Below are 72,089 nucleotides of genomic sequence, written 5' to 3'. Positions count from 1 at the left end.
TAGTACTCATGCTCCTAGCAGTGTATTCTTATAATTTAGTTTTTGGAGAATAGACTTCTCTGTCACCATAATGTTCGAATGTAAACAGATCTTGTAACTCCTTGAATCCATACAGCATTCTAGTCATACATTTCTGTACACACTTTGGAGTACAGTTAAAACTTGACTAATTTGGAAGAGTTGGAAAAAGGAGAATGCAATGCTAATGAAATAGTATTGACTGGCAAAAGTGTTCCCACAGTCCCATGGTGACCACTGGGCTAACTGAAAGTCTTGTGGATCCCTGTGACACCCTGTTCACAAACAGGGCAAAACTATATTGCTTTGTATTCAGAAAATCAAGATAGTGCGATTTCCTCTTCTATGCCATGTATCAGAGGAAATTGGTGTTCTTATTTATTTTTCCCCAGCTTTCTGTTTTGTTTCATTTTCAAAACTAAAACTATAAATGTCTTTGGTTTCTAATACTTCCTACAATGCTTCCACATTAAAATTCTAAAAAGAGATACTTGTTAGGATAAGTAAAATCAGACTTAAATTCAAGATTTCAAGTACCACAATTTCTGGCCACTCATTTCTCACGGTCTTGTTTTTGTGAATATATACACTATTCATTGTTTTAGCTGGGGATGGGTTTTGTAGAATCTCCCTTCTGCCCATTAGATTTGTCCCCTTTGCTGCTCGGATTGCCATCATCCTCAGTCCTTCATATTATGCATTAGAAGTCTTTCTTTGATGCCCATAATTTATTTGCTCACCTGTTTAGTATTTCAGTGTTTTGACTTCTGCACCTAAGGCTCAGGGATCATTGCAGAAAAGGGGACAGAAAGATTGTAAGAGCCCTGGAAACAGTTTGCTGTGAGACTGTGTCTCCTAGAAATGGCAGAAGTTACACAGCTGAAGTGTCACCAGCATGACTGCCTAAACATGAGATGATCAAGGACAACAAAAATAGTCATGCTAAAGTGGATGGCAAAATACCACGAGGCCTCAATCATACACAGAGAATTGTAGGCAACCAAGGAATGCTGGGATTGTGGTAGTCTTTTTAAGAGTAGAACACACATATCAATTATCCAATACCAAATTGTCAGTCCTGCAAACATATATACATACAAGTAACATTGTATGGACTGAGCAGATGGTATTTATGCATTTAGAAATAAATATGTAAATACTTTGTGCGAATGTATGTAACAACAATTAATGAAAAAAAAGGGCCATGAATTTGAAAGAGAGCAAGAAAGGGCATATGAGACAGTTTGGAGGGAGGAAGGGGGAAATGATGTAATTACACTATAATTTGTTTAAATGAAAGAAATAGTTAATATAAAAATATTTTGGGGCTGGGGATTTAGCTCAGTGGTAGAGCGCTTGCCTAGCAAGCACAAGGCCCTGGGTTCGGTCTTCAGCCCCGGAAAAAATATTTAATAATACTAAAATAGATGACAAAAAAGACAAAAATCATGTTTTTAAAACAATTAAATATGACTACCGACTGAAACACCTACTGAAACATCATCAGCATCTCATCACTGTTCTTTCCTATCACTGCAAAGGGCATCACAATTTCATTTTCTCTCACTATCCATGACCTAGCAGCAACAACAAAATTTATGAAACATAATTATGCAATATGCACTATTTTTTCATTGAAACAGCTTTTTATTAAACAGCAAAGCATAACTTGAACATGATTCTGATACTACTATATTCCCAGTTAACTTCACAAATGTTTGCCTCCTGGAACAAACCAATTTTGGCCTCTGATGTGTGGCACTTATTTAATCTGCTTAAGTAAGTCATGGTCCACATTCCTCTACAGTTCCAAAAGAGGACCTCTGGGCCAGAGAAAACATCCATTGGGAGGGAAAACATTTGGAATTGCTTGCTTCTATCTACTGAGTTTTCCAGCTGTTTCTATCTTTCATGAGGATTTTCTATTTCTCATACACATTCGATACTGCTCTTCTCAGACACCAAATGGGTTATTTTGTGCAAAAGGAAGTTTTTAGCTTCTCAGTGTGACAGGTTTCTTTTAAATCTTCGTTTTTATAGCTTCTGTCTAAAAGTGTAACTTATTTTGGTTAAGTGTCAACATTTATAGTTCAAGTTACTCTTGTATATGAGAAATATTAGGGTCACTTATAGGAAGAGAGTTGGGAAGGAAAAGGTAGATGGAGAGGCTTGACATGGTGGACAAGGTGCTGTGCATTCAGTATATAATTCTGGTTACTTCGGCAACTCTTGATTATTTTCTTGTATATTTTATAATTAAGAATAAAAGACAATGTTAAGCCTATATATCAACATTTCATCAAGTGAAAGATTCATCTTCAAGGTCATACTTACCTGTATTTCTAATTATAAATTATCTATATTTGCACAAAATTAAGAAGTTTCCTGTTATGAACCTAATTTGCATTAAACAGCATGCTCCAATCATAAGGCTCCTAGTAGAAGTCTTAGTTATCATCTATGAAGCACAGTCCTATTGTAAAGCTCCTAGCACAATGTCTAAGTACTATATGGGCAGCTTCTGCAGGGAACTGTGTCCAGGGTCATACTAGAGATAAGTCAGGTATCTGCCTAGGGCATAGAGATAGTGTCCAGATAAGGTGAGGTAGAGAACAGAATGCCTTCTGTTGGGGCTGGTAGGAGGGGGTGGTCAGGGGGGTTGTCCTCCATATTACAGAGTTTGGAGAGAGCTGCCAGGCCATAGTTGACTGCAACATCCAACCAGCAGGCCTTTAAAGCACAAGTGTGTGCTGGAGCAGAGATATGATACTTGATGAATATATTGAGCATTTTTTTATTCTTGTCCCACATGATTTGTAGCACCAACTGGATCCATACCGACACTATCATTTGGATAATGAACTTCCATGCTTTAGATATAAAGTACCTGATGAATTGGGTAGTTACTGAGGGATAGGAGTCTGTGGCCATCATGGGAGGATCATGGCAGCAGGCAGGTAGACATGGTATTGGAGCAGCAGCCAACAATTCACAACTGGATCTACAAACAGGAAGCAGAGAACAGTATTCATTATCTCATATCCAGCTTCTTTTCCTCAATGTGATTCTTGTTCGTATTCTAACACAAGCCTGAAATTATTTGTTTAATTGCAGCAGTATTCAATCCCCCTGTTGCTATGCATGGGCTTCTAAAAATTCAATTATGAACAATTTTTATAACACTTTGATATATATCTGGCTGTATATTCAGAGCAAGAGTAGATCATTGCCTATGCAAATTATAACCCCAATAAGTCATAAATAAAATTTTCCAAAGTTGTATTTTTCATAAGGTATCAGAAGAGTTCAGATCTTGTTACAATCTCAACAAATTTTGCTTTAATTACTTTCATAACACAGTTTTTATTTATACTAATTTCATTATTCATGATTTGTGACTTTCATGCATGTACTAGCATTTTGAAATCCTCTTGTGTGGAATTTTTTCCTAGAGTGTGTGCCTCTGTTTCTACTACATTAGAAGGGGTTAGAAATCACACCTCCATTTCCTGTTACCAGGAAGAGTAAGTATGAAGGAGATGCAGGCAATGAGACTATTTCGTGCCCAATATTTGAACTACAGATTTAATTTATTCAATTCCTGGAAGATTATAGGAATTTTAGCATTTCTGGACCAGAGATTTGATAAACGCTGGGAATTTGGGAGAATTTTTTGTGCGAATAAATTTTTAAATCTATTTTAAGTGTTTTTTTCAGTTTACACAGAATTTTAAGACTATCTTTTTAATACTACTATGATTTATTTTCTACTTTTTCTATCACTAGGGATGATTAAATAATCAACTTTTTCAACTAAATTAAACTGCAGTTTACTGTAAGCTTATTGTCTACATGACTCTCTGATCTTATCTATACGATTCTCTAATAATTCCTAGCTGCTGTATTTTTGCTTTTCTAATTCTAGAATTGAAAAATTAGTACATTGATATGCAACACAGATTTTATTTAAGATTAGAATTTTATTTGTTTAGATTAGCTTCATCCTCCAAGTGTCAAGACCTATAATTTTCCTATACATCACTCTATTTCCATTCTCACACCTTTCACAGTCTACACAGACCAGGGACCCTGCCAAGGAATGTTATCACCTACAGTGCACCATGTCTTAAAAATGCTTCACAGACCATGCCCCTAGGACAAATACTGACAATTATCTAGAAATAAACTGAATACCCAAAATTTGATAGCTACCTTTTTGCTGTCTTAATTATACTTCTTTGGATAGTATATTCTACAAGATTTAACCCTTTCTGATTTGTGCAGTTCCTATAACTCATAATATTTTCCATTTTTATAAATGTTCTTTGCTTACTTATAATAGTTATACAATCTGCAGTCATGGTAGTCATTGATAGCTATATGTAAATTGTTCCAAATTTCCAATCTTGTTATTAAAATATCTATCCTGAGAAATCATTTCACATTCACTTTATCTTTCAGGTACTAATTTGGGCTAACATTTCTCATTATTTCTTCTTTTAAGTTTTTGTTTAGAGGAGGAAAATTTTTGTAATGTTTCAAGGAGAAATACACCTTTTGCTGTGTGGAAATACGTTGCATTTTGAAAGTTTTGCCTTTAAGACTGACCTATGTGTTATCAGTATAGATGCATTGTTATGTTGATAAGTTTGTATCTTATAATAGTTTAGTGCATTTTCTTGACTTTCTATGTGCTGTTATTTAAAGTTATTTAAAGTGTGATCCTAGAGACAATATATGGTTGAGTACTTTTATTTTCTCATCTAACACTAAAAATTTTAAATAAAGTTTTATTCTATTATGGAAACTAAAATGTATTTAATGACATATTTAAGATGAAGACTTTGTGGTATAGTTTGAATTCTTAGCACTTCCATGGTCCTGTATGCTACCTATTTTTCTTTGTCTTGGATTAGATTTGTGTTATATTTATTTTTCTAATTGATGTATCTGTGTGTGTGTGTGTGAAAGAGAGAGAGAGAGAGAGAGAGAGAGAGAGAGAGAGAGAATGCAATGTGCTTGCATTTGAGTATAAGTTTTTCCATGTCTGTAATTACACACATTTAAAATTCACAATTCTTTTCACAAGCTGAAAAGACAATTTTCAGCTTTATGTGGAAAGACAAAAAAAGTAGGATACCAAAAATAATCCCGAATATTAAAATATTTAAATATTAAAATATTTAAAAACACATCACTGATCTCCAGTTAGAGCTATGGTAATAATAAAAATAAGCATAGCACTGGCATAAAATCAGACATGGTGATTAGTGAAATACAGTTGAAGTCCTCACCCATAAGTTCACAACCCTAAAGATACCTGATTTTTAACAAGCAAGCCAGAAATACATATGTAAAATACTGGGGGGGGGGGAGTGTATTTTCAACAAATTGTGCTGGTTAGATCAGATGGCTACATGTAGAAGAATCAAAATAGATCCATATTCATCACCCCTGATGGATCAAGGACTTTGACATAAGGCCAGACACTCTGAATCTGACAGAAGAGGAGGTGGGTATCTTAGTCAAAGTTCCATTGTTATGAAAAGACACCACAACCATGGTAAATATTATAAAAGAAAACATTTAATTGGAGTTGGCTTACTGTTTTACATGTTTAGTCCATTATCATTATGGTGAAGAGCATGGTGGCATACAGGCACACAGGGTGCTAGAGTTCTACATCCAGACTGGCAGGCAGCAGGAAGAGAGAGAGAGAGAGACGTGGTACCTGGTTGGAGCATTTAAAACACCAAAGCCCATCTCATCTCAGTGACATACATCTTCCAACAAGGCCACATATACTTCAACAAGGCAATACCCCCTAATCTCTGTCAAGTAGTGCCACTCCCTAGTGACTAAGCATTCACATATGTAGGCATATGGGGTCATTCCTATTCAGTGAGGAATAGTCTTGAATTGGCACAGGAAAAGACTTTCTGAATAGGACAAAATATCACTGGTGCTAAGATTAACAGTTAATAATTGGGACCTTGTGAAACTGAAAAGCTGCATATGACAAAAGAAATCATCATCCATACAAAGCAGTAGGCAACAGAATGGAAAAACTTCTTTATTAATCACACACCTAACAGAGAGCTAACAACTAAAATATATAAAGAACTAAAACAATGGACATCAAGAAATCAAATAACCCAAATTAAAAATGGGGTACAAAACTTTATTTTCATTTTTTCTAAAGAATATTATTTCATACAATGGACAAAGATATGGCCCAAGTGTAACCCTAATTATGTACAGTACTTTAGAAAGAAGGGAAAATTTTAGACAGAGGAAAAAAAAAAGATGAAACTAAATATTTTAGCTTTCAAATACCCACAAAGATCATAGAGAGCTAAAATGAGCAAATGATGTACAAAAGAGCCACCCCTTGTCCAAGAAACTGGCTAACTTTATACATATACTTTATCATCTCCTTGGAAACTTAGCCAACAGTCCTATCTCCATTTTTATGGAAAATATTTCTCTTCTGGTTTTTTTTTTTTTCATTTTTCTTTATTAAGAAATTTTCTACTCATTCTACATACTACCCACAGGAGAAGGGGTACAAAACTTAACTGAGATTTCTCAAAAGATAAAATTCAAATGGCTGAGAAACAAATTAATGTTCAACTGTAGCCAGAAGGTTTGCTAAGGTCCCAGCGGGCCCCACAGTCCCACGTTCCTCTGGTTCTGCTAGGCCCCATGGTCGCTCAGCCACTTATAAAATAATCATTCAGAGGCTTAATATTAATTATCAACTGTATGGCCTATGGCAGGCCTCTTGCTAGCTAGCTCTTATAGTTTAATTCAACCTATAACTATTAATCTATGTATTGGCACATGTTCTGTGGCTTTACCTGCATCCCATTACATGTTGCTCCTAGGATGGCTGCATGGCAGATTTAGCTTTTACTCATACATACAAAGAGGGTTTATGGGCCAGCTGTATGCGACCTAATAGGAGCATGGACCCCAGAATTGGCAGGATAAGCTTGACTCTCCTGCTTACCTCCGCCATATTGGGAAAATGAAGTGGGCTGAGTCAGCAGCCAGGGCTTCCACTTCAGTCTTAGCCATGCTGCAGTATGCAATGATCAGAAGAAGATTATAGATTCACAATAAGACAGATTCAGATGGACTAAACCTCTAAATGGTTTACATTATGTATAAAACTGTATGTAAGTTTGGAAAACAGAGGAAAAGGAGGATAGATAGTTATATAAAGAAACAGATAACTTTAAAAAATAAAGACTTTAAAGAGACAGTAAAAGTAATATAAAAAATTAACCACGTAAAGATGGAAATTACACATAGAGTCTGGATTATTGTCTTTGGGATTTTTAACTGGAGAGAGACATTTGATTGAAAAGGCTGCTGAGTTAAACCAATATATATATATTGAAGGTATCTTGACTTCAAAATTTGTGTCTAAGGATACGTTGCTTTGGAAAATAGGTTCTGCTTCTGTTTCCACAGAAGATGAGAACCTATGGATTGATTCCAAGCTGTTATGGTTTGATTAGCCAAGACCCCCTGAAAGGTCTCCAATGACACTATGGCCCAGATGAGCCAACATCCAAAGTCAGCTTCAAAGCAACTGGCTAAGACAATTGATCTTCACAGACTACTACAACCAAGATTTAATTATAATTCTTAATTTTTTCAAGATTGCCATAGGATTACCAGTGCCCCCAATCAGTAGGAGAAGCTACACCCAAACTCCCAAAATATTATTTATAAATGTTTATTTTTATTTAAAGTGGGTCGATTATAAATGCAGTCTCTTTCTAAAGAAGAAAGGGGGATACTATAGATATGATAGGATGAAAGGGTAGATTATTGAATCTACTTTTAAAAAGCAACAACTTGTTTTACATTGCAATAGATTTTAGTTTAATACAAAGTTAAAGTTAATTTTGTTATACTGTATGTATATTTTACTCTTGTTTAAGGTATTATGTTTATGCATATCATTTAAAATTATAATAAATAATTAAGTAATACAGATTAATAGTCATCTAGGATAATCAAATTTATAGTCCTGTTAGTTAAGTTTATTAGGTCTATGAAGGTATATTTTAATTAAGTAGGTAATCTTCAAACACGTCAAAGACTTGCAGAATATGGCCTTTAAAATGTTTTAAAAACTTAGGCTTTCTGGACAGTGAGAAACATCTGCTCCTGGCAGAACTGATTTACTTCAAAAAAGATAATGAGCATCAAAGAAACTCCATATGGAGTTTGCTTTCCTTATGGTAAAAGTTAACCATTTGGGCAAGAAACTGTTCTTGCCTGGACTGCTTGACAAAATGTTTTATCAACTGGACATGTAAAACCCATGGCAAGATGGTCCTTCAGGTTCCTGCTTTGCAGAGGAGACTACCAGACATTCTGCAGGACACAGGAAGAAGCAACTGAAAACTCTAGGCCTATAAGCTGAAGATGACCCAACATTGTAGAGGAATTTTGTATGACTGTCCAGTCAGCCAATTTTCTCTGTCATTCTATATTTTTAGAAGTTGCTTACAATGTTCTTCCTGTTTACTTAGGTAATATTACATCCTTCTGGGGTCTTTGATGGAGCTGAATACTAGACAGCTATAATTTTTCTTGGTTATTATAAAAGATAAATTAGATATGAAACTTTAGACTCACAAATATAGGATAGATAATAAAATATTTTCTTTAATTTTGCCAAATACAGATAGACTAGATAGTGTAACTGTAATTCTTGATTGATAATTTATATATATATATATATATATATATATATATATATATATATATATATATACTATATTAAAGCTAAAACCTTCCTTTTTGATTAGATAGAAAAGGGGAAGTGCTGGGGGATGTCTTTCTGTATGCTGTGAATATATGTTGTTCCCATTGGTTAATAAATAAGCTGCTTTGGCCTATGGAAAGGCAGCTTAGATACAGGTGAGAAATCCAAGGATAGAAACAAGAAAGAGAAATGTGGAGTGAGGAAGATACCAGACTGCCCTCCTAGGAGCAACATGTAATGGGATGCATGTAAAGCCACAGAATACATGGTGATACATAGATTAATAGTTATGGGTTGAACTAAACTATAAGAGCTAGCTAGCAAGAGGCCTGCCATAGGCCTTACAGTTGGCAATTAATATTAAGCCTCTGAATGATTATTTTGTAAGTGGCTGAGCGACCATGGGGCTGGGCAGAACTAGAGGAACAAAGGACTGAGGGGCTGCTGGGACCTGAGAAAACCTTCTAGCTACATTCAACATCCTTAGTTATCAGGAAAATGCAAATCAAAGCTACTTAGTGATTTCATCTCACAGCAGTCAGAATGGTCATGATCAATAAAACAAGCGACAGCTCATGCTGGTGGAATGCAGGGTAAAGGGGAACATTTACCCATTGCTGGTGGATTTGCAAACTTGTGCTGACACTACAGAGATCAGTGATGTAGCTCCGTAGGAAACTAAAAATAGATCTACTACCTCAATACTCTGCTATGCCACTCTTGGGCATATGCCTCAAGGATTCTCCATCTTACTACAAAGACACCTATATAACTATATTCATAGCTGTTCTGTTCATAATTGCCAGAAATTGGAAATAGTCTAGACATATATCCACAGATGAATGGATCAGGAAGATTTGAGACATTTACACAACAGAATATTATTGAACAGTTAAAAGAAAATTAAACCATGAAATTTGCAGTGAAATAAACAGAACAAGAAAAGAAAGTCATCTTATGTGAGGTGGTAACCCAGACCCCCAAATACAAATATGTTAAATCTTCGCTTACACGTGAATGTTAGCTTTTAAGCCTTTAATAGGATTGCTACTATCTGAATATATCACAGAGTGTAGATATAGAATAAAAAACCAGGGGGCAGTGAAGTCACCTAAGGTAGGGAAAACAGGATATATAGTTAGAGAGCAAGGGGGGAAACTGGAATAACAAGATTGAGCAGTGCAGGGGAAGGAAGAAGGTTCTGTGGTAGGAAATACAGGGAGGTACAACTAATGCCAAGGACCATATGAAAACTTACTATACTACAAGCTTCTTAAAATATATACACATATGAATTAATGAAATCTGAATGGCATAACCACATGACTGGGGAGACAAAGCACCAACTAAATCTCTCCAGCCACCAAGTGAAATCCCCCAGTGCTAGTTATGGGTTACATCTAATTGAGTTGTTGGCCAAAGAGGCCCCACAGAAACCCCTAAACAACACAGGCTATTGCCATGGCTATTGGTTGCTCTCTGCAAATTGATAGTGAGTCCTTATTGCTGAGACAGCACTTGCATGTCTCATTAAACACAGAAAAGTTGAGCGTATGCCTAACTAGAGACTTTACCCTTAGAGACTAGTATACTGGAAGATATTCCATACATTACCAGAGGTGAAAGTAAAGGCCAACCCTGCTACAAACCCTTTGATCTACCACAGTGATTTGCCTGAATGACATACTACTGTAATAATGGCACTAAAGTTGTGGGAGAAATCAATCAGTCTCTGACCAGATTTAAGGCCCACTCCATGAGGAGGAGCCTGTGCCTGACATTGCTTGGGTAGCTAAGAACCTGAGACTAGACAGGCCACAAACCTAGGGAAAAACCAGATAATATTTGTTCTGATAAAGAAATGTAGCAATTAAATGACTCCTAATGACATTCTTCTATACCTGCCGTTGTCAAAGAACCTTCCTCTTGCAAGAGATAGGAACTAAAACAGAGACTCATAACTGGACAATGGAAGAGACCTTGGAACACCTAGTCCTCAATGGATTTCTTCATCAAATTCCTCCATTCAAAGCTCAGGGGACTATGACAAAGAAGATATAGAAAGATTGTAATATTCATAGGGGGATAGATGATACCATAGGAACTGTGTTTTCCAGACACAACAGGACTGATGCACATATGCACACACAGAGACAGTTGCAACATACTTAGGGCCAGCACAGGTCTACGTCAGGGTCCCAGTGCTCAGATGGGGACCTAGACACTAGCTTCCATCCCCAATCAAGAAACTATTTCCAATTCACAACCTCTAGCAAAAGAAAAAATAGTTCTCCAAAGAAGTCACACTAGGTATACAAACCACACTTCACAACCCCCATGCCCAGCAGTACAGGGGAAGCACAAAATGAACACAAAGGTAATATTTTTGTCTCCTATTGCTTAGTTTGTATGTTTTTTAATCATGCAAGTGTTTGTTTGCATATTATGGTTTCTAATTTGTTCTTATGGATTTGTGTGTATGTGTCTGCATGTGTTTCTCAAGCTCTTTGCTTTCCTTTTTTTCCTCTTCATTATATTTATCACTTTGTGCATTTTGTTTTATTCTTTTCTCTTTTTAATTTGTCTGGTTTTTTTTTCCTTAAAAATGAGAAAGAATGTATGGAGTTAGGAGGGTGGGAATGTGAGGAGGATCAGGGAGGAGATGGTTGAATTAAACCATGATCAAAGTATAGTGCATATTAAAAATAATTTTAAAAGAATATATTGCAGTATTAATGATGTGAAAAAATAAGTACATGTAAATATATACAATAATTAAAAGAAAAACAAATGACAAACACTGGCAAGGAAGCAGAGAAAAGAGATCATGTATGGTGTATTGGTGGGAATGTAAACTCATCTAGCACCTATGAAAACCAATAGGGAGCTTCATCAAAAAAAACTAAAAATAGATCCACCATAGGCCTGGCTATCCCATTCTAGGGTATTTGCATTAAAGCCTAACTCAGTATATCATCAAGATACTTGCAGATTGATGTTTATTGTACCATCATTCACAACAGCTACACTATAGAGTCAGATGAGTATTTCCATGAAAATAAGAATGATTAAAGAATGTGTGTGTGAGTGTGTGTGTGTGTGTGTGTGTGTGTGTGTGTGTGTGTATGTGTGATTTTATTCAACCATATGGCTTGCGGGAAAACATATATACTACTGGACATTATCAAATAGGGGAACTAAGTCTCAAACAGGGGAGAAAGCACGTTTTCCTTTATTTCATTCATAGAACTAATGTCTATATGGCTACATTAAGTCATATATGTACTCATTACCTAAACATAAGACAAACACTGACTAGAAGAATGAATGGAAGTCAGGAGGCAAGAGAAAGGGAGGATGAAAGTATATCATAAGGGGTTGTTGCTTAAGGCACATTATATACTTACATGATAATGTCTTCATGAAACTTAGTATAGTGCATAATGACTACGTGTCAATTAAAACAAAACAAAACAAAACAAAAAGACAGAAGAGCTGGTAAGGTGTTCCAATTGGTAACATCTCTTGCCTCAAAGCCTGATGACCTGAGTTCACTCCCTTGAATCCACATGGTAGAAAGAGAGGAGTGACTCCTTCATGTTGTCCTCTGACCTTCAAGGGCACACATGGTAGTGTATATTCAGCCTATTCTCACTCATAAAAATCAAGGTGGAATTTTCATGTACCAGGAAAAAGTGTGCATTTGAGCATATTTAACTGGAATTTCCTAGTCTTTACTGTGAAAGTCATATGCCTTAAGAAGAAATCATCATAATTCTATTACACACAAACTGCTAATTGTTTCCATAATGGAAAGAGTAATAAAACAAACCACCATGCTCTGCAGCCATGTTAACTGATGTATGTAAAAATTAAGTTGAATTATCCTTTTACAATTAAGTTAGATCTATTATAAAGACTCATAATTGAAGTGACTCCCATCATGTTTTAGTCCTTTAAGCTGGTCTATTCGGATCCTACTGAAACGCAACAAATTGCCACAAACTAAAAAGCTTAAAACAGCACACTTGTTATTGCACAGTCTCTACAGGTCAAGTGTTGAATGTGGTTTATTCATTGTCTTTAGCTAGGAATTCACTGACATGTCCCCAGGCTTCTCCTCAGGACTTCAGTATTTTCAGAAACTCGGGTGTGGCAAGTTCCACTTTTAATTCGATGTTCATCTCCTTGAAGCTGATACTTCTTATCAGAGGGTCTTCCCAGCTTATGGAGGCTCCTGTGATTCTTTACCAAGTGAGTTTCTCCAGTCTGATGAATAATGTCTGTTTGCTTCTTCAACTCCAGTGTTAAAGGGAAAAATCTGAGTGAACAGGGCAAGTTCTTGTGTCTTTCTACAATCAATTTAACAGAGACATATAGGTAGTTAACCAGAAAGAAGATAGTTTGTTAAGGGAAAGGTCCAAAGGAACTTAGAGGTGTGCCAAGCCACATCCACAGCTAGGCTCCAAAGAGGTAAATAGCAGAAAAAGTGAGGTCCATAGGTCATCAACACAGTACATGCTTCACTCAAGTTCATATGATGCTAGTTTTTCCAAGTAAGTTAATCTCTGGATTCTCTTCTTCCATATATTTCTAGGCTCCTGCCTCACCAACAGGTATTCTATTGGGTCTCCCAGGAAGATAGAGAAACATACAATATAAAGACCACAGTGGTTTAATTCAAGTCCTTTAGCATTCTATAGGTTAAAAGTTCATCATAAGGATCTGATTACACAGGGCCAAGATTATGAACAGCAGGATATGGAGATTTTAAGAACCACCACAATGTCTGAATATTCTAGCAAACTTAAGGCAACAGAATAACAATACATTGTCACTAGATTATTCCTACAATGCTTGGTGATTTTCCAATGGTCTTCATTAGTACGTGTTTGTTTCCACAAAGAAGAGTCTTAGCTGTACATAGCTAGAACTCAAGGTTTCTGCATAAGCTCAGAATAGTAAAGGGAAGACCCCCCCAGAAATCCCTTTACATAAGAATGAAAGAGCCTTCTGACTTTTAAGAAACTTGAGATTTGTTCAAAGGCAACCAGACAGCATTAATTGTATAGCATGATGTAAAAAGAGGACTTTTTTAGCTACTTAGTGAGTTTAAGGCCAACCGAGGATATATAGGATTCTGTCTCTGTCAACAAAATCCTTGAAAGAATAATTGTAAGATCTCATCTTGCTGTAAGTGTATCAGCAGTGACAACACTGGTGTGGGTGATATAGACGCAACTCAAATGACACAAGGATCACAATTGTGCTGACAGCCATTCCTGTAGCACCACAGGGAGCTGTGTTTGGGGGCAAATATTGTGTATCCTTAGTCATTTTTCTAAACACAGTCACAGGCAGACAGACAGACAGACAGACAGACAGACAGACACACACACACACACACACACACACACACACACAAAGAGAGAGAGAGGGAGATGCCCCTTTGACAGAGAAAAGGATGATCTCCTTGGAGCTGGAGTGATAGGCAGTTGCTAGCCTCCTGACACAGTTGCTGGGAACCAAACTCAGGTTCTCTGCAGAAGCAAACGCATCCTTAACTACCGAGTTCCTGTAGTTTTTAGTGTCTGAACTCTCAGTGAGATGCCAGCATATTACCATGCTTAACTAGAGGGGAAAAAATTACAGAAAGCACAGATTGAACCTGGAACAGACTGAAAACATCACAGCGGTTTCCAAATACTCCTTGGAAGAAAGATAAAACTAATTAAATGTTGTATAAATTAAACTAATGTACAAGAAGTGATGTAATGGGATGGACTTAATCTTTTCAGCTAATATTTCTTGGGAACAATGTATTATATTGTGCTTTCAAGTAATTGCTTAAAACCACTCAGTGAAGTGAATGTTTTCATTCTCATTTTCATTTGATGAATTAGAAAATGAATTTTCATGTCAAATAAAGAATGTGTTCAATGACATGTGATATCATTTACCTATTGTTAATCTTCTTCTAGTGTTTGGTCTATTTCCTGGTCCCTTCATAGAAGTTGTTATATATCTTGTTTAAAACCAACCAAGAAATTAGTCTTGTCTTGAACAACAAGACATTCTGCTGACTATAGGATAATAAGAACGGATTGTGTTTGTGATCCTTTACTTGGCTTCACTGTTAACAGAACATGAAACTTTCTGAATTGCACTCACAATCTTATGAAATGTACTCAAGGAACATTTATTATTCACCATGAAAACACCAAATAAAGCCAACTTTGGTTGGATGCTTGATTTTCTTTACTATTACATAATAACAATGTTAAAAATATATGGTATTATGATAAATGAAGACTACATGAGAACAGGAATAGGCAGAATGCTCAAGAGGTCCCCAGAAATCCACAATGATACATCCACTGTAGTCTGCTGGCAATGATTGAGAGAAAGCCTGATCTGACCTAATCTGGTGATCAGATGGCCAAACACCCTAACAGTCATGCTGGAACTCTCATCCAATAACTGATAAAAGTGGATACAGAGATCCTTGGCCAGGCCCCAGGTGGAGCTCCAGGAGTACAATTGTCAAGAAAGAGGAGGGACTGCAAGAGCATGAATTGTTGAATCCAAGATTGCAAAAAGCATAGGGACAAATAGCCAAACAAATGGAAGCACATGAATTATGAACCAAAGGCTGTGGAGCCCCCAGCTGGATCAGGCCCTCTGGATAAGTGAGACAATTGAATAGCTTGATCTGTTTGGAAGGCGCCCAGGCTGTGGGACCCAGACCTGTCCTTGGTGCATGAGCTGGCTGTTTGGAACCTTGGGCTTACATAGGGACATATACTCAGGCTGGAAGGAGGGGACAGGACCTGCCTGTACTGAATCTACCAGGTTTAAATGAATCCCCAGGGGTGTCTTGGTCCTGGAGGACATGGGAATGGAGGAGAGGGGCTGGGGCAAGATGGGGGTGAGAGCGGGAGGGGGGAGGACAGGGGAACCCATGGCTTATGTATAAAATTAAAACACATAAAAAATATGGTATTACAAACAGGCATAATGTAAGTTTATTTATTTTTGAAACTTTGGATTTTATTACACGTTTTCCATTTAATTTGAATCTTAATATTTTATATTATATCTTATATCATCTTTTTGTTTCATGAAATATACCAGGAACCAATTCCTATTTACTAAGATAGTTTATGAAAATCTTCTGACACTACTTTATCATGGTCATAAAGTTTTACTTGTTGATTGAGGGCTCGAAAGTCATCAATTTCTTTTTATCTTATAGAGAAAAAAAATTTGTCATGTTATACTTCTTCACTCTGCAGGCTTCAGATACTGTTTCCAACAAGTAGTTCACTCTTTGTATATTCAAAGAAACACAACACTATTCTCAGTCTTTCAACTGTCTTCTTGAAACTCTAGGGAGCTCAATGGTATGGAGGTCACGAGTTTCTGAGGAAAGCATTTTAAATGTTCTTAAAGATCTGAGACCATTGAGGTTGATCAGTAAAAAGAATTATGGATTCTCTGAATGAGTCTTGCTGTTTTTGCACCAAACTCAGTACCAGGAACTGGAATAGTGTGCAAAGAAAAACCATTTTAATTAATTTATCTTGATGAAATCCTATGAATTGTTCAATATCTTCCAGTAGCCAAAAATAAATTTACTTCAAATTAAAAAGTATGTTGACTTCATCAAACTTTTTTCCATTAAGAACCTATAGCCACATACATAAAAATGTAAAATAAAGAAGATGAGGTAGAATAGATGTTATAGAAACTATTAATTGTTCCTTCAGTACATTAGCCTCTTCCCCCATATTGCTTGCCACTAAAATTTTGATTTTTCTCAGCATGGTAATGATCTGCCTCAGATAGAAACCTGTGGCAGACATAAGTCAGTTCTCCTAAACTTGAACTTTTCCTGGGCTTCTGAGGGTTGAGCCGATGAGTTCTGGATGTCAGGGGCTCAATGTAGAAGAACTTGAGAACTTTTGCTTTTCTTCTTATTATTAAGCTCAAGGAAGGTGATTGTCCACTCCCTTCTCATATCACCCCATCATTTTTATTTCTGCATGAGCTGTGTGCTCAGAGTTACATCACCATTCCTTCCCAGTCAAAGAATAGCAAAGCAGAACTAGCATCAGTGATGACCTCATTCTGGTCCCTCATTAGGCAATTACAAACTTTTTTCCAACTTTGAAGTTCCTACATCAGGATTGTTTTAATTGTCATCAAAACATTTTCATAATTATTATAATTTAGCTCTCCTCTCAGGAATATCACTCATCCATCATGGTTAGACCTTAAAATAACATTTAAGAAAGTTTCACCATATAAAAGGCAGCACCAAATTTGTTCCAGTTTGGTTGATGAATGACATCATGTTTCCACAAAGCCAACTAAATGAATTGGTTAAAGTTACCAGTGCATCTTCCTATTAAAGATAGGAAGAAGAGCAATTTTATATGCATTGCACTGGTGAGATTACAAGGTATTGACTAGCAAATGGATGCTGAGAAAACAGAGAAGTGGTTCCTGAGTAATTACCCCAAGAAGTATAGAATTGAAGAGAAGAAGAAATGATACAGGGTTGAGGATTATCTGGATTTGCAAGACAAAAACTAGTTCCTGGTTTGGAGGAAACCACAGTGAATGAAAAGAAAACATGAATGTAAGGATTAACAGTTACAATGTCTTCCAATGTTCAAGTCTGTGAAGACACCAATTTTTTTCCTTTTTTAATTTTTTTTTACTTTTTTTCTCCTTTTATATTTATTATATTGGTGTTTTAATTTTACACATTAGCCATGGGTTCCCCTGTCTTCCCCTCTCTCCCCCATCCCCACCTTCCCCCCATCCCCTCCCCTCCATTTCCATCTACTCCAGGGCCAAGACTCCCCTGGGGATTCAATTCAACCTGGTAGAGTCAGTACATGCAGGTCCAGTCCCCTCCTTCCAGGCTGAGCAAAGTGTCCCTGTGTAAGCCCAAGGTTCCAAACAGCCAGCTCATGCACTAAGGACAGGTCCGGGTCCCACTGCCTGGGTGCCTCCCAAACAGTTCAAGCTATTCTGTTGTCTCACTTATCCAGAAAGCCTGATCCAGTTCGGGGCTCCACAGCTTTTGGTTCATAATTCATGTGTTTCTATTAGTTTGGCTATTTGTCCCTGTGCTTTTCCAATCTTGTTCTCAACAATTCAATTTTTTAGAAACCAAAACATCAAACAAAAAGGAAATTTATTCAGCTATTGAGTAGGTAAGATGTTACATACTTTTAACACTCTGGAAATGCATATATACAAATTTGGAGTGTTTTCATGAAGTAGTCAAGACAAAAAAGGATAAAGGTTTTTAAACTCACACAGTCATTTAATATAGAAATATTTTCTATAAATGATTTAAAAAAAGTCTGTCAGTGTGTCCATAATCGTCTCTTTTAGTAACTCTCAAGACTTCGTCTCCAAAGGCAAACTTCTAGCTTCAGAAGTAGCAAGTAGTATTTTTCTCCCTAAAACTTCTGTATTAGAAATGCATTGAAGTTTGATTAAAAGGACAGTGAATGCAAACATAAATCCCTTAAAAAATATTTAGAGCACAGCATCTTAACCCATCTTGTATTTATAAGACACATTTTAAAATGAATACTTCTTAAGAAAGAAAGCTATTAGATTGAGCAATGCCTTCTCTTCCCAACTGAGTAGCAGACAAGCAGAATATATAAATCTGCTTTATATTACTGTATCAATGGCTGATGTTCAATGGACTTTTAGTATTTGGACTATAAATATCTGACAAAGAAATAAACATCATGTGGAAGGAAATTGGCTGTAAATGCAGACGGTGCTCTGAATAGGCCTCCATGGAATTACCTATTTAATCTTCGCTACTTTCTTTTAGGCTTTGTGGCTTTTGAGGATGTAATTATTTTTCTTATACAGCTGGTGATTTGGAAGGACTTCAGGAGTGTGTTCTTTTCACCACACTGATAGTTATCAAGCTGTTGTTAAAGGTCATATAGTTGATCCAACATTTATTTAAAATGTGAACACAGTGATTGAGATGCTGGTACCTATAACCCTCCTATTTCCTGAACTAAACGAGGGAAATTTTCTTTTTATGCATTGGAATTTTCAAATAATGCTTTATAACAGTCTATTTGTCCTTTCCATTTCTTTGTTCCTTCATTTAACCTTTCATAAGAATATAGAAGGAAATGCTTGTCACTAACTACCTTGGTTGAAATTTACAAATTTAAAAATATTCACAATAATTATCATTAAAATGTGTCTGTGATATAAGGATTTTTCAACATCTTAAAATGTTCCAATCCATTTATTCAGGCTTCAATGTTATGGCATATCTACACATATATAGAAAACAATAATGACTGAAAATAAAAGTGATAAACTGTTACATTATAAAATACTGTGAAATACATTAGTTAATAGAGCATGGTAAAGAGTAAAGATGATGAGAGAATAATGAAAAAAAAAACAAGGATGAGCAGGACCTTGGTGAATGAGTAGAACTGGATGAATGGCAGAAGACTAGAGATTAAGAATTCTCTCCTTCTTAAACTTTACTGGCTAGTTGAACTTGCTATCACTGCCAGAAAGAAGCCAAGGGAAGACATAATGTAACATGGTTTTAAATGGCTAAACTTAAGAATCCAAACTGGATCCTATGCATTAGACTGAAAGAAAGCTAGGAAACTATGAAAATAATCATTTTTCTCCCAAACATTGGGAAGTATGCAAATGTTGGTTACAAAAAGGTCAACAAACATTATCCAGACTCAACTCAACCAAGTCTATTCCGAAATATATTACTACCAACTTCTCAAAGGTCAAAGAAAAAGAGAAAAGTCTGAAGTAATCACGAGATAAGGAGGAAAAAAAAAAGATGCCTAAGTGTATTCCAATTTACCTGACAGTAGATTTCACAGAAGAAACCCTGTAGGTCAAAAGACAACAGCATGAACTCTTAACATTGTTAAAGGAGAAGAAAGAAATACCAAGCCAGAAAGAAAAGCTATACTTCCGAAATGGAGATAAATATTGACAAAATCCAAGAGAATATCTACCCTCCGTAAATGGTAAACACAGTTCTTCAAACAAAAGGAGAAATTAATATATAAAGAACATCACAAGGTATAAAACTCACCCATAAAAGAAATACAAATTCAGAGTGTTCTAAAATTATAAACATAGAGCATAAGGAATTCATATCTTTAATCTGAAATTTTAAAGCAAAATAATTAGAATAAATGCACTATATGTTAAAATAAGAAATATAAAAATATTAAAAAATAGGTCTAAATCTCTAAATGTTGAAATAGAATGCAATGAATTTTATTAGTACAGTTCATTTTTGCAGTCTCTTTTTTATGATTATACTAAGTTACAATCATTTCAAAATACCTTACTACAATAGAAAATATTTTGGTGAGCCTCATGCTAGCAATAAAGCAAATCTGTAACACAGAACTGAAAAATAATAAAAAATAGAAAATATTCCATAGACTAAACCAAAACCAAAACAGAATATGGAAGAAAGACAGAAAGGAAATTAAGAAAAAAAGCTAAAGATTTTTAAAAATTTTTAAATGGCTATACAAAACCTTACCTATTTGTAATTATTTAACTATAAATGGATTACATTATCCAATTAAAAGATTAAACTGATAAGTGTACCTGAAAAAAGACACCACTACATGTTTGCAATAAATTCAGTTTATCTCTACAAACATGAACTAAAGGAGATGGAATTATATCTTCCATATAAATGGAATGAAAAGGAAAAATAGATATACATAGGCAAACTATATCTTAAATAAAGACAAAAAGGGGTACAAGGGGGCTGGAGATGTAGCTAAATGGTTAAGAGCACAGGTTTGATTCCCAGTTCTCTCAGGACAGCTCACAACTGTCTGTAACTCCAATACCAGCAGATCTGATGCTTTCTTCTGTCCTTCATGAGCCCTGTTATACACACACTACATAGACAAACATGTACACAAAACCCTCATATACTTAAAAATAAACAAAATAGAAAATAGTATAAAAAAGGTTATTATACAATCATAAAGTGGAAAATTTGGCTTCTCAGTTTAATCCACAAAGAAATGGTAGGATTAAATTGAACACTAGTCCAATGGTCCTAATGACATCTATAGAGCATGCCATCTAACATGTGCAAAATATACATCAATAGTACATGGGGATATCTTCCTGAGAAGGTCTCATTGATCCTAGCATACACACAAAATAAGGCTCAGCATGACATTTAAAAGTAAAACAATATCAAATATATTTTATGAACACATTGCAATAAAACTAGAAATCATAACCAAAAATCTTTGGAGCTGATAGAAATCAAAGAACTTATACTTGAATAATCAATTGATCATGGGATTAATCAAGAACTGAATTTAAAATGTTCTTGAAATAAAAATGGAGTTGCAACAACTCTATTAAATCTATTAAATTTAGGAAAATCAAACCTAAAATGTGAATTTAGAGCAATATTACCCTGAGTTGAAGATGAAAGATGTCAAGTTAAAGAAAATTATCCACTGCCCTGAAGTAACAACAAAACACAAACAAATCAAACATAGAAACTCAAATCACTTCAAATATGTAATAAAGTTCAGAGTAGAAATAAATGAAAAGGAGCCTAGTAAAATAATACAATAAAGAGTTGTTTCTTTGAAAGGTTAAAGACATTTGAAGAAAGATTAGATTTACTTTTAAACAAAAGAGAAGGCCCAAGTAAATATAAATATAATGTTAGATGAGAATTAGACATTACAGTTGGTACCACAGAAATTTAATGGATCACTAGAAATTATTATTGGTCACTACATGTCAACAAATTTGATAACCTTGAAGAAATGGGCATTTCTTAAAAAGTTATACTTCACCAAGAATGATAAATCATTATATACAAGTTGACCAACATGTTAATCATATCAATAGAATCATTGGAAAGAAGTACATAATCTGTAGCTGAAGTTTTCTGCCAGCTGCCATAAGAAGTAAGATGTAAAGATACCGGTAAACCATGAGCCACGTGGCAAGGTATAGAGTTATAGAAATGGGTTAATTTAAAATGTAAGATCTAGCTAGCAAGAAGCCTGAGCCATTAGGCCATACAGTTTTAATTAATATAAGCCTCTGTGTGTTTACTTGGGTCCAAGCAGCTGCAGAACTGGTGGATGAGAGAGATTTGTCCTGACCACAGGCCAGGTGGGACACAGGAAAACTCCAGCTACAATAATTCATGGCATCATCTCTACATATCCTGAGAAGACATTTCACAAAATTATCCATCAGTTTATGGACAAAAATTTGAGACAAATTCAGTTTTAAGTGAACATCATCAATGTAATGAATGTCATCCCATCCTCTCTGCTTTAAAAACTGAAGAAAATAGGACCAAATGAGTAAGACTTTTGCCCTTAGTCAATGCTGATGAATAACTAGGCTGGTTCACTCATAGAGCCTTTTTGCTTCACTGGTATATCAGCACCATAAATATGTAACTTCATTTAATAACATAATCTTCTGTTGGCCATTTGTGTGTGTGTGTGTGTGTGTGTGTGTGTGTATGTGTGTGTGTGTGCGTGTGCACGCGCGTGTGTGTATTTAAAGTAGTATACATTGGGTAACTTGAAACAAAATAAATGTTTTTCTTCCCCAATTGTGGATATCAGAAGTCTGAAGGGTCAATAGGAAAATGCTTCTTCTGAGACTCTAGGCAGAATCCTGTGGTAGCCATTCTTGCCCACAGATCTTTTAATTATAATTGCATTACCCTACTGTCTTCCTCTGTCCTAACATGGCATTCTTCCTGTGAGTTTGTGGCTTAACATGACATCTAAATCAAGGAAAATAGGCATATTAAATTAGGATTGTCTTCTGAACTTCAATGTACCTATAAAGATTCTGACCCCAAGAAGGTCACATTCATAAATAAAAAAAGATAGATTTAAACATGTTTTCTAAGGATACAGAATTCCATCATAAAGTTGCTCATCATTTTCCTTTTTTATTTAAAAAGATATTATTTAATAAATAATTGAACTCATCATTTTCAAACTTCACCGACTGAATTTTCAGATCACTCATTTTTTAATAAGGGAGTATGATATGCCATTGTTCTACATTTTAACTTTTAATCAAGCTCAAATAGTCCATAAATGGGTTCTGGTGTGTTGACTCTGAATCATTGATAACTAGTCTCTTGGACCTCCACACATCTGACATCTGACATAAATAAAATAGTATAGTTTCTGGCTTGTTTATGGCCACATATTGGGGAACAAAGTCAAAGCTCTCTTGAAGGAAAGATATATTGTACCTATTGCTTTTCCCATCTACACAGCTGGTCACTCTGTCATAAAAGAAAATTAGATTTGTCTGACATGGCCAACTTCCATATACCCAGTTGTTTTTTGTTGTTGTAGTTGTTAGTTTAGGATTCCAAAAAACAAAATTACACACAAATAGGACATTTCAATTAAAATGTTAGGAGGTCCAACTTCATGCACTAGTTCCTTAAGTGACATTTATGTTGATCCTCTTAAATAAATGAGTACACTGGCCTTCTGCACCTTGATAAGACACTTCACAGTACTCATGAAAAATTATAAATTTCAGAAATTTCTGATTTTAATTTTCCCTAAAACTCTTTTGAAAGTGTTTCCTGGACTCTGTAACAGAAACTAATATAAAGATTAGGCATTAAAATTTTGGAGACAAAACAAACTACATGAGTGTATTGACTAATCATTCTACAGTCATTTTTCTGTTTCAAAACCATAACATAAGTGCTCACTAGTCCATCAGTTAAATTTAATCTGGAGGATGAATCACACTCTTGGGTTGAATGAAATTGTCATTTTAGCTACATCTGGTTTTAAACTTACAATAGGTGAAGCTGTGTCTTTGATCTCAAAAAGAAGAGAGTTTTACTCAATGACTCATGACTATTACTTCTCTTGGGTTATCTAGGGAGAAATTAGTAGCTTGCCACTGTATGACATTAGCCTATACACATGGCTGAGTATGAAGAGGTCTTGCTAAATTTGCTTTGAAAGCCAGTCTGAACTGTTTAGTTTCATAATGGCAGCTGCCCTTTGGTTCTAGATCATTTCTAGGAGAAATTCATGGTCTTCTGTCCTTATACAAAATTGTCTATCAACCCTTTCTCTTGTATCTCCATTTTCTATAACTGATATGCAGTATTAATTTCTATAATTAACGCAGTATAACTTCTACCTTTGTAGCTTTTAGATCTTATTCTGTTTACTTTCTCCTCCTGGACTTTCTGATTATTTAATTCAGCCCTTTTCTACCAAATACCTCCTTAGATATCATAGACTGCCACTAAATTTCTTGATATTCAGCTTCAACTGTGCACTACAGTATTGGTGCTATTGCCAGTGACAATAACAGGCTTAGCACTTAGGGATTCAATAGCATATTTTTAAAGTGTGTGTGTGTGTGTGTGTGTGTGTGTGTGTGTGTGTGTGTGTGTGTGATACTCTATGATTAAATAGAATATGTAAGTTGTTCTGTGTCTGCATGAAATTGACAGTGAGAAACAAAATCTAGGTATTCTTGCCATTGTCAATGAAACAGCAAGCTTTTCCAGAGAGTCACATGCTGATTTTCCTGAGACATGCTTGACTTTTAAAATATAAATATCCCATGTAGCCTCCAAAGAGTAACTGACCTATAAAAGATAGGAGCTGGAGCCAGTTCTGCTCAAGAAGTCTGCCTAATTAAGTCAACATGCCTGTTCCCCCTACATCTGAGTATCTCTAATACAGTGAACATTTTTCTTTGTGTGAATTAAATTTCTCTCAAGATTTCCATCTGAGTCTCTTTGGAACAAATTTTGTAATTGTGTGTGTGTGTGTGTGTGTGTGTGTGTGTGTGTGTGTGTGTGTGTTTCAACCAATCCTTGAAATTTTTAGATTCCCTACTCCTCAGCCAGGACATTATATATGCAAGATATTTAAATGTGATTCAATAATAATGTACTTTCTTAGTTCTGTGCCACAGCTTAGTGGAAATGGTTTCCCCCCAGTAGTCCCCCAATGTGTAACCAGTATTGCTGGACCACAGTTGTGCTGTGCTATGACTGGTAATGAGGGAAGCAAGAATTCTCAAGGTAGGATGAGTATAAAGTGAATTCCCTGGTTTTGTTCAGAGATCATAGCTCAAATAACAGGCACCATCGGTGGGTATTCGCCCCCCACTTCTCAATGTTGAAACTCTATTACCGAAACCATGAGGGCATTGGCATAAATATTTCAAACAGAAGTTTGCAGGAAAACAGTATTGTTGAAAAACAATAAGCCTGGAAAGTTACAATTTGATCAAGCCCTAAGGTACATAATTCAAGCTAAAATTTTGTCTGTATAATTTGATGGGAAAGGATTCTCTTCCTTCAGTTGTGTTTGAGCCCGATGACTGTTTAAAAAAACAACAACATACATTTAGTAAGTAGGCAGCAATTAGAATTACAGCCACAGAAATGGACTTTTCTGATTTTTTTCCCTCAAGTATTTTGTAATATGTAAACGCTGGCTTTAAATTGGCTTGTGTAATAGAGCTGGCTGAAGTCGTTAAAGAATTCAACCTTAGACAAATCCTTTGCTACCTTAACCGGATATAAAAACACCATGAGTTGAATGGAGGCTTGGCATTTTGTTGTTTATTCTCTAATGGGCTTATCAGTTATTGGAGCAAGACCCTGAAAACCCACCTGAATATAACTGTAAGAAAGTCACTGGCCCTGAGTTGAGGGCATGGCATGGCAATCACAGGAATAAATAAGCTAGACCACTCTTGGCATGCAGACAGCAGCCTGGCCCCAGTGCCACAGAAATGCAAATACTATTCCCTGCTTGACTGTGGCTAATGGTCTCTTCCTATGACACTGAGAAACTGTGCCTAGATGATGATATGTGGAAAATACAGAAGAAAAGTAGCAAGAGAAAAGTTGACTTTATTTTGGGTATTTATTTTTGTTCTGTTCAATAATTATTTTTCTTTAAGAATATTGCATTAGATATTCCTTTTGTTTGTGTTACACCACAAATTAAATTGGGGAAACCTAGGCAAAGGTTAAGGTTGAGGAAAAGAAAGTAGAGAATGTTTTACTGGCACATTTCCTCATTCAAGAAACTATAACTACCTGGAAGCATCTCACAACTCCCATGCTTCCAGGCCAAATTTAGAAAAGGACCCTATACAATGCATAGAACTCAACTTCACCTACATGGGCATTGGGCAGATGCCACTGTTCAGAAAGGAGAGTGAATACTTGTGGACCAAAGTCTCAGTACTATCTTGGCTGTATAAAGAAAAGCATTCTCTCTTTGAAAGAAGGAAGATTTTCTTTTTTTCTTTTCAGGCCTTATGGTAATTAGGGTCAGTTAATTTCTCCTAATTTGTTAATCTTTCCTTTTCTTTTAAGTAAAAATACAGATACATCCCTGGAAAAAAACAGTAGATTTTCATGTACATTTTCTTGTTCTAGCCCTGTTATGTGGTCACTTCCAGCTTTAAAGTCTATCAGGAGGCACACATTATTCTCTACAGTTGTGCATGATTGTTGGACTAGCTTAATATAATATGTAGGAAATACTTTTTTAAAAAATAAATTCTTCTCACATACAATACATCCCAAGCACAGTTCCCTACCCCCACATCCATTCTTCCCTGCTTCTTGACCTCCTTTCTGTCCCCAATCCAATCCCCACTTTCCTTCTAAAAAAAAAAAAAAAAAAAAAAAAAACAGGCCTCCAAAAGATGATAGCCAAACAGGACAAAACAAGATATAAGATAAGGCAAATGCCTGTAGTGGATAGCCATCCCAGCATTGGCCTGGAAGTTCCAACCCCCATTAATGCTTCAGTAATGGTCACGCCCACAAGGCAGGGCAGAGGAGGAAACGGAAGACCCAGCATCGAGAGGAGGGCTCTCTCTTGGTTCTGGGATGCTGGACGCAGGAGGTAGACCGAGCAGAGTTCTCCAGAGAACACTGCCAGACTGCACCATACCTTTGCCAGACCCTACAACCTACCTATCCCTTCATTTGTAAGTTACCCCACAAAATAAACCTCCCTTTAACTATGTGGAGTGGCCTTAATAATTTCACCAATATCTGGCACCCAACGTGGGACACGAACCCACGACCCTGAGATTAAGAGTCTTATGCTCTACCTACTGAGCTAGCTGGGCTCAGTTCTGGGTCTTTAGCTTCCTCCTCCACCCTGCCTTGTGGGCATGACCATTACTGAAGCCTCAATGGGGGTTGGAACTTCCAGGCCAATGCTGGGATGGCTATCCACTACAAATGCCCTCATTTTAAAGTTAGTTATTTATATATTCATTCATATGTATGAGTGTTTTATCAACATATATGTCAATGCATAGCTGGTGCATGCCCTCAGATCATCTAGAACTGGAGATACAGATGTTTGTGAGCCTCTATGTAGGTGCTGCAACTGAACCTCTTCCAGGTTCCCTGGAAGAGCTGCTAGGGCTCTTAACCACTGAACAATCTCCTGTTCCCACATTGAGTCTAAGTTTTAAGCAATAAATAAATAAATAAAGCTTTGATTTAAAAAATACTTAAAACCTTTATGGAATTAAAATTTGCACAACAAACATGGTATCATCCAGTTAGGAAAGTCAAAGTATAAATATTAAAATGTCAAAAACAAAGGCCCTGACAACATGAAGAATCAGTGTGATAAGCACACACACTCTATGAAGGGTGATAATGGCTACTATCCATTATCTCCTCCATATTGTATGTTGAGCTAGTCCAACAATCACGTACATCTGTAGAAAATAATGTGTATCTCCCTGTAGATTTTAAAGCTGGAAGCAACCACATAACAGGGTTTGAACAAGAAAATACACATGAAAATCTACTGAGGTTTTCAAGGATGGATCTGTAGTTTGAGAAAAGAAAAGGCGGGGTTAGAGTAAGATGTCTCTGGCCCTTATCACTGTTTAGCTCGGCATATCACTATGTTCATCTAAGCCTTACTCTCCAGATCACAGTAGGAGGTGTAGGGGTGAGGCTGCAGTAGAGAAGTTGATAAGAATAAAGAATGCATGCAATGCACCTAGCCAGTGACTGGCATGTGCCAGCCGCTCCAGACAAACTGGCTATCATTTTTTTGACTAATGCTTTTCAATGTTATTTATTGTTTTATATTGTTTAAAATATATTGTTAAAAGAAAAGGGTTTTCTTATCAAAGTGTTGCCAAAAGAGCTTATTTTAAAACCAGCTTCAGGCTGAGCATGAAACTCAATTGCCTGAGTGTTTGCCTAGCATGCAAGAACACCTGGATTGAAGTGATGTTGAACCAATTGAGAAAAAAAATTACATTAAAGAAAAGATTCTTGTTTACAATAGCTTAAAAAGTGAAATAACTAGGAATTAATCTAGCCAAGTAAATGAAAAACATCTACAATGAAAAATTTAAAACATTGAAGGAAGAGATTAAAGATGGTGGATGATGGAATACCAATAACGATCATGATCAACAAAGTGAATAAAGCAAGAATGGATACATTGTCCAAAGTAACCTACAGATTTAGTGCATTTCCAAAAAAGAATTCACAGAAACAGAAAAACATCCTAAAATTTATATGAAAACATGAAAAAGCAATTCTGATCAAAAGTAGGAACACTATCTTCTCTCAACTTATACTAGAGAGTCATGATAACAAAAATAGAATGGTACTAACACAACACAGAAACAGATTAGTGGAATAGATATTGGATTGAGAATAAAATTCATCTATCTATAGCCACATGATTTAAAAATAAAAGTAAAGGACACACTTTGGAGAAAAGAGAGCTTCTTCAACAAGTACCATTGGGAAAACAGGGCATTGTACTCCGAAGAATAATGTTAGATTCCTATCTATATGAAAGCAAATTTTAAAATGTTTTAAAAATCTTAATGAAAGAATGGAAACTCTAAAAACATTTAAGGAAACACTTTTAAAAAATATAGGGATATGCAAAGACCTTATAAAAGAAATTTAATAGCTCAGGAAATGCTACTGACAATTGACTAATAAAATTGCATGAAATTAAAAAGGGTTTGTATTAGTCCAGATAGATTTCATAGTGATTAAGAGTGCTTGGTGCTCTTCCAGAGGACCTGAGTTTGGATCCTAGCTCCCACACACAGTGCCTTACAAGTACCTTAAATAAAGTTGGTGATTCAATGCCTTTCTTTTGCCTTCTGATGACATCAACATATACACACACAATAAATAAAAATACATATACATAAAACTGCAAAAAATAAATCAAATGAAGGGACAGCCCACAGAGTGAACAAAAATTTTTATAGCTGTATATCTGATGAAAAATTCATATTTATAATATATAAGGAACTCAAAATCAATGAATAGAAGAATGAAATGAGTACAGTTATTATAGAAGAAACACAAGTGGACAGTATACATATTAAAATATTCAATATATTTAGACCTTAAAGAAATCCAAAATAAAACTACTGACATCCTATCTCACCCAAGTCGAAATGGATGCCATAAAACAAATAACAACCAACACTGCAAGGATACAAGGAAAGGGCGAAAACATAAATTGGTTCAGCCATTGTCTTTCCATGTTCAGTATGGTGATTACCAAAAGTGAAAAGTGTTGACCCAGCCATGAAATTTTTAGGTATATAATGAAATAAATTTAAATCATCAAACAGAGATATTTGTACATCCATATTTTTATAGCTCTATTCACAATAGGCACATTTTGGAATTAGTTTGTATCCTTTGACAGATAAGTCAATGATGAAAATGTGGTATATAAAACATGACTTTTTTTAGGATATAATTGTTACTTTTTAAATTATTTAACTGCATGTGTGTATGTTTTCTTTCCTTCCTTTATTTTTAACCAAAATATTTTGTAATCAGGTATATAGTAACTTCTTGCTCATCATGAAGCCCATGGTCAGTATCAAGACAGGAGCTTGATGAAAGATCTATTCACCTTGAATCATTCTCTGATGATGTTTCCTCCTGATGTAAGTGGTGACTTTTCTTCATTGATTCCATGCTTGCCCTTGGAGCATTCATAATCTCTTTGATTTTGTTTCCTCATCTGAAAGATTTCTAAAATGGAAAAAATCTAAGAAACAATGAATGACAGGGGCTACCAGCAGGAACCAACAGCAACCTCAAACAGAGTCAAGGAAGATAGATCTGGTAAATTCCTTTGAAACACTTTATTAATATAGACCACACTTACCATCAAGATTCTACACATATATCACACAATGAGACTACAGTACTACCTACCTCCTTATTCTTCTTGAACATAGAATGAAAAGGTAAACACAAGATGGAAATTTGTCCCAAAATAGGAACAATAAACATTAGTAGACTAAGTTCTCTGTTCTCTTGAGGTGGATCATTCTTGACAAATTTTGAAAACAAAAATAATAATAACCTACTACACTGCTTGCTTTGTAAGAAGCTCATATCTGTTTATTATTAACTTGGCATGTAGCTTGTGTTTAAGCTTACAAGTCATTTAAACATGTGAACTCAAAGACCATGGGGATGAAAGGGGTTTAAAAATCATCTGGGCCTGCCATGACTCCAAACGACTCTTAGAAATTTGAACAATTCTACTGATGTGGAACTCAGTATTCCCTGAGGCAACCTGTTCTGTCTTTGGGCTGAGCCCATGCTCCAGGAAGAATGAAAGCAATATTTGTGTTTGTTCTACATTTTTATGATCGTCTGAAAAACAGGCTGTCCATCCCCAGCCCCAAGTAGGTAGTGAGGCAGAGTTAAGAGCATTTATGTAGGAAGATAGAAAACTCTTTACCCACATTATTTTGACAAATAATAACCCAAACCTCTCAGGCAGTCATGATTTAAATGAAATATTTTATATAGTAAATCATTGATATTAATGAAAATAGTTTTCAAAGTCCTATAAAAATTATTGTAGACATGTCTCATGATTAACAACTTCTAGTTTTATGCTGCTACTTCTACCCACTTCTTAAGACACATCTGTAACAACTATCAGTAGGTTTCCACTTTTTGCCTTAAGACAGCTGTACGGAAAGTATAGTAGGTAATTGGAAGATAACTTCCCTGGGCTATTTTTAAGTTCTCTCTAATTTATAATAACACACAAACCTTTACCCCATCCTGATTTTCCTACAACTATAATGCTAATACTTCTTCCTTTTCTAATCCTCATCTTTCTTTCTTCTCAAGTGAGTATTTTAAACTTCTTAACTTCTGTGCTTTGTTACTGTTATGATAGTCAACACACCGACACTTTACTTCTGTTTGAACACTATCTTCATCAGATCTCTAAATAGAATCCCTAAATAAAAAAAAACCCTAAAGGATGTTTTCTAGATCTCAAACCAAATAGACTTGAATCATACATCTGATTCTGCCTTAGCTTTGTGGCTTAATGATCATTACCTATCATTTTTATGCAGTTCTCCCATTTATGTAAGCATTGCTTCCCCCTCAAAGAGACGTCACTGTTAAATTCCTTTTTCTCACTGTACCTTTTCTGATAATTTCTATTTATCTTGAATTTTCTCTATTGTGTGTTTGTCTCATCTCAAACACCTAGCCTCTCTCACAAGCTTCAGGCTTATTTGAACCCATGAAGGGAACAAAATATGAGCTAAAATATAAGGATAAGTAAAAATCAGTGAATAAATGTAGACAGGAAGGCATTAGGAGATGAAAAGAAAGCCTATAAGCTCTGGGAAGCATAGTGAAAGTTTGTCAGTGGCAGAATAGTACTACCCAAGATATTAAATTATATTCATTTTATTGAAGGAGACAGGGAAGGTGGAATTGGTAAATCAAGTTGGTGGAAGATATAAAAGCTTTAGCATGTGTCGAGGAGTTTGGCTTTTATTCTACGGATGGTAGACGACAGCAACAGTAGAGGAATTACTTGCACATCGTTGGTGATTGCCTTGACACTAATGCATCTGATAAAGGGCAGAGAGAAGGATGGGGCTTCAGAAAGGCATTTAGAAGTTACTCCAGACATGATGAGGTGATTAGAGTGAAAAGTATTTTTGAAATAGAAGGGATAGATTTTAGATTCAAATGCAGTTTGCTAAGTAGGAGAATAAGATTTCATTGTTAATTAGATCTGTGAAACAGAAGAGAGAAAGTAGTTGAGAAACATTTTTAGGACTCTAATACCTTGGCTTCATGGATGCTAGTATCCTTCACCTACTAAATGAGGTCAAGAGAGGATGAGTTCAAGGACAAGAATGTGTATTAAGTTTTCTACATGAACATGAAGGTATCTTTCCAACATTCCACATGAATTATGTCATGTAGTGTGGGATAACTCCTCAAAATAAGTAGGTCTATACTACACAGGAGAAGGTAGAGTAGAAGATAAGCTCAGAAATAAAGAAAAAGCAAATGAAAGAGAAAAGAAATTGGACATACTCTTACCAGAAGAAAGAGGGATGTAAACTGGACAAACAAACATAACAATAAGTTTTCCTTGTTCTCCTCTGAACAACATCCCTTTATCATACATGACTCGAAGCGGTTTAGATAATTCCTGAGTTCCTTTCTGGGAATCCATTTCTGGGAATGCAGCCTTTGTTTTACATGAGACTGACTTTCCCAAAGAGTAATACTGTCTTTGACATTCCCATTAGCTCCCCATTACCCATGAAATGATTTCCAAGTTCCTCAGACCTTTGGGATGCATTTTAAGTCATATTTCTCTGTACAACTCGAAGTCTGTAGTATGTTGTCAACCCAGTCAAGAAGTTTTGAGATTTTCCTACTTCCATGCTTTGGATGTTTTTATACTCCATTCCACCTTCCTGCAGTTCCTACCTATAACCTAGCTGGCCTCCAAAGTAAACCTTAGGTATGAGTATGTTCATGAATCCTACCCAGGTCCCTCTTGTGCAAAGTCATCGTGCTGCCTTCATAGATCCTACAAAAACATACTGTATGATTTGCTAAAGAAAAATGCATAGATAAATGGCACAGTGAGTTTTGATCTAGTGACCTGACATTGATAAGCATTTAAATTGTCACAATCTACTAATTACCACATATGTCATTGAAAACTTTGCTTTAGGAAGAACATGAAGACTGGGAATTCTACTCCATAATGCCCTTGGGTTTAATAGCAATAGGGTATTTGTCTGAGTTGATTCCAAAATTCCAATTTTTCAGCAGTCATTAGAAATTCAACTAAGACTCTGCTTCTTCAAGATTCTCTTATTTATTTGCATATATAAAGCCCAGTGTTTTCTCCCTCTTTGATATGTTTCTCACCAGTGAAAGTTTCTATTAAGATGGGTTGCAACAAACTAAGCAGTATCCCCTCTTTAACTGACCTATTGATGCCTTTGAAGAGACAACATATAAAAACCAACAATGACCAAATGTTACATAAAAATAAAACTCTTATTTATTACTTGCAGAATCTTCCTTTGGAAATCAATCCAGTACCCACATACACAGCCCAGGAAACAAGTCTGCTAGAAACCAGACATAGAGAAAGATAAACACAGCCTATAACACCATCTTGGCTAGGCCAACTAGTAATTTCTGTAATAATCAGCCTCAAATAGCCAACGCTTGAGTGATAACATAAATTGTGTAACTTTGGTTCCTGATGACCATTTAGGAAGAGCATGAGAAAGTCAAATGTGTGTCCCAATCGAATGACATTGGAATCCATCCTCTGTTTACCTTCTGCCAGTCCCCATGCCAGTAGCTTCTTGTCAGTCCATATTCAAAGCCAGTCCTTTACTCCACTATTAAGCCTTCCCATGCCGATGCCTAGTTTAGGATCGCTACCAGACATATGTGATGGTTGCAGGCCTCCTTGTTGAAGCAAGATGTTAATAGCCTTTAACATTTATCATTGGCTGATGTTTATTTCCGTAAGTTGACAGATTTATATGAGCTCATTTCCAAATTTCCTTGTACATATAATAATGCCACAAAAAATGGTATCAAAATAATCCCATTGCAGCCTACACACACACACACACACACACACACACACACACACACACACATACACACACACACACACACATACACACACACATACACACAAACACATGCAATGGCTTCAGAGACACACAATTATTGAATTAATGATTATAAAAAATGTTGAAATCAGGATATTATGTTTTTATGCCCATATTTAAATTTTACCTCCCTTTAATCATTTCAAATAAATGTCAGGAGGCTATTTTTAGTCACAATGGTGCATTTTTTTTTTCAGTGAAATTGGCCCATTATAGCACCCTGTTTTCATCAGATTAGTATGATTTGCTTAAGAGTAAATATTGGTTCAGATAATTTGCAGCAAACCTCCACTTATTTTATATTCAAGTATTTCCCACAAAGGTGTTTATGAACCAACTAATTTAAGACACTCTCAAGGGAGCATTCTGTGTGAAGAACCTCAGATCTACTTTGTTCTTTACTTAGTTCAAACTTCGAGAAATAAATTCATGTCATCTGGGGAAGAACATTCATTTGCATTGTTTCCTTTCTTTGTCCCCTACTGTGACAGCTCTGCTTGTTCTCCTCAGATCGAAGAGTAGATGATCACAGCAACAATAACCCACATCCTGCTTGCAGAAGCTGCATATGCTAAGTGCCCTCCAGGTCCTTGGCAGCTCCAGCAGGAGACGAATCTATGCACAAATCATAATGTGCCCATTTCTGCTTTGTTAATGCTTGCAAATCTAGGAGCTTATAAAGATTAGAGTATGATCAGTTGTTTATTTTTTTTATTACAATTGATTTTCTACATCTAAGGAAAAAAAGCTGTCGACTCAGAGCCTTTACTGTCTGCACTTCCAATCACTTTCCACTCCACCTGGTGCTGTTTTGTGGAATTGATTTAAACTCAAGTTGTTTGGTGTGCTAAGGTTGAAAAGGCAATAGAGAATAAGATATTTCTTTGACAATAGCTCGGAACAAGTGTGGAAATGAACTTGGAACATTTCTATTGCTGCATAAACATATGTCTTGAGGAAATGTCAGCCAAAGTTCTCGAAGAGAATAATCAATAATGAACATCTCTAGGTGCATCTGACTGTCACCCTGCCAGTCAAAGTACAGAGGCCAGTGTTCACAGAACAGTGGTGGCTCTCATCCAAGACAGTTATTCCATAGAAATGAAGCTCCAGTATATTTAAAATAGAATGACAACCTGGAAAGTGGACTAAAATAACTTACATTTTGTCCCTAGTTCCAATGACAATTTTTGAATTTTTGATATACACTAACACTGTAGTGAGAATGTTTTTAAGAATCAAGGCTACACTATGATTTTGTTTGTATTTACATATATTATTTCAGTTTTATTTGCACAAGTGGTTCATGGCACCAGCCCATGCAGAAAGCCACCAGAGATCATACCTGTACCCTCTCCTCAAACAGGCAGAGAGATGTCTCTCTACTCTGGAGATTTTATGAGTCTTAGAATACTCTGGATCCTAAGCTGCAACTGAAGCCATAGCAACAGCTTGGGCCTTAGAGTCTTTGGATGACAGAGTTTGCAACCACTGGTGATATGGAAATTAGTAGGTCTCCCAAGCTTGGGGACAAGAGTACATGCAGGTTGAGGAAACTTAAAGTTGTCATCCATTGATACCTTGGATGGGACTTTCTCAAGCTTACGGTTAACTGCCTCAGGGTTGCTTGTGTGTATTGTCTTAAGAAAACACATTACTTAGGAATTTTGAATACACACTTTGAAGAGATTTGTCTCTTTGTGACATGAGATTTTTTTTTTTTTTACATTTTTTACTGCCATTTTCAGAACTAATGTGTAAAATGTAGTCTTTCAAATTTGCCATATCACACCCTGTGGCTACATGACATACCTAAGAATATTTTAATGAACTTAAGGCACAAGACTTGTTATTTCTGGTTTAGTGAGTAATTTAGAAAGCACTGAAAGATAATAAGGTTCAAAGTTACCAAAATGCTTATGTTTTTATGGTTTAGCTTGCTGAAAGAGCTCTGGAAATCTGCTGTACCTTGGTGTAAATGCATTTAACATTCAACAGAACTTAAAATTGATTAAAACAGTAATTTATACTATTTCTATTTTTACATTAACTAAATATAAGAAAATAAGAGCTAGAAAGCTAGCCTAGCCAGAGAAGAGTGGTTGCCACCAAGCCTGAGAACCTAAGTTCAGACCCTGGGACCTACAAAACAGAAGAAGAGAACCAACTCTCTCAAGTGGCCTTCTAATTTTGCTATGTGTGCTAGAGTACCTCACTGTACACACCTACACATGCATGGGCACACATGCACACACACACACACACACACACACATGCACACACACACAATGTTATAAAAAATTAAAAATAGGAAAATACATCTAAATAATTAGAATGTAGTGATATAACTCCTGAATACATAGCTCTTTCCAAGAAGGCAAATGTTCATGTAACCATGTTCAGTCTCAATCTATTTTAATCTTTCACCTTCATTAATCTTGAAAATCATCTCTAACTTCCATTTTCAATCTGTGATCAAGTACGATATTTCACTGACATATCCAGGTTGTTCAGCAGTTTGGGCAAAACTCCTTTTTATCTAGATCAGCTAAGAATCTCTGCTTCTTTAGAAGTTTCTTGCTGCTTTGTGTGAAGTAGCTGGGTTATTGATGAGAGGGGGAAAAAGTAGTGAAAAAACCATGCAGAAGGCAGATTTAATAAACTTCCCAGAGTTCCTACTTCACAGCCTGGCTTTTTTCCCTTTGGCTTCTCCAAAGAAAGAAGCCTCGTTAAAAAGTTTACATTTTCTTAAAAAGAGTTTAAAGTGCCCTGGGAAACTCAGCACTTTGTGTTTCTAACCTAAAGAGGATAAAAGAGAAAAAAACACACAGGAACACTAGGCTATACCGCTGACTTTCGAACTGGCTTTTCTTCAGTTGGCACTATTTCTGTTTTATGATCACACATTCTGTATAGTTCATTTGAAATCTATCACTTAAGTTCATCTCAACACAATCCTAAGATATACTGCCTTTAACTCATTGTTAAGGTAATTAATTTATACTCAAGTTTCTTACTTGAGTTTGACAGTGAAGGAAAGGCCAGGCAGAGAACCGTCACCTATCCTTCAACTCCCTATCTCTTATTTTCCAGCTAGGGAAAACAACACAGACTGCTTTCAAGTTTGTTTAATATATCTCAGAATATGCAGGAATGCCAGTTCCTCAGTTTTGATCATTGCGTCCTTAATGTCTAGGCTGGAAAAAGTAATGTTCACAGCCAAATAGAGAAAAGCATGGCATTTTTGTTGATTTTCGAGTAACTCTCCATTTATAAGTGTAGTTAATTATGGACATCCAAGAAAGATGCTCTTGGAACTTCCATTTTATCATCAATCTACAAGTCTCCCTTACAATGCTCACAAGTGAGGGACACATGATTGCCACCTTCAGATTCTCCATCTCAAGAAGAGGCAAAGCTGACGAATGAGCATATTAAGACACTGTAACAGATCTCATGTGTACAAACTCACCATAATGATCAAAGAAGACATTTCACTCTTGGGCAGCTGAACAATGGCTGTGCCTTCTGTGATACAGGCCCATTTAGCATCTGTGTATCACTTTAGACTCGAGCATGATCTGCTCTTCAAAATTCAAACAGAAACCTCACATTTTTCATTAATAGTGAGCCTGTGATAATAAACATTAGGAAACTGCAATTTAGTGTGAAATTCTACTTAACAATCATGAAATTGGCAAAAAACTGAAACTAAACATTTCAGTCAGGCAGGAAAATGGGAAAACAGAAACTTTAAATACTGGTGCATCCACATTAATGAGGATTTGGTTTTGACTATAAAGTAGGCACCATGCTTCTCTAATGCTCAAAATCATTCCTCAAAAAATAGTCATCTATCAAAATTCTAACTCATGTGTCCCACACTCACAGACTGGGGAAATATATGCAAAATTTCTCCAAAAGTGCCTCAGGGAGAGAAAACCCTGGAACCTGAGAATCAAAGAAGAGAGACATTAGCTGTTTCATGTTCTAGTTTTCATATGTATAGTATCTGAGTAATGGATAGAAAAATGTATATATGATAACAAAATATCTCAAGATTTTTTTTTAACACTTTTGACCCAGGTCCCTGGACTTAGATATAGAGCTAAAATGAATTTGTTTCAAGAAAGATATTGTATACACAAAGCTCTACCTAGGGTCAGTGATGTTTATCACTGAGTATTATTTTTGCCATTTTAATAGGCAGAATGAGACTACTTATACATAACATACACACACACACACACACACACACACACACACACACACACACAGAAAGAGAGAGACAGAGAGACAGAGAGAGAACCCCACACATGCACACACATGTACACACTCACTTTCAAGGAGAAAATACCTCTCACACTATTATTTGAATATTTTCTGTGAGGTTCATAATGATATTTGTTTCTTATTGTGGCTATGTTGGCACTTGGTATCATTAAAGGGTGGTAAGATCAATAAGTGAAAATTCCTATAGGTGTGGGTAGTTTGCCAAGCATGTTCTAAAAAAGTGAGGTTGCTCCTCCTGTTTCATCTCCTCTACACAGTCCTCTTTCTCTCCTACCCTGAATCCTTCACCAGAAGTAGACCAGATATGCTTACATGAACTTTCTTGTCTTTCAGCTGAATCAAATTCTTTCTATTGTTCTTGTTATAATATATCCAGAATAATATATTTTTTCATAGCAACAGAAAACCATCTAAGAAACCACATACAATAACATTTTTATGATGATGAATTCTGGTTGTCAAATTGTCCTCTACAACGACCTCTTCCTCTCCTACCAGGAAGCCTTTACCAAAAGTAGACCAGCTATGCTTGCATGGACTTTCTTACCTTTCAGCTGAAACAAATTCCTTCTCTTGTTCTTGTTCTAATATATCCAGAATAATATATTTTTTCATAGCAACAGAAAACCATCTAAGAAATCACAAAAAAATAACATTTTTATGATGATGAATTCTGGTTGTCAAATTGACAAACCTAGAATTACTCAGGGTACAGATCTCTGCATATATCTATGAAGGATTTGCTGGTAGGTTAACTGTGGTGCGAAGCCCATCCCTAAATGTGGGCAGCACATTGCATGGAATGGAGTCCCAGATTGCAGAAAAAGGAGAAAGCTAGTTTAGCATGAACATTCCCCTTTCTCTGGATGATAAAATTACAGTGTGGGCAATGACCTCAATCTCCTGCCACCAGGACTTTTCCTGTTGTGGTAAAGGTGTTTATTTGGCCTTAACACGGGTAGCTGTTAACATTGTATTCAGACCCAGAAAGAAAGGAGAGTCAGTTCTCAAGTTCAGCTAGCTTCCTCCTTGTAATATAGTCTAAAGAACACAGAACTGGAGCCATCTTCCCTTAAAATGGGACTTCCAAGCCCAACTTACCTAAAAATGGTATTCCTCAAAAACATAGCTGTAGGTTAACCTAATCTAAATAGTCCTCCATGGGTGTGCCTTGACACCTATCTTCTAGGCGATTCCATATCTGGTGAAGTTGACTTTCAACACTAACCATCTGCTCTAGTTCCTTTCTGTTGGTATAATAAAACATTCTAACTGAAGGCAAACTATGGGGCAGCGGGGCGGGAGGTTGGGGGAGGAGGACATATATGACTTACATTTTCTGGTCACAATTCATCCTTGAGGGAAGTTAGGGTTGGAACTCAATCAGGGTGGGAACTTGAAGCAGAACCTATGAAAAAATGGATTCTGCTTACTGGGTTGCTTCCAGGTCCATTCACCACAGCCCAGGCCCACCTGCTTAAGGATGGTAACTCCCTCATTGAGCTGATCCCTTCTACACTAATTAGCAATCAAAAACTGCCTCCCACATATGCCCCCAGGCCAATCTGATGAAAGCAATTCTTCAGCTGATGTTCCTTCTCCCTGGTACGTCCAATGACAAGCAATAATTGTCATCACATCATCAAACTGAGGAAAGAAAATAATATGTTACATAACTATGTATTTACCTGCTTCCACCTTATAGCGGCTGCAGTCTGTGACATATACCAGTGTTAGTATCACCAATCAAAATACAAAATTAAATGGATCCCTTTGCTTGTTTATTTCCTCTTCTTTCTCAGCATTTGTACAGGATATTGTCAGTACAGAAATATTATAGCATATGATCTTTCCTTCAAATCTATTTGAAGACTCTAATATCTGTGTCTCTGCTACCCCAATTGAAAATTCTCATTCAATATTTTATACTACATAAGATAATAAATATGAAATTTATAATTTATAGACTTATGATTTTATGCAATCCATTGGGCAACCAGGACCATGATAAATATGTAGATCAGGCCCATCAATTGCAATTCCTTGACAAGCATTTCCTTTGTAGCATCCATATCTCTTATCCTCAACTCTGTGCAACTACAGATCTATTTGCTATCCACATGAATTATATAGCCTTTTGGGATTGTGTTTTTTCATAGATTATAATGAAATTTAAATCTACCATGTGATTTTATTCACCAAGTCCCTCCAACTGAAAGGAAGCCCTTTCTCTGTAACCCCATCCTTCCTCTACTATGTTGGGACACAATGTCATCTAGACCCCAAACGTTTTTAATCTGCATAACAGGTGAGGTTTATTTATTTGTTTGTTTGTTTTTCTAACCACTCCTGCCCTGGGTGCATGAGCTACAGCATAAACTGCTTTATCAGCAGTTTGCAGTTTTTGACCATTGAGGGCAAAGGACCCTGAGAGACAGTTACTCCTTCCAGGTTTCCCCATAAGCAAAGTTTTCAATGTCCCCTCATGCCTCCAGTACTTATAGGAAGATGCAAAGCCCTTATAGAAGGATATACTGCTGCTTTTATATCCTCTTGCCAGTCACATTCAGTTTTTATTGAGTCCATAAACTTCTACCTGAATTTCTCCTTCTAACTTCATGGGAAGCTTCTGCCTTACAGCCTACCATCCCAAAGAGGTCAGTAATACTTCATTTATGCTTAGAGGTACCCATCCTTTCTAAACACACTAGCTAAAAATTAATTTCTTGATGTGTCCAAAGTAACTTATCATTTTGTATACAAGTGTGTGTGCTTGTGTATGTGTGTGCTCCATAGAAGCCCACTATTAGAGGAGGCAGAGTGTCAATGGGCTTTTAGTGAAGCTCTTTTCAACATAAGCGGTCAGAAGCATATTAGGAAAGGTATAACTTAGAAAGTATATTTAGACAGAGGCTTTTCTTTGTCCCTCCATGTCCCACAGCTGTTTCCAAATAATCATCCAGAGGCTTAAGATTATTTATAAATGCTTTGCCAATGGCACAAGCTTATTACTAGCTAGTTCTTACAATTAAATTAACCCATTTCTATTAATCTATGTATTGCCACATGGCTGTGGCTCTTACCAGGCTGCTGGCATGTTGTTCCTTGGGTGGCTGGCTGGCATTTCCCTGACTCCACTTTCTTCTGTATCTGTTTGGATTTCCCACCTGGATGATATCCTGCCTTGACATAGGCCAAAGCAGATTTTATTTATTAACCAATGAGAGCAACACATATTCATGGTATACAAAAGACATCCCACAGGTATAACCATGATTAATGGAATAGCAAACTAAAACCATCATAAAAATAATTTGCAGTTAAAAACTACGTTTAGTTAAGTCTCTAGTGAATGACACTAAAAACAAGACATGAATTATCACTAGCATTCAAAGTAGCCAAGTTTCATAATCTTTTGCAATTACAGAAGAATGTGACATAAACCCTGACTTATTGTACAGGTTTACAACTTGAATGTGTCAAAATAATTTGCAGCTGAAACAGTTTGTTAAAAGTAACATCGTCACCTTACACAGAAAGTGGGAAACAAAGACTCTGGAATCTTGCTCACAGTACACAGAAGAGACAAATGTAAGAGTGTTCAAACTTTCATTTTAACCTCATCACCTCACTAGCCAGCATTTGCCTTCCTTGGTCATAAATTCAATTTTCTTATCAGAGCAGAAATGAAACACCCTCAAGTGTCTGAATAAACAAATTCATTTGATATCTAAGAAAATTAATAATTTCCATTAGTTTATGAAACAAATGTTGGTCTTCAGTGTTGCTCACATTTCTGATTACATATTTTTCTCTTCAAAGAGGAGTCTTATGTTATTTGTTTTGTTACACACCAACACCACACTTCACATAGAACTGAGACCAAGCACTCAGAATTCAACAAGACTCAAGAGAAGTCAGCCCTCTGCCTCTTAATTCTACTTGTTTGGATGAAACTTTCTCTTTTTCTGAGTCCCATTTCAACTGCTTCATTGTGGACATGTTAACGATGACCATAACTAGGTCAATTAATTATTTTTTCTACATTCACATAGATACCCCAATTAATGACTGACACCAAGTCCAGAGTTTGTGTTACTTTAGGGAATGATCTAATTGACTCAGTTTAGCAGAGCTGTTGGCCCTCACCGACTCTCTATTGCTAAGATGACATGCTTGGGGCTCTAGTAGATACTTTGACAATAAGGACATTTTCTTTTTTTCAGAGAAATTCCTACTTATTATGTGACACAGGTGCCTTCACAGGAAGACTCCTGTGTCAAGGAACCTCAAAACATACTTACCTTTTTTTTTCAATTGAAATATTTGGTGCAAGTTGAGGCATGCCCAGATACATTCCTGCTCATCACTTTAGTATCCATGATCTTAAAGTGAGCATGCTTAGTTGTGGACCAACTTCTATATGAACACAGGCTTACTGAAAAAAAAAAAAAGCCCACACTTGCTTTGTGCTAAGCGGGCACTGTTTTGGAAATGTCTCTGGTGCTTTTCTCATTGGGCACAAATCATATAAATAATAAACAAGTAATAAATCTCTGCCCACTCATTTTTCTCTGTCCTACATTTATTTTGACTTTGTTCTTACTGAGATTTGAACCCATTATGTTTGCATTGTGTCATCAGGAGAGACAAAGATGAACCAAGGGGTTGCTAGTCATTTATATTGCTATTCAGCCATGTCTTTTCATGTTTCCATTACTAGATGTGTTGGACACCGAGAACGTGTGCAAGAAATTAGTGTGGTTTAGTATTGTATATGTTTCCCTTCCATAAAATCTATCTTTGAAAATTTGCTGGAGTTATACCTCGCTTGTTGTGTTTGACTCTGATTTCTGATCATGGGGGTGTTCACTGGTTTGTTCATTATTCTTTGGTTGTTTTGCCAACTCTTTCAAATTGCCATCAGCTGATATTATTTTTAACTGACTTTCTGCATCTTTTGGAGACTCCAGATTTCTTTCCATTTTCAATTAATCTTAGCATTCCTTATTCCATCCAACTGTAGGCTTCTTTGACTTTTCTTTTGAACTGCTAAAATAACTGCCTGGCTCCTTCATCTCTTAAGTAACATATTGTATGAAAAAATATTTTCTATAAGAATGTAGCCATCTTTTTTCTGATTATTATTCTCTCTTTGCTTCCAAATATCACTTTTTGCAGCTCCTGTTTTATATATAGGCATTATGTTGTCTCATTCTTATTCATCAATAACATTCTTAATCTTAAAAGATACTACTTTTGGACACACCATAAATTCAAGAATATTTTAATATATGGCTGAAGATATAGCTTAATAGTATATTACCCACTGTTCCTTGGTATTATTCTCGGCCAAATGTTAAAAGTAAACTAACAAACAAGCACAATTAGAACAACAGCAATACTTAGAACTCGCTGGCTTGCAATTTTTGTTTTAAATTATGGTTAGTTATTTGTGCTATTCACAGGATTTATAAGTTTCTCTTGTGTGTCCTTAGTCCCAAAAGATTCGTTATATGTATTGGATATGTGTTTGGAAAACAGACTTGAGTTCAACACCTAGATGTAAATAAATAAATACACACACATGTATCTTTTTAAAAGAAAGAGAACTTCTCAATTTGATCGAAATCTGTACACCTAATATTTATAATAGGGTCGCAGTTGGTCAAACATAATACAGTGAGTTCAGTGAGAAGCAACTACACAAAGGAATATAAAAACAATTAAAAAGGAAGGCTTTACAAATAATGCAGTCTTAATGCATGAAGGTCTGGAGGAAAGAGTGGCTAGATAAAAGACTGAGGAAGAAAACTGGGGATAAGTGCAAAAAATGATGTGGAGCTTTCCCCAAGAGGAACTGCTCGGGACAAAGATGGCAGATGCCCCTCCTGGTCATGGTAATTTTTGCTGTGTTAAATACTGTCATATTTATTCCCAGCTGCCATACAACTGTTCTATTAATCTCTTCCCAAGGAATATTTTTAAATTCGACTTATAATCATTTTCTCTCCTCTTGGAGGAGTCTTCCATTTAGTTTCTCCCTAGAGAACTAAACAAGCCCCAGGAAACCGGCAAGGGCCCAGAAGATAAAGAGGCAGATGCTTCAGCAGTCAAGAGAGCTTAGGACTTTAATCTATCCACCAAGATGAGGATAACTCTACATCATAAAAATCTTTGTTTCCCGTAGCAAATCAGCAGAGACTAAACACTTTCAGAATATTTAGAATGCTGTCAGTTTATACAAACATTTTAAAAATTCTAGCATTGTCACCACACAAAGCAAACTCTGTCCTTCTTAGCTGATTGCACTAATGAAAACAAACCAAAGATGGAGAGATGAGGAAAATATTACACTTTGAATCTATTTTAAAATTTTAATTTGTAGTAAAAATGACATTTTAATAAGAGAATATTTAGTTCAATTTATGGTTGATCAAACATAAACCCAAAATACAAAATATTATTTTCTAAATTAAAGGATAGTATGTGACAGGAGAGAAGGTTGAGGGAAGATGTGGAAATGAAGAGCGTATCAAAACATATGACATGAAAGAAAACATGGGAGAAAGCGACCAAGGGACAAAGGTGAGACTGAGGAGAGATGTGAGGGAAGAAGAGCAATAAAACCAAGTATAATTGAAGAAGCTATAACAAAACCCATTATTTTCTAAACTATTGGTGTGCAGTGTGGTGTGTATATACCTGCAGTGTGTGTACATGCACATGAAAGGGCACATGCATGTATGTGGAGGTCAGTGTTGGGTACTTTCTTCAATGAGTTTTCAAGTTTAATTTCAGATTCATTAAACGTGAAGTTCATCAATTTGGACAGGCTAGCCAGCTAATGAACTTCAAGGATCCACTTATCACCAAACCCCTTACCTAAAGGCTGGAATTGGACACACAAGATACAATATCCAGTTAATAACATGGGTTCCTGGCATCTGAAGAAAGAAAAAAGGTACTTTCTGGACTGAGCAGTTTTCCAGCCAAGAAAGTTATTTTTAAAACTCTAATTAAAAATTGCTTTGGAAATAAGAAAATACTTTAATCTTGGTTCTTAAGCTGATAGAAAATTTAACATCTGAGATGGTTGGTGTTGATTACCATCTTGAGATAATCTGGACTCACTCATGAGGGAGGCTTCTGGGTACATTTCAGGAGGATTATCTGGATTAAAGATAGCCTTTGAGAATATCTTTGGGGGATTGTCCTGGTGTTATTAATTAATGTGGGAAGACCCATCTTATTTATGAGTGGGATCATCCTCTTGGTAGGAGATCCCAAACTATGTGAAATGGGAGAACACTAGTTGAGTGCTTGCATGTGTTCATTCATCTCTTCTTTGCTTCCTGACCATGGATGCCCTGTGACCATCCTCTCTCACTTTCTGTCTCCTTTATTTTGCTACTGGATGTAGAATGTACATAATCTGTGTGAGCCAGAGTAAAACTTTACTCTCCTAAGTTGTTTTGGCAAGGGTATGTTTCCACACAAACAGAAAAAAAGACAGTAAGACAGAAATTGCACAGAATTCCAAAATATCAACACAAATTATTCAGAAACCTGAGCCTATCTGGGACATTTCAAATGCAAATGTGTCAAAGGATGAGGGGGCAACAGAGTAAGAATAAGTGGTAATCATGGTTACACAGTTCCAGGATTTTCCAGGTAGATTTTTAGGTCTCAAATTTAGCTAGCATGCCCTTGAAGTACTTTTCTTGTGAAGCATTTTAATCCATCACTTAGAAATATATGAAGATTTATATGCAGATTTAATATATTTCAATTTAATATGTTCAGATACAGTGGCTATAGAAATTATAGGAGAACCTTTTATAATTCATTGCTCTGCTGAAAATATTATTTATTTATTTTTCATTAACAGATAAAATAATGGGTTACTTTATAAAATATTGGAATATTTCTAAATAGTTAGTCATGGCCGTTCCCCCTCACCTCAGCTTCTCTCCCCCACACCCCACATCCCTGCCACCCCTGGCCAAATGTGCAGTTCTACCTCTAAGGTGCCTCTTTCACTTTCATATTGAACATGTTCTATTACATCTGTACCACCATGCTTACTTAAACCCTGTTTTTCCCCTCTGTGAAATGGGCCCCTGTGAAAAATAATGATTGAACCTGAGTAATTTATAATCACATTTTTATCTGTTATTCTTGATAGTATTTAAAAGGCTTATAATTCTTTTTTTATTAAGAAAAAATTTTTTATTCATTTTTACATACCAAAGATCCCCCTCTTCCCTCCTCCTGCCTCTCCATCCTCCCCTCTCAACCCCCCCCCCCATTCCCTCCTATAAGAAGGTAAGGCCTACCAACGGGACATACATTTAGTAGAAGCAAGTCCAAGCCTTCCCACCCCTCCACCTGCCAGCCTCAAGGCTGTGCAAGGTGTCCCATCATAGGCAGTGGGCTCCAAAAGGCCTACTCATGCACAGGGATGGATTCTGATCCTACTGCCAGGAGCCCCATTAAACAGACCAAGCTACACAACTGTCTTGCTTATGCAGAGGGCCTAGCCCAGTTCCATGCAGGCTCCACAGCTCTTGATCTAAATTTCAGGAAGCTCTCACTAGTTTGGTTTGGTTACGTCTGTAGGTTTCCCCATCATGATTTTAATATCCCTTGCTCATAGAATCCCTCTTCTCTCCCTTTGACTGGACTCCTGGATTTTTTTTATTTTTGTTTATCCTTTAAAAATTGTATGCGCATCATGATTATACTCTCTTCTCCAAGTTGCCGAGGACTCATGTCCCTTCCCTCCCAACTTTGATTTATCCTTTCTTAAATATGTATTCATTTAGTTGGAAAGTTATGTGTATGTATGTGCGTTTGGGTGTGTTTATGTGTACTACATACACATAGATGTCCTCAGAAGGCAGGGAATGTCAGAGCCCTTGGAAGAGGCAGTGGTGAGCTATCTGATGTGCATGCTAAGAAACAAACTCAGGTCTGCTACAAGAGCACCATGCACTCTTAATTATTGAATCATCCCTACATTCTTTTTCCCTTGTTCTACAATTATCTAGTTAGCTAGTTTTACCTCCATGAGCATGTGTGTGGATTCCTCTACTGGGGTATGGAACCTACCAGTTGCCACACTCCTAAAGGAAAGTAACTCTCCCTTGCTTGTCTGACATTAACAGTGTACTCACCATATCTCAGCTGGGGTGGAAACCCTGTAGCCTCTGCAGTCCAGTTGGAATTTTTAACTGATTTGATCTCATGAAAGTCTTGTGTAGGTAAAAACTACTGTGCATTTATATGTGCAACAGCCATGCCATTTCAGAAAATAACATTCAACAGCACTTCTCCCCATATTCCAGCTTTACCTTTCTTTCTGCCCTCTCTTCCATGATGCCTTGGGGTTGGGGAGTGATGTAGTCATCCCATCATGGCTGAGCACTCAGTTCCTCTGTAATAACCACTACCAACTTCAAAAAGAATTTTCTGTGACCAAAGTTGAGAGCCACAGTAATGTATACTTACATCTCACATGCACACACACACACACACACACACACACACACACACACACACAGTGAGAGACAGAGAGATAGAGAAAGAGAGAGAGAGAGAGGGAGAGATGGAGAGAGAGGGGAGGAGAAGGGGAGACACACACACAGAGAGAGAGAGAGAGAGAGAGAGAGAGAGAGAGAGAGAGAGAGAACACTTTGACAACATAACCACTTAGAAAAACAACATCAATAGATTCAGCCCAGGGCCCATAATTTCCCTAGCCATTGATTTTTTTACTGTGTTTACATTGCCAGGCATGAACTACCTCCAGAGGAGCAGGCCTCAATTCAATCAGTAAAATTGGTTGGTAACTCTTATGAACAGTCTTGACACCATTGTACAATAGGTACCTCTTCTCTGGAACAAACCTGAGGCCAATTATTAGGGTGAATGCTGGAAGATCAGAGACACAGAACAAGCCATAGCTTCCTCACCTCACCAGTTACTCAGCTGGTCTTGTTCCCTCAGACTGGAAGCTTCTGGGTCCTCATCCAAATGGGTCTCAGCTGAACTGTGCTGCTCAAAGCCTAAAAGCTTAACTTTATACTTTCTGCCGTCACTCCCTGGGATTAAAGGCTAGATTTCTGGGATTAAAGCCATGTGTCACCATGCCTGGTTGTTTCCAATGTGGCCTTGAACTCAGAGATCCAGAGGTATTTCTGTCTCTGGAATGCTAGGATTAAAGGCATGTGCTACCACTGCCTATCCTCATGTTTAATATTGTGCTCATCCTTTCTCTGACCCCAGTAAGTTTATTTAGGGGAACACACAATATTTCAGGGAACACAATACCACCACATTTCCCCTGTTTTTGTCTAAAATTAAAAAAGCTTATAACTAATATGAGAAAAATCATATCCAATAAGTATATAACATATACATACTCAAGATTACATTAACGATGTCTAGTCCATTAACATTTGACAGATTCAGACAAAAAACTCCATTATATATATTAACAATGTCCAGTACAGCATGCAGGGCCTATCATATAGTAAAATGTAAGAAAATTGTCATCTTTTCTCTTCCTCCCCAGCAGCAGGGATAGTACCATCCAGGACTATGAAATCTAGCAAATGGAGAGTTTCCTCTCAGTTCAAGATTGATCTCTCAGTATCATCCTGTTCTTTGTTACTACAGCTCTGTAGTATTACTTTCAATCTGTCATAGTGATACCATCTAAGTATAATGTATAAAAAGACTTTAATAAAAAAACAAAGATGGTTGATTTCTTTGTGTCCTGAACCAAAATGTCATGATGACGCTACCGGGGAACCTATGACATAGCAATCCAAGTTAATAAATATATAATATTAGGTGACAGTAGAATACATGTAACATAGAAGAACATGGGAAGAATATTGGCAGCTGAAGGCTTAAACAGGCATGGGAAGAGAGGTGTAGACAAAAGTGGTGGGTCTAGGTGAGGCCAAACTAAGCATGTACGAAGAAGCCTCATAAAACTCTACTAGTTTGGAAGCTAATAAAAGTAAACTTTAAAAGTGAATAGAAGTATCCTGCATTAATGAATAACACTGCTCCCATAATACATGGGTTACTAAAATAAAATTTCTGTGCCAGACATGGTCACCTCTCTATGAGTTATTTATCAGGGGGGCCCCAGAGGCACCCTAAATACCACAGATTGCTGCCGCTGTTCTTGATTTCCAACATGACAAAATGATAATACTGTTAAAATTTTAAAGCTTGAATTTTAATTTTTAATTATGTATATATGAGGGGGTAGGGTTTATGTATGGGAGTGCAGTGCCTACAGAGTCCAGAAGAGGGTAATAGTTCTCTTGGAGCTTCATTATATGCCATGTGATTGGCCCTACATTGGAGCTGGAAAACAAACTCAGGTATGCTCCATTCACTGTCAAGCTGTCTCTTCAATCCTGTTTCCAGGTGCATAGCAACAGTGATGACTACTCTTGGTTGTCAACTTGGCTATATCTGAAATTAACTAAAACCTAAGCAGTTGGATACACCTGTGAGAGATTTTTTTTTAATGAATCCAATCATTTCAAGTGGAAAGGCCTAATTTTAATTCCAATATTTTAAGGTGGGATGATCTACCTTTAATCTGGGCCACAACATCTGCAAGCAGCTTATACAAAGGATGCAGAAGAAGAAAGCAAATCTATTCCCTCACCGACACTAGAGCCTAGTTCTTCATGATTCTAGTATACATGAACACCTGCTGAAGCACCCAGTTTTGTTGGTTGAAAACTACTGGATTCTTGAACCTTCCACTGGCAGACAGTCATTGCTGGCTAGCTGGACCACAGCCTGTAAGCCAATATATTAAATACCCTTTATATATCTATATATAGATTCATTCTGTTAGTTATGTTCCTCTACAGAACACTTACTAATACAGATTTGAAACCAGAAGTAGTTCTTGAGTAACAGAAGTATAATGATGAATTTTTTTAAGTATTTGGAATAGGGTTTCCAATTTGGCAACACCAACATTCACTGAAGCCTCCCTTAGAAGCTCAGAGTATTGAATGGCCATGGTGTGAACTATTTTATAAATTTATGAAGACATGCATTTGATTATATTGATTGACCAGTTGTGTGAGGCAATAGATTTGGTTACTTACTCTATTTATAAAACTTTTGACAATTTTTGGAAAAATAAGGGAAATGATGAAAATGATTGGTTGCTCCTAACATCTCTGGATTAATTGACAACGAAAAAAAAAAGGAGCTATATTATAAAATTAAACAACTTCTAGCATCTCAGAATATAAGAAAGAACAACAATGAACTCTGATAATATTGATCAGCCAGGGACCTGGTAGTAGGTTGACTACATTGTACCACTTCCTCCCTGGAAAGGACAACACTTTGTCCTTACTGGAATAGATACTTACTCCATTTATGGATTTACCTTTCTTGCATGCATTGCTTCTGCCAAAACCATCTGTGGACTTATCTACCATGGTATTCAACATGGTCTTGTTTCTGACCAAGGAACTCACTTCACAGACAGAAAAATGCTACTGTAGACCCATAATCATAGAATCTACTGATCTTACCAGGTTTCCCACCATACTGAAGCAGCTAGCCTGATAGAAAGATGGAATAGCCTTTTGAAGACTTACTTATAGTGCCAATTATATGGCAGCAGACTGAAGGACTAGAGTAGGAATTTCCAGAAGTTAGCACAAGCTTTGAATCAGTATCCAATATATGGTATGGTTTCTCCCATAGCCAGGATTCATGAGTCAAGAAATCAAGTGCTATAAAGGGGAATAGTTCTATTCACTATCACCCTGAATGACCCACTAGAAAAAGTTTTTCTCGCTGTTCCTGAGACCTTAAATTCTTCTGGCCCAGAAGTTTGTGTTCCAGAGTATGGACTGCCCTTGTCATGAGACACAACAAATGTTCCACTGAACTGTAATCTCAGACTTCACTCTGGCCACTTTGGGCTTCTGATTCCCTTAAGCCAACAGGCTAAGAAAGGAATAACAGTGTTAGGAGGAGTGATTGATCCAGATTACCAAGGATAAATTGGATTGCTTCTTCATAATAGAGGTAAGCATGATTATGTTTGGAGTGCAGGAGATCCTTTAGGGTTTCTCTTGGTGCTACCATGTCTTTTGTTTAAAGTCAACAGGAACCACAAAAACCTAATCCAGGCTAAGTGGCAAAGGGCATAGATGCTTCAGGAATGATGGTATAGATCACTCCTCCAGGAAAAAAGCCAAGACTTGTTAAGGTGCTTGCTGAGGGTGATACAGAACACATAGTAGAGGAAGGTAGTTGTAAATGCCAACTAGAGCCACAGTTGCAGAAATAAGGGTTATAACTAACATGGGGGGGTTCTGTCATATTTTGTTAAGAATATGTTTATACAGATAATTATGTTTTCTTTCCTGGATTTCTCTGTTATGTAATGTACACTAGTTATGAGACTATCAGTGATTATTGTATTTAAGTTTTGAGACAATGAAAAATGCCTCTTAAGGGACATTGCTGTTTGAGGATGATGTGGAATAGTTACATCATGTTAGGCATAATTATGACCTGGTTATTGTTTTTATTTGAAAATTTAGGATGACACAAATGTATGTAAACTTTTTAAGGGGTGGACTTATGATGGCTATTCTTGGTTATCAACTTGAGAACATCTGGAATAAACTAAAAGCCAAGTGGCTGCCCAGTGTCTGAGTACACTTGTGAGGAATATTGTTTTGTTTTTTTAATTAAATCATTTAAAGTGAGAAGACCCACTTTCAATCTAGACCTTTTGAGGTGGGAAGACCATCTTTAATTTTGGCCACATTTTCTGTTGGCAGCCTATATCAAGACATGGAAAAGGAAGCTCTCTTTGTACCTGCTCACCTTTGCTCTCTCTGGAAAGCCTATTCCTTCACTGGTATTATAGCCTACTTCTTCAGGATTCCAGCATACAATAAAGACTAGCTGAGACACCCAGCTTCATGGACTGAACAACTATTGGATTCTTGGACTTTCTGTTGGTAGACAGCTATTGTTGGACTAGCTGAACCACAGCCTGTAAGCCCCTATAATAAATCTCCTTTATTTGGTAATTTAAATTCCAAATATACAAATTCATCCCATCAGTTCTGTCTTTCTTTAGAACAATGACTAATATGTCAACTAAATACTTAATACATGAACTAACTACTTAATTGTACCTCCCATACTCAACACACTTGCTTACATAGCATGACTCTAAATATTATACATATTTATAAACCTGTTAGCAGTTACAAAAGAGGATGCTATCTTCATCTTCGTTGGGTTTTCTCACTGATTGTAGTTTAATAAACCACAGGACCAGATGACTGTCAACCAGGGACAGCTCCTCTGCCCCAGCACTCACTGAAGTAATTCAAACTATCCAGTCTGGAGACTACTTAGCATGCTTTGTCCATGTCCTCTCACAAAAGCCGAAGTGAAGATTCTTGCCATTATTTGTTCCTCTCTTCTCACTTCCTTCCCAGCCCAGCTATTAGCCTGGGCTTGCTGTGGTGTTGATCCTACTTCTTGGGACCTGTGAGCATCATACCCTTTGACAGCAGCCATTTCCCAAACTCTTCCACCAACTTTTCTGTAAATACCCATTTAAAACACTCTCTGCCCCTTATCCCTACCAATTTTCTTCATCACCTTTCCATGTCACTTTATGAATACAAGTTCTACCAACCACGACAACAAAATGTCATCAAAAACTGAATCTCCCTCCTCACACAAATATTACTCTTATCCTTCATATATCCTAGAACAACAACAGAGAAACATGGAGTCTGTTACAAAAAAAGTGTAAATAATATGCAGGGCTATTAAGATTTGAAATTTGAAGTTAGATTTGAGTCATCAGTTACTGATTTGTGTGTGTGTGTGTGTGTGTGTGTGTGTGTGTGTGTGTGTGTGATTGAAATAAAGCTTCACACATGCTAGGCAAGCACCTATGAACTAAAGTTCCTAGAGAAAAAAAAAGCCTCACTGGAGTGAAAGATTCTGAACCTCTGATTGACTAAAGAGAACTTCTGTGATTGTAGAAAATAGATATATATTTCAGGTTGTTAGACAAATTATCTTGCGCTATCTTTAGCCATACATTCCCCAACATGGTCTTTGAACTGGCTTTCTTGTGACTATCAGGAAAACACAGAGGGATTTACCTAATAAATTTCTAGCTTCCACCAACACATAGGCTGAGAATGCCATCAGATTTCATGTGAGACATGAATCTTGACTGTAATGTGCATATCTGTTTCCAACACACTCACACAATTACAATATTAGATTGAAATGAGTGTGCCCACTCCTTTAAAATAAAGCTGATACAGAAATAAATTTATGCCATCTGCTTTTGTACTCTTAGTCTGGAAAAAAATCAGTTAGGGAAGGAAAGGTCTGAAAACATTCATTTAGCCTCCAGTCTAAGATATTAGCTAAAAACCACCAAGTGTTTTATGCCCAGATAGCTGTAAATTGAAAAGAAAAACAAAGCAAAGCAACTAAAATGAGAAGCAGGAAAGCATCTGTCTTCTGATTCCACACAAGGACCCCCTCTGGAAGCCCCGCCCTACTGGCACTGCAGAACAACAATTAAAAAGAAAGAAAGCCTAGCAAATGTAGCAAATGCAGGAAAAGTCTACCCTTTGGCATCACATGAGCAGCAACTCTCCGGCTCCATCAACAGTTTCTTAAAGGGAACAATGGAGCTCAAAAACTTGACTGGAACAGAGGATCCAGCTGAGCATGAGATGCAGCCAAAGTCATGCAAACACTGAGCCAAGGCTCTTCAAGGTGTTTCAGAGTCAAGTGAAGTCAACTGGAAAATGCCACTGTTCTCACATGAAGGGAAGAGAATGTGACTTATCAACCATCATTGAAAAGGCTGGAAGTGGGTTTTCATAGACACATCACAATTTGTAACCTAAAAATTACACTTGGCCATGTCTCATCTGGCTAAATAGTTTAGGTGAAGAGACCTCTTGATTGTAAAATGTCACCTCTCCACTGGCCAGGTTAATCCCAAGCCTGGAACCACCAGTATAAATGAGACTAATGGGAACCAACAGTTTCAAAAACAGTCTATCATGGAGATACTGGAGTTGTCTGTCATTTACTTTTCTACTTGACAAGTTGAGGTTTTCATCCCTTTGCCTCAGGTACTTCATATGCAAAACAGGAACAAAAATTATTTCAATATTTCAATACCAGTTTATATGGAATCCATAATTTCTTCTGATTATATAAAATTTAGAAAAATAGGAACTTGATGGAACAGCTCAGTGGTAGATCACTTGCCCAGCATGTGGGCTCTGGATTCAATTGATAGTATCACAAACAATTTTCAAACAAATTAGATTATATTTACTTTGGGGAAATGAACATTCTATCTTCATATTTTATTATTTATTTATTTTTAATATGCATACATGTCTTGTTTTGCCTGTGGAAGGGTGTTGGGTCTCCTGAACCTGTAGTTATAGATAGTTGTGTGCTATCATATGGGTACTGGGAATTGAACCTAGGTCCTCTGCAAGAGCAGCTGGTGCTCTTAACCACTGAGCCATTTCTCCAGTCCTTCTTCTATCTTTACTTCATACAAATCAATAACTAGCTCTTATTTTCATGAATTTTGTATGCGAGTGTGTGCACCCACATATGCGCACACAGAGACACACAAATAATTAAATGATGTAACAAAAATTTAAATACATAACAATCAATATGATAATTTCAAATTATCATAATGGTAAAGATAAAGATCATATGGAAATAGAGGAACCAAGCTATCATTAGCATCACAAAGGACAGTGAAAAAGAAAATGTATGTTCAATGAAATAAACTGCTTAGGTTTAGGGCATCCACTTACCTTCTGTAAAAGAGGTATGAATATGTACCTATATTCATTATGTGTAATCTTGTATTTTTTCACATGCATGGTGCATATTAACCTTCATTCTCCAGTTAAGATTAGTTCCTTCATAGACCAGAAAAAAATTCAGCTGTCATTAGAGCTTGTTACTCTTGAAGTACATCCTGGTTCAGTTTCTATAACCCACATGCTGGCTTACAGCCATCCCTAACTCCAGTTCCACGCTCTTCTGACCTTTGCAGGAACTGAATATACAAAGTGCACATACATACTTATAGGCGATACACAAAAAATAAAGTAAATAAATCTTAAAAATTGTAAGTTTTAGCTCCTTTTAAATTTTTAATATATTTCCCACAGTGTTGAGTAAGTAAATTCTTACTGAATCATCCACTACTGATCTAGAAATTATATCTTATAGTTTTGCAGAAGTACAGTTCCCTTCTGACAGCTACTTTGACAGTATCTACATTTTCCCCTTTTCCTATGCTGTCACTGTTGATGGGATTTCTGCACCTGCCTGCCTTCCGATGACCATGTGGATGAAGGCCCCAGATGAGATGACTTATAGCCAGCACCATGATGTGCATTCACTCTGGAAATATTCTCTCTAAGCAAGTCTCAACTCAAGATGGGTAAAACTAACTGTATCTAAATGAGTATTGAATTACCATGAAACTTTGAAACTAGTAGAAGATATAAATTTTATTACATGTAGAATAGGTTTTAAACTATCTTTTCAATTTATTAGGATTCCCTGGTTGATAAATAAATAACCAAATATTTTGCCCAATTTGATATTTATCTCAGGACTGCATACCCCACCTGGTATAATTGCAAATCTTGGTTGTCAACTTGACTGCATTTGGAAGTAACTGAACCTGAAGCAGTTGGGTGCCTGCAAGAGATTTCTCATGGTTGAATTATTTGAAGTGGGAAGCCCCACCCTAAAACTGAGCCACACCTTCTGATGGTACCTACATTTAAAAAAGGGAAGGAAACTTATGTTTTCTGTCAGTTTGCCTTCACTCACTGGTGAGTTCATCCATCACAAGCCATTCCTTAGCTTGTGTTGGAACCTTTGATTTTAGGATTCTAATGTGGACTAAAAACTGACAGCTCTCTAGGACATCCATGGGCCTCTAGTATAAGATTGGAACTGCTGAATCACCCAGGCTTCTGGACTGAGCACCTTCTGGATCTTTGGCCCTTTCATCAGGAGACAGGGCTACTGTTGTTAGACTGCTGAGAACACAGCCTGTAGGTCACTCTAGTAAATCTCCTTCTGTTACAGATATATGAGTTCATTCTCTTAGTTCTTTTCTTAAGAGAGCCTTGGCAAACTCTTCACTTGTAACTTGGATGTTGAGACACGAAAAAGCTGAAGGAATGGTACAATGACCACTAAAGAGTCCAGTTCAGTCTTCCAACATTGTTTGCATTTCCCCATACTTATAAAGCTTGAATCACACAACATATATTGTTAATGACATATTTGAAAGTAAATTTGAGAGATGGAGCTATCTATCTGCATCCCTTTGAAATGTTATTTTATTTTTCTTAACAAACTGCCTGCCTCTCTGTCACCATTTAGGAAAACTTAATGTTCATCCCCAGATTATTCAAAGTCCCTTTGATTTTATTGTCTCGTCTGTCAAACCCCAAAATCATTTTATACTTTTTACACTCCTAATACTACATATATACCTCTAATACTTTGAGTGTAGAGGATGTGTGTGTGTGTTGTACCCTAACTGAAGAATTCACCTTAAACCACTAAACATGGAATAAGGGCAAAACCATGCATTTGGTATTACAGAATATGAAGCAAAGCACAGTGTCATTCTTGGCATTTTGAGTCTCAGATTTTCTGCAAAATCAACAAGATTGATGCCTGGCAGCCCATTTTTTCCTCTAATAGTGATGAAGGGAGCTTCCTATTCACTTCTGGTCTCACTTTTGCAACCTTCTGAGAACTAACTCATATTCTATTTTTCTTAATTACATTTTTTTCAGGCAAGGGAGAACACATGCCATGTGTTTAATTAAGGTCAGAGGACAACTTCCAGCAGACTGTTGGTTCTGTGCTCCTCAGGAATTGAACTGGGGTTGTCTGTCAGATTGCCAGCAGACTCACTGAGTCATCTTATCAGTCCTTCCCCATTCTTTTCATGATGGTTGTCTCTTGGCTCCTGAACACTGATTTCTGAGGCTCTCTGGATCCCAGTTGTTGAGGGCTAGGACTCTTCTCCATTTGACCTCTCACAGTGGCTCCATGAAAAAAAGCAGGACTGAGAGCTTTCTACAAACGATTTTGCTGTGGTTTTAAATATTATTCATAGCAAAGGAAGTATGTTTTGTTTAAATAAGGAGAAGATAAACCAAACTTTGATTTTGTAGCGTTGTTGACTACCATTAATTTATGGGAACCAATTTTGCTCATACGGCCACTTGAGGGGAAGAGAAATGTGTAGTGGGAGATTGGCCCTAGCAAACCTCAGAATTTGGTACTTTTGGTTCTCAAGGCCAGGTTGTGAGTTTATGGACTCACTCTGCACATTTATTGTGTCTGTTGCAGCCACAGTCCTGAATTGATGTTATTCTTAAATAAAATGAACGTCGTAAGCCAGAAGCAAGACAACAGATTCACCAGCTGTGAGCATATTGTTTACAGATTAAACTTGGGACCAAAACCATTATATAGCATAATTTATTACAGAACTCAAGAGAATATGCTCTGACAGACATGTTAGAGGGAACAAAACCCACATATAAACAACAACCAAAAAGTTGCTTACATGCCAATCAGGTCCTGTCTCCTCAGCAGAGGGTAAACCTCCTGTAATGCTTTATCTTGTTTCCAAAGCACCTCAAAGATCAGGCTTGATCAGAGGGGATAATGTTTTTATTTCCCATAAACAAGCAGGGACTATGACAAGTGGAGCTTCAATCTACATGTGCATAATTGCTTCAGGCGTTCTAGAAACACAGCCTCATTTCAAAAGGGTCCCATGAGTGTGGTAAGGATTAAAACCTTGAGGTTTTATTGTTCATGGCTGTGAGTAATTTGCCATTGGAGTAGACTATATTGAAGCAGTTTAACTGTGCACACCATCAAAAGCTTTTTTAAAAGATGCTGTAAATTTTTGAAGGAATTTCATGGTAGCTTGACACCATGAAACTGAACATGAGTACTAGGGCAACGCTGAAATTTTCTAATTGTTTATGAACCATTATTTGGGGAGTTTGTATATTGGTATACTGTATATTAAAACCATCTACAGAGGGAAGATGCAAATTTAGAAAGAGAGCACATGGTATTTTCTTCCTACTATGACACTGATACTCAGGCAAGTACTACATAGACTAGCAAAATTCTACATTTATTGAAGGAACGCAGTCTCCTGGGTTATTTTTATGACCTCCAGTTTATATTTCTTATATGTCCAAGAGTAAATGTTTAAAGGTATTATAGAAACTTGGGATTTAAAGAGATCTAGTCAGTTTGGGACCATATTAAAATCTAGATTTATGACCTAGAAAAAGATGAAGAAGAAGGATGATTGACATGTCAACTGCAGACACTTTAGATGAATCAATTTTAGGAAAGAGTGAATGCAGAATTGGAAGTAATAAAAGTTTATTCCCTTAGTACTATGAAATCTATTTACACCTTGGAGAGTCTAATTCTTCTCAGAATTAGTGATGCCTGGGTTTGAACTGCTGGCATAAAGCATAGCCTAGGAGTCATTCTTGGGACATCTTTCACTGAAGAGCACATTAAACACAAAATGAGTCAGAAAAGGACACTGAGAAAGGATGACAACTAAAGGCAAGTTCAACACTTTACAGTCTGATCGTGTTTGAACCTAATGTCCTGACGTTCTTGCATGTTTACTCATTTGGAAATCTTAAACACGAACTAAATGAGTCCCTTACAGTCCTTGAAAAGAAATTGAATGAGCTAAAACCCAAATGTAAAAGGGGGACATAAAGTAACAGGAAAGTCTCCTCTTAAAGAAATACTCCGAGAAGCTCTGTCTAGGAGAATCGTTTATTAGATTTGCTGTTTACTATGCTTGCTTTTGTTTTTGTCAGCTAAAGAAATACCAGAGGGCTTCAAGTGAATCATCATTTATCTCATGTCTTGACACAACGAGACTTAATTATCTTTCTGTCAATTATTTTAGAACCACTTCCCCCTCTAGCTTTGTATGTAAGTTGTGTTGGCATGGTTACCAACACATTACTCCAAGCGTATTGATTCTATACCTCTTCAAAGCAATAAATTCCTTTTCCAATACCAGTCTAATCAAGGCTCAGAATTATAGGGCATGGTGTTAGTTTCTGGGTCTAGAAATTTATTGTCCAAATGAGGTGTTTTTTTTTTTAAACTAATAGCTAATTTCTTTAAATAGCTGTTAAAAATTCAACAGAAAAAAATATTAAGTAGAGAACATACAGCAGGCATCAAAGCTTACAAATAGCTGAATTAGTTGTGGGCTAAAGAATTGTTTCTATAAAGACATTAACTGTCAAGGCCAGTACATCTAAAGGCCCTGAGCTCAAATTCTACCATAATGCCCTTTCAAGTAATGAATGCTAGCTGGATGTGTGTCTGACTCTATCCTTGCCACAAATTCTACCCTTTAGACAGGGCACTATCTGTTGAAAAATCATGTCTAAGAAACTTATTTTTAAAAGGAATATGGAATATTACATGAGATCACTATTGCTGGAATCTTATATATCATTAGTAAAATATAAAGGGAAGAATGTGTTCTGTTCTAACTACACTACATAGGAAAAGACCTTAAGTTTAGAAACAAGTGACAAAGGACAGATGAGCTGTGTGATTTTAGAAAAGCACCCCCATAGCATCCTGCCTACCAGTTTCTTTACATAGACCAGTAATTCCTGATTGCTAGTATTTTCTCCATTCTGGGAATACTTGGCAAAGTCTAGGAGTTACTTTCCCTTGTCACTCTGGGAGAGTTTACTAGTGTTGTGCACTGTCCAGAGATGATGGATACTTCTAAACAGCTTGCAGTGCATAGATTAGCTGCACAAGAAAAATTATTTGGCCCAAAATATCAAAATGATGAACTCAGAAATCATAATGGAAAGAGTACAGAAATTCAACCAGCCCAGCCTAGATGGAGAGATCTATTACATTTGCAATTACAGGTGTTATGAATGGAATATGATTACTTCATTTAGCATTCTAATTCCTTCCCTTGGCAAAGAATCCAAAGGCCATTGTATTCTACCCTCTTTAGGGTGTTATGGTCTCTTTAATCCACTTATTTTTTTTCTGGCTTTGTACTTCAAATAGTCTCCTTTCCAAAATCCCACAATTCATCAAAATGGCTTTATTAATTCTCATTGTATATTTGGATATTTTTAGATAGCAATATTTCTTTGAAATAACTTCAGATTGATAGCTCAAAAGACAATTGTTGTTACTAGTTTAATATGTCTTCAATTGGAATTGAAGTAGGTTGTAAATAGGAGCTAAATTTAAATTTCTTTTCCTGCAATGATTTACTGAAAGTGGGCGACAGGATCCTAGGGTTCTGGGAAGGCATCACAATGAAGTTGAAAGGGCCAGATGAAAATTGGATAGGGCCAAGCCCTATCAAGTCCTCTGCTCCCTAAAAAATTCAGAAAGGAAAATTTCATTGATTTGATTCATCATCTTATGCAAGCTTTGGAATGAGAAGAATGCCATCACTAAGTCTTCCAAGGCCCCAGCTGCATGTTTCATTTTTTATAAAGGAGGAACCTTGGGCTCATGGATCCTTTGAGTCAGCTAACAAGAGGAGGAGAAATACAGTGAGTCCCAGAGCTGGCTTCTGTGCTTAACAGTCAGGTTACTTACCTGGTGTACTCATGTTGACACATAGTTCCTGATTGCTTTGGAACATGTGACTGCAATGGCATAAATCAAAAGAATTTTCAAGTGACACCAAGGGAGGGGGAACAGAGGAAACACTCACACACACACACACACACACACACACACACACACACACTCACACATACACATACACACACTCACATACACACTCACACACACAAATACACACACATACACATACTCACACTTGCTCATACACACTCACACTCACACATACACACACACACACTCAGACATATACACATTCACACTCACATATACACTCACACACATATACACACACATACACACACTCACACTTGCTCTCACACACACTCACACATACACACACTCACACTCGCTCACACACACACATTGGGTTGGTCTGCTGATTAATGATACTTTGAACTACAAAATCAATTCCTCCCTTAGGGAGTGATCAACCTCCCTGCTTGACTTCTCTCTAGATCATTTCCTTGTGTTGTAGAGGACAGGACTGAACAGGTATAGTAAGGTTTTTGTTTTGTTTTGGTTTTGGTTTTGTTTTTCAAAGTCAGCCTGGTTAAAAATAAAATTCTCCTGGGGCAGTTTTTTAAAAGAATGACCAGATTCTAGGCCTCAGAAACAGAATCTAAAGGGATATGAGTCAGATCTACATTTTGGTTTGCCAATTGCCAGTACCACAACAATGAGGAGACTTTTTATCGGAAAATTAAATAATTAATGTGATCAGCCTTGTATTGAGATCTTCACTTCATCAGTCAGTGGTTCTACCATCTCACAGCCATAGGAAACACTGTCGGCACAAGGTAATAGAGATTTCTTCCTGCACAGATGTCCAGGAGGCAGCCAAGACATCCTTCATATCTGGATTATTTCCATAATGATTCTCAGGGTCAATCCTAGGGTTGATCCAATCCCTACTCTTGGCATTGCATTTCTAGGATTCAAAGAAGTAATCATAAATATTGAGCATCCATATGGCACTTTATGTTTTACTTTCATTTTTAGTGGTCATTTCTACAAAGAATTAATTCTCTAGGGCAGGTTTATGTTGGTCCTGTAACTTGAATGATTAAGAAACAGAACCTTGTGCAAGGTCTGGCTCAACAACAGGGGGAAGGCTGGTTGTCTCCAGGAGTCTGATACTTCCTTTTGATGTACTCCATCTTCCCTGGCTGTATGGCTTCCTTTTGCCCATCCAGAGGCATGCACCTCTGTCTCCTCAGGCTCCTCTGATCCTAGTTTTCATTTGAACTCAGCTATTACAGAATAGTTAAGGGAAATTTGAGCAGTTGCTAAGGATAGAGTGTTTATTTTCCCAGCTTATTTTCTGAGAGGGTCACATAAGAAGAGCTGCAACTCTCATGCTGAAGTCCCTGTTCTTTTTAAGGATGTGCCTCTCTTGTTCAGACTGTAGTAATGGCTTATAAAAGATACACTTGTACTTTCAGGCCAAAAATTGAAAGTAACCCTTCTTTCCCCATCAACTAGCCCCAGGGTGCTTCATTATTCCCTTGTGTATGTGTCAGACACCAGCATATTTGTAGTCAATTCTTTAATTCCTCAAACTGTCTCCAGGGAAACAAAATCATCTCTGCAGGTTCTTCATATCCTTGATAAAAGAATTTAGAAGCTGACGCAGAAAGCAACTGTGGGATGCTTTACTGTTGTTAGAAATGGACAGGGAAGATGAGACTGAGATTGTGATACCTGGAAGAGGGAGAGAGAAAGACAAAAAGTTGTGCATTTAATAGAGTTTAAGTTAACAAGATGCTCTTTGGAGGACAAGGCAGAAAGACAAGAAAAACAGCTGGGTGCCAAAAGCGTGTTCTTTACCAATTTTACTGAATAAGACACAAAATTAAGGTGACCTGGCCTAGTGCAGAAAAGCAGCTCTCTAACCTTTACTTACCAACCAAGGAGGAACAATTTAACCTCAATATTATTTAAATGCTCAGGTAAGAGTTGCTCTTTGTGACCTAGAATTCAAACAGCATTTAAAATGGGAAGGAGTAGCTGGACATAATGGCATGCATCTCTAATTCCAGCACTTGGCAGGTAGAAGAAGGCAGATCCATAAAGTTAATTCCAGGCCAGCCAGGGCTACATAGACAGACTTTGCTGTAACTCCTTGTATAAGTGTCCATTGGAGCCATCTTAGCTTTGGGCAAGGCATGAATAATTAACAGCAATTAATGCTCCCAGTTTGCCTGTGATTTTGATTAGTTTTGAGCGGGGAAATATGTGATAACTGTATTTTTGTCATCGGTCCACCCTTTTGTTCTGTGGCCAGTGTAAAGCTGTCACCATTGATTTACCCTTTAACTAGTATCACACAGCCTGTGGATCATTATCAGTTTCTGAAAGGTCAGTGATGGTTTATTTCTAATTAGTCATGGGAAGCACAGTGCTTGAAAATGAGTTTACAGGCAGCTTGGGATTTTCCACTGTAAGGCTGATATTTTGAAATTTACTTTTATTTTTTCTGTTTATCATAGTATTAATGACATTTGTCACAGAGGAAGCTGACCTATTGATATTTTTGTCTCAGTGGTACCTTGGAAGCCAATAGCTACAGAAGGCCTTCTCATTTCCTTTCTCCTGTCTATATCCTTGTGGTGCTTAATATTTATTGTCAACCTTATAAGATCTAGGCCACCTCGTAAATAAACCTCTAGCCATGACCTTAAGGGATTACTAAGGTTAGGTTAACTGAGGTTGGTAGGCCTACTTTAACTATTGGGGGGCACCATTCCATGGGCTGAGGTCCTAGACAGAATGAAAGAAAAAAAGATTGTTAGTATTAATAACTCTATGTAGATGCATCATGATCAGCCTCCTCAAGCTCCTGCCACTGTGTCTGCCCATGGCAAGGTACCCTCAAGGTAGGAGCCAAAATAAAGCCTTCCTTTTGTAAGTCACTTTTGTAAGGGAACTTGTTCCAGCAATGTGTAAAGTAACTAATATAATCCATAAATCGATGTCAGAATGTTATCTGGTTAGGACCTTGTGAATACAAGAGTTAGATTCCCCTCCTACATGCTATGGATGCGTAAGTGTATCTTTTAAAAGTAAGCTTCATAGCCCAAAACTCAGCTATCACAGAAGAGAAGTTTCAAGGCAAAACTAATGTCATTTTTATAAAGCTTTAAGAACCATGATGTTTCCTTGCAAGTCTCTCTCTCTCTCTCTCTCTCTCTCTCTCTCTCTCTCTCTCTCTCTCTCTCTCTCTCTCACACACACACACACACACACACACACACACACACACACACACACACACAGAATTTCCAGTAGAAACACAATGGTTTCATAGACTGCTTGACCATGCCCAGTGGTAGATGGCCATCATATTTTTTTAGGTCTTTTTTTTTTTTTGTCTTGTTTTGTTTGTCTCCTAATGCTTTGCTGGGGCATTTTTATCCTATAGTCTTTTACTTAGATAACATGGTTTCAGATTTTGTGTCTTTGGGGGATTTCTATTTGAGTGATTGTGTGACTCTTTGTCTATGTGTGTTTCTCATGCTTTTCTTTGGTTCTTTTATCACATCTATTTGTTTGTTTGTTTTGTCCTACTCAGCTGAGTTTGTTTTTATTTTATCTAATTATTGTTCCTTGTTTTATTTCTGTTCTTTTTTAGATGCCTGTTTGTTTTCTAGTAAGAGATAGGAGAAAGGGTGTGGATTTGAGTGGCTAGGGAGATGGGAATGATCTAGCAGGAGTTGGGGGAAGGAAAACCATAATCAGAATACATTGTATAAACAATTGTCAATTTTCAATAAAACAATAAGGCAATGAATACAACTTTAGAGACAACCTTGTGTTTGGTGTCTTAATTTCATGAATGAAGAATCAGAAGCCTAAGCCTCAGAATAAATGATAGTAGCAGAAATGGTGAAGAAGGCCTCTGGATTCTTTCTCCCACCCCATCCCACCCCCCAAAATTAACAGCCTAGACACTTCCCCACCTTTCCTCTCATAGTGGTTTGAATGAAAATGGTCTGCATAGGCTCCTAGGGAATGGCATTGTTTGAAAGGATTAGGACTTATGATCTTTTTGGAGGAAGTTTGTCACTGGGGTGGGCTTTGGGGTCTCAAATGCAAGCTCCTCCCAGAGTCTCTCTCTTTCTACTGTCTTCAGATCTGGATACAGAATTCTCAGGACCATGACTGACTATGTGCTGTCATGTTTCCCACCCTGCTAATAATGGACTAATCCAATCTTGTAAATAAGTCCCAATTCAACCTTCCTTTTATGAGTTGTGGTCATGTTTTCTCTTTACAGCAGTAGAACACTGACTAAGACACCAACGTTCCAGTTCAAAAACCTCCCTCTCTCTCTCCCTAGGAAACAAACAGGCCAACAGAAACACAGACCAACAAACCAGAATAAAACACACCAAACAGGGAAAAGGAAAAATTTACAAAAGCAAGCAAACAAACAAACAAAAACCACGAGAAACATTTTTTAAAGGGAGGACCTATTTCCAGCAGTAAATGACAACACAAAATGAACTCAGTGGTATATTTAGAGATGTTTTCTCTCATATTGCTTTGTTCAGCCATTTTTAATCTTATTGTCTTTTGTTTACCTATTATGGTTTCCAATTTCCTGGTTTTTTTTTTGTTTTTTTTTTTATGGTTTGTGTGTGTGTGTGTGTGTGTGTGTGTGTGTGTCTGTGTGTGTGTCTGTGTGTGTGTCTGTGTCTGTGTATTTATCTGTTTCTCATGCTTTTTTGTTTTGTTTTGGATTGATTGCATAAAACAAATTATTTTCAATAAAAAGAAAAAAATTAAAAATAAATAAAGGACTTAAATTGGGGTAATATTACTGATAACCATCCTAAATTAAAACTTTTTCATAATTTTCTATCTTAATACAATGGGATATTGACATTTTTGTGATACAGTAATATTCTCTGTGAAGATTATTATGTTGGTAGTATTTGAACTTTGTACAGAGTATATACTGTAGGTTGACTATACCCTCAAATTAATCCCTTGTTTTTCTCAATTCCCAATAAATATATTAAAACTTGAAAAAAAATGAGATAATTACTTTAAATATTCACCAAATGACTTGTACTATCAGTATACTAATCACTCTCGAAAATGAGAAATTCATAAAACAATGTATTTCTGTAAGCACTACCTCTCATAGGAAATACAACAGAGCTGTGAAAGGAACACAAAGAAAGGGAAGCTGATTCAATTATAATTTGGGTGAGCAACAAAATTCAACTCTGACATTTAGGTTTGTTATAGCTAGAACTTCCAAAATTCAATGGCCCTGGTCCTTTATTCAATATGATGGCTTTGTATAAGAAAATTCCAGTCCAATCCATACCGTTGCCTATAATTAAAGAAACATACTCCACTAGCATTAGTAAAAGCAAAAGAAACAGCAATGAGGATCAAGTAACAGCTGTTGTCTTTAAGTACCACGGAACATGTGGTATAGGGTGACTGCTACCTACAAAGGCTATCTAAGTGGTCTTGTTCTTGATTTCCCAGATTTTTTGTCATGAAATCAACATTAAAACAATTACTAATAATAACTATGTAATACATGGATCCTCAAAGAGCTGCCAACATAGAAGAAATAGTTAACACATAAACCAAAAGGAAGCAAGTAACTCTTAGAGTAACAACCCTGCCAGAGACAAAGATCACAAACCTGCATGATGGGTAGGGAACCCAGGCATATCAACAGGCTTATAAGAAAGTTCCCTTGGAAAGAGAACCTTCCCTTGGTTAAGTAAAGACCAGAGAGTGGAGCCTCAGTGTTCAATTCTTTTTCAACATAACTGAAAATTTAAAACCACCTATGAATGAAACTGGAACCATTCCAGAAAAGGATGCTGTCTACTCTACCACTTTTGAAAAGCCCTTTCTTTTCTCTGAAGTCCAACAATTGCTTTGTACCATCATCATTTACTTTTCCTATAATGTTCTTTGTATCTCATAATATAATGGGTATTCTACAGCATTGGAAGGAAATAATATTTCTTAGACGGGCTCACTGAATCACTCTAAGTAGGACGCAATCAAAAATTGCCCTAGGACAAATGCCTGTGAATTGTTAGTTTTGGACTGGCTTCTACTGGAAGCCACAAGTCAAAACTTCATAAAAAAAAAAAAAAAAAAAAATGCGGGATGGGGAGGGGAGGAGGAAGAAAAGCCATATTGCTTTCAGTAAGAGTGTCAGCTTTCAGTAAGATCAGAGGAACAGAAGGGAAGTTTCTGCTGTCCTCTGTCCTTTGCTACCCCACAAACTAAATGAAACCAGAGTAACAAATAGATGACATTCATGTGGCTGACACCTGAAATGGGTTTTACAAAATTCTCTCTGGAATGAAAAGAGCTGAGGAAACATGTTTCATTCATTGTGCAAAATTTATAGTGTCTTTCATTCTGTTGAAGTTTCATAAATTCCTTTCAGAAACCTGAAATATGTCTATCTGTAAGAGCAATCTTATGCTCCATTGGCTGAATAAAGATGTGACTATTTTTTATACACACCAAAGACTGTTGAAGTGTCAGACCCAAGACATATTAACTGGCCCAGTGAGACTGGAAGAGACTCAAACAAGTACCAGAATGCCCAAGTAAATGCCAACAACAGAGAGTGGAGCTTCGAGCGGAGTGGCAGATCAGATGTACTCCTTGACATGATTCTTTGGTGTTGCTTTTAGGAATATCCATTTTCAAGTCTATTATGGCTACCACTCAAAAGCATTTCCTAAAGGTGGAGAATATTGCTTCCTGTTTGTCTAATGTTCAACAGGTCAATATTTGATGAGCAATATACTGGGATATAGCCCTACAATTATGCTCCCAGAACTGATAAGAAATTGTATTTTTTCCTCCCCTAGCTGATCTCAGTAAAGGTAGGTAGCTTGAAAAGAATGTATTTGCACAATGTAATCACTTGTAGGGGCTTGCTCAGAGGTCATGTTTAATTCTTGACTAAAATTCAGGAGTATCTTCTCCAACTGTTTCTGTCATCTAAGAAAAGACTGGTTCTTGAGAGAAAAAAAAGTCAGAAGCATTGATATAAATTAGGAGAAACAAATACATAACAGCAGCCCTTTAATAACTCATGAAAAATAATTTAAGAATACTAAGATAGAATGAAGAGATAAGAATAACATGTTTTAAACATTTTCTACCTATCAGTCAAACAGTTTTTCCCCATGGGAGGTAGCTCAGTCAGTAAAGGGCTTGCCTTTGAAACACAGGATCTAAGGTTAATCTTCCTATAACCATTAAAAAAAAAAGCCATGGGCAAAGGTACATGCTACATTCTCAGTGCTGGAGAGGCAGAAGACAGGCAGATCCTTGCACGCATTAAATTGGCTTATGGGGTGGCTTTCAGGCTAGTAAGAATCTCTGCCTAAAAACTAAACACAAAGGACAACAACAGAACCACAAGGTGGATGGTGCTTGAGAATAAACAGCTAAGTATGAGCTCTGCTCTCCACAGACATGCACCCTGCATCCTCACCCACAGGTGGACCTGCATGCGCACGTGTGCACACACACACACACACACACACACACACACACACACACACACACACATACTCACATACACATACACACATACACACTCACACATACATTTTGTATTTTCTAATGTTTTGGTTTGATAACAAGACTTGATTTCTGAAAGACTATATCTTTGTATTTTAAGAACAATCATAAATTTTGTTAAAACTGAGTTTTGTTTTTTTGTTTTCTCAGTAGCTATAGAAAATAACCCATTTGAGATGGAGTGTCCACATTACACAAAAGCTGGGGGAGTGTGTTTTCACTCTCCCGAGTGGCTTTTTGTGCCACATCGGTTGTTAGAGGTGTCTGGGTGCTGAAATTAGTCATGTGATGTGCTGATTTGGGCACCGTGTTTTGAATTTTTGAAAGCAGAAATTTAAAAATAGTAGTCCTACCTACACAAACCCAGGTATCCAGGATACATGGATTCAGTGCTTGAAAGTGAAATTTAGAAACATATTGAACAAAATATTTTTAAATATGAAGTGGACAAGGAGATTAATTTGAGCTAAGAGTGAGATGTAAATCACATTAGTGAGACATATAAATAAAGTAACTCTCCCCAATCTGAGTCTCAGTACCTATAAAGGGAAAAAATGTAACTGAGTTCTGGTGTCTGCACCCGTTGTTTATATATGAACAAACTCAAAATTAAACAAGCAGATTTTAAAGCTAAAACAAATTTTATAAATTTAAAAATTCATTACAAAACAATAGAAGTCTAATTGGCAATGGTTCAGTGTATATAATGCTCTGTCATATAAATTTACAGGTTACAACATGAATACAGTATTGAATGAGACTGTATAACCCATCTCTTGAGTTTGACATAGAAAAAGAACCTTTTTATGATTCATTTTTTTAAAATGTATTTTGCTTTCAAATTATTGAAAATCTTTTTCCTAAGGCACTTATTTACTAAATATCATTTCATCTAATTTTTATCAGCATTTAATAATTAACTTTTGAATGAAAGAATAAACATGATCATAAATGCAAATGAAAACACAGATACTTCAGTAATGTTGTTAATGGGACAACTAGATGGGAAAGCATTTGTTGACTTGGAACTTGAACATAATTTGATTATTTTATCTTTTCGGCTATTTCCATATTCAGAGTGACAAGGCTTTTTTCTACTTGTCTAAACTGAGCATGCTTGTAGCATGGGAATCCTTCACTTCAGTCCTGCCCTCGGTACACATGGGCTGCTTGCCCTTGCTTTCTTTCCCCTGTCATGACCTGTCTTTATCAGAAGCCTTTTGTATTGGAAACAGGGTAGGTGGATCTGACTTTGCTCCCTTTTATGGTAATGAGGTCCAAAGTATGACTCAAGAGCCTTCTGAGTGGCAACTGCCAGAGACCTGCTTTGGCAACAGGGATTCAGGTCCCAAAGAGGATGTGTGTAGTCGAGGGGAGGGGAGAGGGGGACACAATTAATGGTGAATCTGGTTGGCTGCCAGCAGCCTTTAATTGAGAAAAGGTTACACATTTTATAGTATATAGTTGTATACAGGATTAAACTGGAGACAAAGGACATGTGAGCTGGGATGTGACTTGAGATCAGGAGTTGTGGAGGTTAACATTGACCTTGACAATAGGTATCAGTCATACCTTAATGAAAGGGTCATGAGTTCCTCTTGCTAGAGATAAGGAGAATGACTACTTTATCAAGCAGGGACTTTCCTCAAGCCCCCTCCCCACCTCCACACATATATATATATGTATGTGTGTGTGTGTGTGTGTGTGTGTGTGTGTGTGGTGTGTGTGTGTGTGTGTATATGTGTGTGTGTGTGTATTGTATATATCCTGTCTCTCCCCTTTCTCCTTCCCTCCATTTGCTCTTCCCTTTCCTCAAAATAAACTTCCATGCAGATGTCAAGCCTGGTGGGGTGTGAGTAGCTCTCCACTGTGCCATGCTGCCTGCTGCCACATCTGCATGGTGTGTCTCCCTCATCTATCAGAGCACCTCGGCCCAATCTGCCAAGGCCTCACAAGCATTGAACATAACAAACAATATCATTCTCATTTCTCCGTATTTATTTACTGAACTCTTGCCCTTAAAGGCTTCGGACTCTGGATTTGAATTGTAGGCATTTCATCCTTGGGATCTGTAGAGGAATTGCTAAACAGTCTTATGAATTAATACACCCAGAGCCAGAAATTGGGGTTAAAGCCTGAGAGAGGTCAGAGGAATAGGAAAAGCCACAGCTAACATCACCTCATCAACTCCACAGCTCCCCAAGCAAGCTACTTCCTGTCTACCCACACCTATATGCCTTTCTGTTCTGCTCTCTCATTGGCTCTCTCAGTCCAGCTACATCACTTTCTCTTCCTGCCCAGCTCTGTCACTTCCTGTCTGTCTGTACAGGCCTCCAAACCTCTATGGTTAGTGCTGGGATTAAAGGTGTGTATCACCATGGCTGGCTCTGTTCCCAGTGTGGCCTTGAACTTACAGAGATCCAGACAGATCCCTGCCTCCCAAGTGATAGCATTAAAGGCATGTGCTACCATTGCCTGACTTCTATGTTAATATAGTGGTTGGCTTTTTCCTCTGATTCTCAGGTAAATTTTATTGAGAGGCATAGTATATTGGGGAACAAAATACATTACCACATTTCCTTTTTTTGTCTAATAAAAATAAAAAATAAAAAGTTATAACTAATATAAGAAAAATTACATACAATAAGTACAATAACTATATACAACATATACAAGCAATAAATACATTAACAATGTCTAGTCAATTTGCATTTGACAAATTCAGAAAAAATATTCCATTATCCATCCTATTTTTGGGAATCCAAAATGTATCTAATTTGCTTTCTATCTTATCTTGTATTACCAACAGAAAACTATCTTATGATTTCTTTCAAACTTACACATTTAACACGTCTTAGTGAGTTTCTTTTCTCAATTACTTTGCAAAGAAAACTAACTCCAACTATATAATCTACAACTAAGTTTTCTAGGTATACATAGATATATTTCAATTAGGTAGATAATCTTCAAACACTTCAAAGACCTACAGAATATGGCATTTAAAATGTTCTAAGAACTTAGACTTTCTGGTCAATGAGACAAGTCTACTCCTGGTAGCATCAACTTACTTCAAAGAGGAAGATGGACATTGAAGATACTCCATGTGGAGTTTATCTTCTTCTTGGCAAAAATAGCCATTGGGCAAAAAACTGCTTTTTCCTGGACTGCTGACAATATGTTATATAAACTGAACATCCCATAGGAAGGTTACCACTGAACTTTGCAAGGCAAAACAGTTCTTCATGTTCTCTGCTTTACCAAAAAGAAACAAGGAGAAGTGACTGAAAAACTCTAGGCGTATATGCTGAAGATGGATGCCCCAACATTACAATTTTGGAAGACTGTCTAGGCAGGCAGCTGTCTCTGTCATTTCCTGAATTTTGGAAGTTGCTTACAATGCATTTCCTGTTTACTTAGGTAATATTATATCTGTCTGGGGTCTTTGATAGAGTTGAAAACT

This window comes from Onychomys torridus, chromosome 13, assembly GCF_903995425.1.
Source record: "Onychomys torridus chromosome 13, mOncTor1.1, whole genome shotgun sequence".
Taxonomy (NCBI): domain Eukaryota; kingdom Metazoa; phylum Chordata; class Mammalia; order Rodentia; family Cricetidae; genus Onychomys; species Onychomys torridus.
This window is presented reverse-complemented; position numbering follows the sequence as displayed.